The sequence below is a fragment of the Ptychodera flava genome, chromosome 20 (assembly GCF_041260155.1).
Source record: "Ptychodera flava strain L36383 chromosome 20, AS_Pfla_20210202, whole genome shotgun sequence".
In the NCBI taxonomy this organism is placed as follows: domain Eukaryota; kingdom Metazoa; phylum Hemichordata; class Enteropneusta; family Ptychoderidae; genus Ptychodera; species Ptychodera flava.
The window spans coordinates 21,830,676-21,902,764 of record NC_091947.1 but is presented as its reverse complement, the minus strand read 5'-3'; the positions used below and the strand labels follow the sequence as shown (position 1 = coordinate 21,902,764).

At 38.9% G+C, this 72,089-nt stretch overlaps 2 long non-coding RNA genes across 2 annotated transcripts; one reads left to right on the top strand and one right to left on the bottom strand.

The window, feature by feature from the left end:
* Nucleotides 1–34,601: 34,601 nt before the first annotated feature.
* LOC139120311 (uncharacterized) lies at nucleotides 34,602–38,359 on the top strand. Its single transcript, XR_011549070.1, has 2 exons — nucleotides 34,602–35,036; nucleotides 37,250–38,359. It is a non-coding gene; the product is annotated as an uncharacterized lncRNA (long non-coding RNA).
* An 8,451-nt stretch (nucleotides 38,360–46,810) lies between these two features.
* LOC139119634 (uncharacterized) lies at nucleotides 46,811–52,738 on the bottom strand. The gene is made up of 3 exons (XR_011548962.1): nucleotides 52,663–52,738; nucleotides 52,381–52,551; nucleotides 46,811–47,011 (listed from the first exon to the last, which is right to left on the bottom strand). It is a non-coding gene; the product is annotated as an uncharacterized lncRNA (long non-coding RNA).
* Between the last annotated feature and the right edge of the window lie 19,351 nt (nucleotides 52,739–72,089).

The window sequence follows — 72,089 nt, the reverse complement described above, 5'->3', positions numbered from 1 at the left end:
AAAGTCCTACTCTTACGCAGAAAATCAAAGTTTTCAAGCGTAGACTTTCCCTTCCGCTTAACCACGGCCCCTCCACAAAACGCGATGTCGATCGACTTGAATATTGACACTATGATTGACCATGGATGGATTGACGTGGCGTTTCAAAACAAAAGTATGAGAAAAATCAGACTCAGCAACTTTTGGTCGCTTTACATTTTATCAAAAACCTACCAAACCCATCAGACAAGGCCCTACTCTTACGCAGAAAACCAAAGCTCTCAAGCGTCGACTTTCTCTTCCGTGTTTGACTTTCTTCTCGTTTGCGTTTGAGAGAAACAAACGTCGCCTTTATTCGGAAATGGTCGGCTATTCGTGGGCGTAACGTCAGTCCAGTGGTAAGCTACACTCGATGTGAACGTCGGAATAATTCGGGCTGTAGTCGGGAAAGCAAGGTTGACCTCGAGAGCGATTCCCAGTACAGTACACGTTCGCAGATCGCGGTACTACAGGCTGATACTAGATAGCAACAAGTTCACCGCGTAAATTGCTAGACTACATATAGCCACATCGGCACTTCTGAAATGTTATCTCCGGCTTGCAAGACAACAAAAATATCAAAATATTATTATCAAAACCAGAATTTCGGGGCTAGAGAGCGAAACATTGCTGAAAAGTAGCCGGCCAAAATACGGAAGTAGCCGGTCAATTTGGCCGGCATCCGGCTAAAAATGAACACGCTGCAAACAGAGAGGCTTGTTGCGATGGACAAGTAGCCTTTGGCTTTTTGACCAGAAAAATAAGTGAGTGTTCATTGATAATTCAAAGACTGCATCCGTTGACATCAAAGTTTGCTCGTGACTTTCATTGCATTGCATGCACCTTTCCGCAATGCCACTCATTGAGTCTGAACTGAAATTGAAAGGTACGTACGTTTTAGTAAAAGTCCTGTTTTGTTGTGCTGACTTTCGCTACCGTACTTTCTTTATAGAGATATAAACATTCATACAAAGCAAAAATCGTCAGTTTGTCTCCTTTCGATCGTACAGAGATATTGTGTGACAGGAAAACTTTAGTTCAAAGGGCAATCTTTGTGAACGTAACCTCAACCAGCTTAAATAGCTTTTCGTATGCAAAATCAGCGTACGTTAATTAATGCTGGTGTTTAAACAGCATTTTATTGAAAGGGATTCTATAGTACCATTGTTTTTGTAAACTTTTCATGCAATTTTATGAACTAAATGATGATCTAAAAGTAACAGCAAGTGCTGGACGGCACTAGTACTTTTGACGCTGGTCGGAAATCCTGAGTGCCGGACAGAGCAGAGCCGTTATCAAGTTAAGCGCCGACCGGCGTGGGCCACGCTAAAAGTAGTTCCGGCAGTGCTAATGTTTTGCTCACACTAAAAGATAATCTGTTCGCATATGTTGACATAGAAAGTAATCCTCTGATAACCAACTCGGGTTACTAGGGTACTTCTAAGTTAATGGAGCGTTCCCCTTATGAGAGATTCTAAATTGGGAATGCTGGAACAGTTTTGGAGGCTCGATGTTTTACAATGGCCCTTTGATATTTGCTTAAACCCAACGTTACAATACCTTATTAGGTGGCGAACGTTGGTGAGGGTGAGTTCCACGGAAAGAAATATGTGACAACAGATGGTTTTCTACGCGATATAGCTTCTCCAATCTACACATGTAAACAGTGTCACTGAATAAAAGTATATGGAGGAACGATGCCGCCTAACATAGCGAGACCACCCAAGGGCAGTCTAGATAATCGTAACGGCAGTCTATACCGATAAATATAAATGCGTCAGCAAAGTGAACGTATTGACAGCTCACCCGGACCAAGAATTCATTCATAAAATCATCAATATTCTCAAAATGGGTTGTACACTGGCTATTTTTCTCCTGGGCTTCAAAGGCCTGATTTGTTTCTTCAACACGCTCACATGATGATAGTGTAGCCACGTGCCTTAATGACAAAAAATTAACGAAACGAAATCGGCTGTTTAATACTAAACACCACCTTTATCTATTTATCATTGCAGCCAAATTAGAGTGGTTGACAAAAATACCATACCACTAAGAACTGATTTCAGACTTCTTGCTGCCAAGTGGTAATCCCGTCGCGTGAAGTATACCCGTCCGGGAAAAAGAAAACTTCGACTTTTCTTGTTATGTCAAACTTAATAAACATATGAGAGTGAGCAAATGCTTATACCATCAGTCCTTTACTTGAGTTTGCAAACGGATATTATGGATGTATTAAAGTCATACCGATTCATCTGTCACTTGAGTTATTTCTACATTAAGTTGGTTACATGTATCTTAGGTTGGTTTTTGGATGTAGCTCAAGCGTGACAAAAACGACACGCTGTAAATGATTATGTGCAGGCCAGGAGTACTGATTATAATAATGCCATCAAAATTAAATCGTATCTCCTGAATGATATCCTGACTTGTCGCGGGCCTTGTTATTGACCTTGACACTCCGCATATGGAAGTACATGTACGTCAATGACTGAATGAACGATAATCGTGACAACAAACTAACTATTGAAGTGTGGTCAACGATAGATCGTGAACGATATGTTAGTTTCTTCTCGCCTACTTAACCATTGTTCCCTGTGTTATTGTACCAGGCTACATGAATTTATATATATTACATGTTCAACATGCAAAGCAAGATGGTAAAAAATCAAAATCTGCGCCATATGCAGTATTGCTTCTTTATTCATCACATAAATTACCTTGAAAGTTGTGTATAACTCTTGTGTTTTTTTTTGTTCTCTTTGTGGAAGCTTCTCCGCAACAGATCTTAAAGCGCAGCTTACAGCCAGTGACGCAATGATCGGATCTTCCAGCTTTGACCATGTATACTCAGCAAGTTGAAATCTGTTGTTAAAAATTTTGTAACGTATGTTTAAAGAATAACCACTTTTACCTCTTTCTTTTCTGCCATCGAGTGTTAAGTTGCTGTGAAATGTATTCGGTAAACTTGTACTAGGACATTAATCATAGAAAATTAGCAAGTAAATGTAGTTAAGATATATGTTCTCACATCTCTATTCAGAGACCCCTCAAATACTTTATGGAAATATATTTACTGTACTATCAGCAAAGTAAATATGTGACAGCAACTTACTTGCTCGTAGTAATGGCCAACAGAAATACGTCACAGGTGAGTGGTTGATTCGCAGATGTATACTCAGCTTTGTCGCCTGTCTTGATATTCTGATCTACTCGGCAAATAAGATGCAATATCTTCAGTGTATGATAATCAAAGTTACAATACAACACATATTGTAGATAGCCTACGCGACAATAGTGAGTTTGAAAAAGTGCCAACTCCTACTCAGAACTTGTGTGGATCATTTTGCTGGTAGAGTTTTGAAAGCTCATCGATGTATACAGTAATAATAGTTTCTACCGGGAAGTATGCTTTGTTACACTAATATGGCCATTTTGATCTTTAAAACCATGTCAAAACCATAAAATAATGAAATGCTGACGAAAATGAACCTACTTGAATGCTTTTTGGTTCCAAGTATTTTCGAATAGCCTTTAGCAGTGGTTTATCCACATCGAATCGCTCAGAGTCTTTACTGTCTTCTTTGAGACCCTGCCATTGTAGACGAATTATGTTTTTTGTGAGGGAAACATTATCATCCATGCCACCAAGCATCGTTAATATGTTTAGACAGATAGACAACTAAAATACAGCATACGAAAAACAGAGATTTCACTCTCAACATAAAAATTCACATTCATGGCGAAAAAGATGAGATCTTTCAGCAAAATAACAATTAAGACGTGATTTCAGTTATTTCGAAAATTGTAAGGGTATCCTGCTGCACAAGTAACACTTGTTTTATGTTATTTTCAAGGTGGTAACACCTGCGTGCATAACTGCATCATTGATACCACCTGCAACATCTGCCTGTGCGGTACATTTTATTAAGGTAGTATGCGCCTCTAAATTGAAAGACTTAAACTTTTGCTCAAACTTTCTTCAATGAACAATTCAACCATTTTCTTTCGAAATCAAGAATAAAAATTGACGGTCATTGTGCAAATTTTGGTACTAGAGAAACAAATTACCCTATATTTACCGATATTTGAAATTTAAAATGGCCGCCATCCCTGATTTAACTCTATGGAGACAAATAAATTTTCAAATTCAGAAAAACTGAGACGGTAAAATGTTTTCGTATACCAGGAGCTTTAAAATAAGCCCCCACAAGTGGTAGATCAGAAATGAATTGTAAAAGTTTGAGAGTCCGAATATCTGTCCCGAAGTGCATTCTACCTTAATAACAATTTCTATATATCTTGAAAAGTAAGCCTTTAATTGCAAAGCAGATCCGTTCTTCTAGAGTTACATAGATTTGCCCGAGCCACACAAATTTGCCAATCTGAAATATCACAAAACGAAAAGCAGGTTCTTGCAAGTGTATTAGCAAGGATATTTACACAACAATAGCTTGTATGAATGGAATATGCTCTTGAGGTGTGGGAATTGATAAAAAACTTAGATCTGATTGTGTAACTAACAGATGATTTTAAGTACCTGTACGCATAGACAGATTCAGAAAGAGGCGATCATTTCCAAAGCAAGAGTATTTGGTTTTTGATAAATGATTATGATTTTCTCTGAACTAAATTGACTACGAAAAAGCTAATCTAATCGGTTGATACCAAACTACAAACCGAGGCAGTTAGACATTCTTATAGTTATCAATGATACAAAAACAGAAAAACGTAGCATTATGCAAACTCGAGCTCATATAAACTGTAAAAACTTTAAAATCGTTTACCAACAGAGAAAGAACAAAAATGGACATGACCAAGTCTTTGCTCTCTTATTCCGCATTAAACATGGTCATAGCATAGCAGTAATCACCATTTCGCGGTATACAGTGATCACATATGCTATTTGATGATCTTTTGACGAATTTATTGTTAATAACTAGTGGCTGCAAAGGCAATTGTAGCAGATATACCGACTACTGATGACTATCAAGGCATTACCTTATCCCAACTAGATCCATGATGGTATCAGTGGAAACACCCCATCCCATCCCCTTGGGATGTTAGGAATGATATTTGTCGAAAGCCTTTATGTACTACATACAAAACACTGTATTTACAGGTTTTTGACATGTAAATATTTTATATCAATTTTGATGCATTATTTTGCACACACTATTCCCATCTAAAACAAGATGTGGGTTTAAACGTATTTTACGATTGCTATTCTTTGCCGTCAATGACATCCTGCTTATCTACCAGATAAACGTCTTCCCCTGGGCCAGTTTGATTATTTTACGTTTGCCCTGCTACGAGATTGTCTAAAAATGTGACATATATGAGAGAAACAATTATTCGTAGATGACAAGACTTGTAACACTAACTCTTGCAGACAAGGTATGGAGTTAAAAATCTTACAGCACGATGCCATAGTTGTCCGTTACGAATTTCAATATGCAAAATTGTGCTTCGTGTGTTTAATAGCGAAACGAGTGCTCCAAGTATTGTAACTAAAAAACTGGTGTTTAACCCATAGTCAAGAATGACAAAACGATAACTATGGAATTATGGAACTATGGAACATTGCCCCTGTCTGCACCTAGTCTTCTTCCTTTTGGTCGAGTAAGAGCGCAACTGACAGCCCATCATGACAAAATCGGGAACCCAGAAACTAAAAATTGTTCCGCAACAGACATCGTACAAAAAACACCTTTTCACCCATGGAATATGACAGAATGTGCCTTTTGTACATTATTTACAGATTCGATGTCTGGAGTATGTTTCATTTGTAATTTGATTTACCTCTTCGTTGAGCAGTGATATGGTACCTTTATCCAAATCAACAGAGATGTTGTATCCACCATTGAGCAGTCCAGGTATATCTGTGATTTTCTGAGTACGTACTGCTTGAATGACGAGAGGCTTATTTTCCCGTATTAGTAGAACAAGAGAATTAAAAATAAAATAAATTAAAGTTTTATAATTGATCAGGATGGATATAGTCACAGCGAGAATCTTTCTCCTACGTTAATATTAATTTTATTTGCGAGTTAATGTGAATTATGACATTTCACCTGTATTACAACAAATGGTTTCTTTGAGTAGTCACTTGCCTTTACTATCAATTCTATACGCCATAGCCATGATTGTACGAGTGTGCTTTGAAAGACTTCTGCGATCATTGACTATACTGAATTTATTTCAAACCAAACTCGGGTTGTGAAAAACTACGGATTTTGTGTACATTTTATTTGCATATTGTTCTTTTTGTTCTGAGGAAAGACATTAGACACAACCATTAAAGATTAATTATATCATACCAGTATATTGATGGTGCAAATACAGCGATCTGATTGGTCGAGACGCGAAAAGAACCGTGGTATATTGGCGATATACCACGGCTGGCATACGTGCTAGCTCTTAGCTTGACGAAAATTGATTTCCTTTTATGACGTTCCACGCCAGAATTTCAATATACTGTTATGATATAATAGCAATAAATCACACCATCGACGGTATACCACTCGATTTTGACCATTTCACTTCATATATGCACTCGCTATCGCTCGTGCATTTATGTAATGGACTGGTCAAAATCGCGTGGTATACCATCGCTGGCTGTGCTTATTGCTTAAATACTTTCAATTATTACATATGTACCACAGTTTACTTGCATCGAAGCGCGCGCGTACTACCGGTATTTGCACTGCAGTGCAATACCAAAAACATTATGCCATTCCTTTATGTTAATGAGTATTTACCAATTTTGACCCGGAACTATTTTTGTTTGTAAACACAAAAAATGTCGTCTACAAGATTTCATTTCACTTTTGTTCGATGCTCGTTATAGTAAAATGCATGACATTACCAATTAAAAACTACGACAAAGAAAATTGCATGTACTTATTACAGGTGAGGATGATTTTTAGTAACCGGAAGAGCAGTTTGTTTGTCAGCGAAGCAAAAACATTGACAACGGGCGACGTCCGTTTCTAGCTCCACGAATGCACGGTGGTCGCCGTACCACGGCGGCCATCATACATCGAAACACACGTAACTGTGGGAGCAGCGGAGCCAATTAACAGTTGAAATTTTTGAGAGACGTTTTTGCCAGTAGTTTTCTCACCGGACTTTCCCTGTTTACAATAGAATGTCACTTTTGCATGCAGTTTATTCTGTGCTTGTGTGTCCTACATGCTACTGATAGCAGTGAGCGCTTGTGTGCCGCGGTAAACATTAAAATTTGATCGTTCGACAAGTTACGTTTGCCGTATCTTACTATTAAATTTCCCGTAAAATCTTCAAACTGTTATTTGTATCGATCATTAAGAAGAATTTCGAGCTCAACATGTAAAAAAATCAAAAGTGTTCCATGTTCAAAGTTCTCTTCCTTTGGCTATCTACATGTTGCTACATATGTGTACGTGTGAGCGATCGCAAGCAGAGTTCGAGCCCTTCGACGTTCCTCTTACGTCATCCTTGATAAACAAGTAAACAATAGTTTAGCCAATCAAAATAGAGGGTGTAGCGGCGTTAACCAATGAAAATTGAAAGCTTATTCGATGCCTCATTACAGTGATATCAATGTTATATAACTCCGCAGGGTCGCCCTGAAGCTTTGACAGACAAGTAGTACGCACGACTAATCGTCGATTCTCTCGATAAATGATGCAAATAAAAGACAGAACATATGTAATAATAACAGAACCCCATGGCCTGTGAGTACACGCGCGCCGCACTAGCGGTATTTGCACTCGTGCTGCGGTGTATTCGGCTGTCCTTTCACTCGCTTCGCTCGTGAAAGGACTGCCGCCGAATACACCGCAGCACTCGTGCAAATACCGCTAGTACGGCGCGCTTGCACTCACCGGCCATGGGGTTCTGTAATATCAGTTATGATAAGGAGGAAAGACAGACTTACCAAACCGTAACCTTTCATTTTTGCTGAAATGCAAGTAAATATAATGCAGTCATGGAACACTTTAAGGTTCGCTTACATTACCATACCAGCATTTGACTGACAATCAAAAGATAGCCAAACATATACGATTCATACATTTTGGCGTATCATGCAAAGCTCTTTAAATGAATGTTACGATACTTTTAAATTGTTGTTAGCAGTGTAATAGATATGTACTTCTAAAGCTAACGGGTGCAGGACAAACATTTTGCCCTTCCAAACAATGAATTCTTTGGCAATACTGAGCTCGAAACCCCATCATCGTATGTTTTTTCTGAAAGCCCACCTATTGGAAAATGACACGATTTGTTATCGTTTAAATAAGGATCATGTGACACTCTACTTTGAATAACCTATAAAATTGGTTTTTGCCCTTCCCCTACGCTGCAGTGCTTCTGGTCGAAATTAGCACTAACGATCAACAACATAATATCCTCACAAGGGTGTCTCATGTTTATTCTATCCGCCCTGCTTGTTTTTCGTTACGGAATCTTTAGAGTGGAGGATCAATCATTGGCCAGAAAATTTGTTGCATCATAGCAATATGATTTAGAGCCTCAAACACACATAGCAGACACGCTTAGCAAGAATGATGCAATAGCCTTTGGTCATGCAAAGTTTATAGAAGTTATTCAAATTCACTACCACTGGCCATTATGCAAACAATGAATACAAAATAAAAATCACCTCATTCACCTTGGTCTAGGCTTTCAGAAAATAAAACTAATTTCATGTGATTACAAGCTCAGTTTTTTCATAGAATTCGTTGTTCGGAAGGGTCTAACGCTGTTCTGCATACAGTAACTGAAATGAATACACATTTAGTAAACTTGTTCTGCATGAAAGCTGCTTGCCTAGAAAGTAGATTCCAAAGTTGGAAACAACTCAATTCGGATTCACGTTTCTCGTGGATCTTATACGTTTGCGAACACATTTGATCAATTTGTTGCTACTCACTGCATTGTCGCACCAGCGAAATTATTTTCATTTGACGAATGTTATTTGATGCTTTACTGTTCCCGTGCCGAAACATCATTTAAGGAATGGGCGATCGCGTGCTATAAATCGGAACAATAGCACGGGCAGATGACAAACTTCGAAATGAACGGGTATATATATATATATATATATATATATATATATATATATATATATATATATATATATATATATATATATATGAGAGAACATTCTACACTTTTTGCGTTCGGCTTCAATTATGTACATCTTAACAAGGGTATCCATGACATGTTGGATGGTATATGTAACATTTACCTGTAATATCTGCTATTAAATCAGCAAGACTGTTACTATGTCTGGTTTTGTTATGATATCTGTTTCTTGTGTTCTTTTTGGTAAGTCTGTTCTCATATATGTGAAACTAGACGGGGAAAGGTGAATAATTCTATTATTACGCATTTTCTACACAGCATGTACTCGGAACAAAAATAAGAGAGGCATATCTGTCATACTCATGTCCCTTGAAACAGAAATTATGTCATGGTGTGAAAAAAGAAGCTAACAAACAAGTCAATATACAGAAGTCTTCATATTAGCTATTGTTTTTACATAATTAAATTAACACTGAGAACAAAAAGCAATGGCTTCGGACCAATCTATTCATGAATTCAAAATGTCAATATTGTTTCTGAACGAGGGAGCAAACATACTTCACACGAGACTTCCGCCATATCTATCTGTGAGTCATAGCAGCAGACACTTCAAGACACATGATATTGATGCTAGATAATATCGAATCTGCAGCTCTAGAATTATTTTTGATTAAAAGGTTTAATCGGCAGTAAGATTTGTTCAAAATCGGTAAATGTACACTGTCTGTGCTGACAGTGGTAGATTTTATTTTGATAAAGGATTTGATAGCTCTGGAGTTAAAATCATCCTTTTGGAAGACAATGAGGTGGATGGGTCAGTTTTTTCAGAATGTTACTTAAAGGGAAACCTAAGTCCAGCGAATTTACCTTTTCTCCCTTCTAAAATAACTCTTGAATAAAATACAGCTCAAATTTGCAACATAATTGTACCGCTGACGATTACGGCGCGACGAAAAGAGAAATTGAAGTAGACGGCATTTATGATAATGAGCTCGGAATTCCATGGGCGCGAAAGGGCTCATGGGAAGAGCGTGCTTGATCGACGTCATCGGCGATACAGACATTCACTGTCCTCCTATGAGCCCTTGCCGATATGCTGACAGCCACTCTTCCTGAAAAACTATGTGCTCTGGAGCTAGAGGGTAATCATTGAAAGCCTGGTGAACCTCGACAGGGTACTTGAGGTCTAACTCAAGGATGAAATCTTCAGGGCGCCCTTTCCGTGGGTGGCGATGGTCGCTTCGAGCATTCCACAGTCACCATCCCATTTGAAGCCCCCGGGCAGCAATTAGCTCATCGCCTAGCAGTCGAGGTGGTTCGCATCCAGGTAGAGGGTGTAGCTGTTGGCCTTGGCGGAGTCGTATCCATCCACTGTGGGATTGTTTGCGTTTGTGTACCTTTTCATCACCATCGAAATCTCTCCTTTTTGCATTTTGCAGGGCTTGTACTTCGCTGTTAGGCAGAAAGCCTCGGGCGGGTTGGCTGCCACAAGCCTTTCTAAGGAGATCATAGAAATAGGGCAGTGTTGATGAACTGGAGCTGCCCAAGTGATAAGGAGATATATTTTTCTGTGTTATTGGGGATGCAGGTGATCTTGCCCTGTACTTTCAAGATGGCCTGTATCAGGAGATGGGAGTCATAGTCCTGCAGGTTGTGGAAGACGACCGGTATGGTTGATGTTTTGGGGCTCAGCCAAAACTTGGGTTGCAAGTATTGTGGGTGTGTGGGATCGCTTGTGAAGCACGATCTTTTGAATTCAAGTGATGGAGACAGAGACAGCCACCCTATTTCTTTAAATTTTATTACTACAGCTGCGATGAACTACTGCTACAATAACATAACTTATCAGTGGGTGGAATAGGTGACAACAGATTCCAGTGTTGAGGAATGCGCTGTAAGTATATGCATACACATACACTATACTGTACATAAACATATAGTAAGGTAAAGTGATTAATCCTGGCTGTGATATAGCTGGTTTTGGCGGGGAAGAATAGAGGTGAGTTTGACTTTGATTTGTTAAAGATGAATCACGTCAGAAAAAATTACAAGTATGTGTAAACACAGGATATTGGAAGGAACTGACAAGATTGTAATCTATCTTAATTATCAATAATTAAGAAGTAGCTACATCTACTTAACGTTTCTCAACAGTGGGCCACCACATGGTAGTGACCATGACGTTGCAGTGGTCCCTGACAGAATATCAGGCAAGAGGCTTTGGCACATGTGGCAGGTTTTGGCAGAGTGATGTGCCTTGCGGTCCTTTTGGTTCATTTGTAAGTTTTTGCCAGGATTTCCTTTATCCCTTGCTCCTCTTCTTAGACAGTTTTGGGAAATGCTGTGCCGGGTTGGGCCCTCTGTACTTCAGAGGAGATTTGTCATCCATCACAGTGCACGACCATGTAGCTGAAACTGTCAGGCTCATGATGCTGAGTGGCCACAGGGTTGAGTTCGGTTGAGCTCGGGGCACCTACCCTAGTAATCAGGGCCTCAAAGTCAGCGTAGATCACAAAGGGGGCGGGGAGCTGCTCATGGTGGTTTTGGAAGGCGAGCTTGTTTTTGCCCTCTTGTGGTACCTCGACCCTAATGGCTGTCTTCCAAATGCCCTGGCACTCAGGCTTGTGTGCCTCTAGCAGTTCTGCTTGGCTTACCTTTGGAGGCAGCGTACGCAGTGTCTGCAGTGTGTATCCTTTGACTGGTCATTCAAGAGCTGATTGAAGTGCTTCTTGTGGATGTAGTGGAATTTCCCAGCCGCCTCAATAAACATACATTTCTCCCGGTCATTCCATTGAGCTTCTTGCTGATTTGAAAGACAATGACAGTGCATTTGTGTCAGCCAAAGACATTTATGGCCAGGCTTCCCTGTCTCTCAACTTTACCAATGTGGGAAAGGAGGTTGGGGTATTCACGCCCTTGAAAGCCATGTCCAGCCCATCTTGATTGTGTACATCGATGGCCAGTCAACATGATGATTGCAGGAAATAAAGCTGTGTGGAGCGCCCAGCGGACGCAGTTTGTCATCTTTGTTTTTCATATTGATTATTGCCTTCTTGTTTCTGAGAGCTGCTGGTACTGGGATGTAAGAGCTGCCTCTTAGGGTCTTGTACATAGCGATATCCAACCAGAGGGTGGTATCTCCCCAATCACCCAGCCTGAGACCCTCTGTGCCCACTTTTCCAACATCTCCAGGAGATGGGGGAAGGCCACATCTAGTTTCTCATTAATTTCACTGGCCTGTAGGAGTACCACTTGCTTGTGGAGGAACACAGGCTGTTGGTAATCTGGGACATCATCTGGTTTATCAAGCCCAAGGAGGACCCACATCGCCAACTTGAACTTTAGGCTGCCACGTTCCCAAATATCTTGGTGAGTCTCGGTCTGATCTCGGGTCGTACACCTTCCAAAACAATTGGGGGTCAGCTCAGAGACGATGCCCTTGGGCATCACCCATCTTCTAGCTCTGCAGGTAGGTCCTAATGGTATAATGTGTGCGAATGAAGGCTAGGTCAACCCCCGGACAAGGTCCAATATTATCAGCCATAGCTAATGTGTATACTTATGAGTAATATATAGTTTGTAGGACATTCAAATATAATTAAAGGCTAGAAAGGGCCATAACTCGGCCAAAAACAGCAACTCGTTCTTCCAAACTCCTCGAAAACTTGTTCATGCAGCTTTGGCCGCACAACTACCAAGAGCCCATCAGAAGCCACTTGCACATGTATTCAACCTTCATGTCGAAAAATATGCACTTCATCAATCATATATCTAAGGGACTGGTCAGTTTCTTCAGCCTGGGGGGGGGGGCGGTGGATTCATGGGGGGGGGTCACCCTGTTTTTGACTTTGGTGATAGGGGGGGTCACCATGTTTTTGAAATGCCCAATAGGGGGGGTCAGTGTGTTTTTTGAATTTGACACAGGCTCATCATTGCCTAAAATGCTAGTGTCAGCCACAAAATTCATCATTCAGTTGTATTTTTCGGCGCGCCCTTTGGGCGCGTAACTTTAATAATCAGTCATATTTTTCAGCACGCCCAACTTTAACATATCAAGCATACATACATCAGAGATATCTGTATGTTCAATATTTTTCAGCGTGCTCTTCAAGCTCATTACTTTAATATATCATACATCTTTCAGCATGCCCTTCAGGTGCATGACTTTAATATACAAGGCATATATATCAGAGATATCAGGATGTTTCATATTTTTTGGCGCGCCCTTCGGGCGCCATACTTTCAGAGATATCTTGATGTTTGCTAAGTGAAAGTGTACCATTATGAAATCTGCATTTCATATGAAAAGGATGACAAATTCCTGATACTTTTCTGTTCTCTCTGTGAGAATTCAGTATGAGAAAGCAACATGCACAAATATTTCACAATATATATTTGATACAGTGACTTATTTTAGAGATAGAAAAATGACAAGATATCTTTCCTCTCATTGATGCAATTATTTTCCTTTGTTTCATAGGTTTTCTGTAGAAAGATGCTTTTTTATGAACAAAATAACACTTACAAAGGCAGTTTTGTCATTATATTAGCTGTGCTTTTATGGTTTCAATGTTACACAAGAAAAGGTCCTCTCAGACACTGTACACATCAGATTTGGCTAAAAAGCTCTCTATGGCTCCTCAGTAGATTTAATTGGATGGTTGGCAAGTCTTAACACCCATCAAAGTTTTTGATTCACTGCTTTTTCCTCTTTGATATTAATGATTGACATCCTTTCTGTACAACAGTTCAGGACATCTGGTTAAGCAGAGAAAGTGTGAAATACATTCACAGCTCATTCAAAATACAGCTCATTCAAAATGTACTGTATTTAAACTTTAAGATTGACACTTTGAAATTCCTATCTTACAACTGACATGTCAACAATTTCACTAAAACATAGAATGACTATTTAAAATATAAATATATGTAAAATGTAAAAATATCCGAAGGGGAGTAGAGGGGTCAGGCTTCCCTACCTCATTAACCAAAATTGTGTTGATGGTTTTAATATTTTAAATTAAAGCTTATGAACACCAGAACCAGAGGTGAGTGCTGAAATGGGTTTTGGGGCCTTCAAAGAATGGAAGCAATGCACTCATCCCTATATAACATTGACCATAACCTGGGGCTGTTTAAGGGGGAGCTTCCATTTACCAATCTAGAGTGATAGGAACCTTTAGGAAAGCCAAATATTTTGAATTGGTAATGAAGGCTCCCAGGCCATTCTCAAGTGAACCTGGATTTCAAAGATTTTAGAGGTGGGAGCCTCTATTTGTTGATTTTAGAGCCGCACACTTGGTTGGTGGTCTAGAACGGCTTATCGGTACTCTGCATACTACTTCATATAACTGTTTTACAAACAAAGAAAAAAGAGCTTTCAAAAAAAATTGTCTTTTGTTCAATTACATGGATTAAAATTCAAATCAAATTTCGTTTCCAGCTGAATGAGTCTTACTGCATGCTATTGCCAATGGGTTTATGGAAACAATGATAAGATAAAGACACCTAAGAAAGCAAACAATTCAAGCGTCTCATTGCAGAATGCCAAATAACAATATTAAATTAACAACTGACCTCAAGTGAAGCTAGTTTTTTATTCATACAACAAATTAACAGAACTAAGTCAATACTCTCCAACATTGTTGTTAATTATAGACTTCTGAGCTCAGGACATTGTTTTGTGGAAATAACACTATCAGATAGAATTTAATGTTAAGCCTAATAAATGCATTTTAAAAATCGATCATTGGAATTCAAACAACACATTTACAGTTCTTCCAGTAACAATTTTATGATAAATATTACAATATGATATATTGATCGAAAGAGGATCGACATTTACCTGTCCTCGCCGCATATTCGCCTTAAGAATTTTCTTTGCATCGTCCATGAATTTCGCTTCACAATCAGTTAATCCAACCAGTGTGCAGTTTTCTCAGCCTGATGAATGCCGACAGTTTCGGTATCAGAGAAATTGAACTGATGATATCTTCAAATGTTTTATTTCTGCAATGAGATATTCAATATTAGTAAGAATGTAATCGGCTTAGCAAGCTAAGATTGTCAAACAGCACTTCTTCAGTAAAATAGTGAGAACTGCTAAATTCACTCGATCTCAAAGGAACACATCTAGTCATCTTAGTGATTAATCTCTCACATACTCTGTTGGAAGAAACAAAGGCATTCTTTAGTTATGCATGAATGTGGACATAACATGTAATAAAAACGAAAGGAGTAGAATTACTGGATTATATAATGACATAGTTTGATGATAATGTTACATTTTCTATCCGACAGTCATATTTGCTTTATAAAAACATTAAAGATCACTATCTGTATTTATGGATTATGCGTATCGCTCGTGTACCTTTTATACTTCAATGTAAAACCATTAAAGACAAATATCTTACAGGTATAATTACATTATCTTTTATGTGAATCTAACTAGTAGCGATGTTCTCACCCCGTCTTTTTCTTAATCAATTTTTATCATTGAGTCCGTTACACCTCCAGTTTCTTTGAATAACACGACAGGTATGGGCTTTTCATCACTAACAGCATCGGCAACTTCTCTTAAATTCGAAAGTGCACCTCCCACAGACAGCATGACAACAGTCCAACCTCGAACTATGGAAAGCATATGGTTATTTTAGAAAATAGAAACTCGACACATAATATTGGACATTTTAAAAAGATGATGTGATAATGATATAAAATTTTGATCTGTTCACTTGATGATAAATCCACACTCCATGGCCTACTATTTCAAATAAAATCATCGTTTGACAGGTTTTTATTTTCCCGTTTGAGATAAATGCAGCTTTTGCCAATCAATATAAGCTTTAATTTCATGGAAATGAGTTTCGATGTAGGGACGGGTAACAGTTCGAAACCATCCATGATGGGAAGTACATGGCATTCCTTTAGTCTACAATAAATGTAGTAAAATATAAAGGGTTAAATTATATATTACTATAATTACTAAATTCTAATCAAAATAATACTGATTTAACTAATACTAATTACATAACTAATAAATATACTGAATGTAAACAGATTAAGATATAGTTGTTTATACCTAATCAAATTCCATAAATGTGTAAATTGATGTCGATAACTACAGCTGGCATTATATGACACGTTCGGAGGATAATTTGATAGTTTGGATAGCTTTATTAATAACGATACCAACCAGCGTGTGCTTTTGTAGTGATAATATGTTCAAGTTGTCGTCGTATCTCCTTTTTTTCTGTAGGACACTGCATTCATCGGATGGTTGCACGAACAACAGATGTGTATGGTGACGATTTGGCGAAGGTACATCCTTTTCTTTTCCGTCCAATAGCTTCCTCTATAGGAATCCAGAACAAAGAAAGGTAATCAGTTCCCGAGGCTGTCTTTTTGCCCAGTTAAGTAAGGTATCATTGCTTTCATAAAAGTTTGTGGGCGATGCATTTAACCATTAACATGCCACATGTTTATTCCATGTCGCTATTTGTCATAAACTCGTCAGGTGACGAGAAAATAGATACTAGTCCCAAATTGGTTGTAAAAAGTGACGTCAGAGGGTATTTTTCCAAAACAACTATTTTCTTAGGGAAAGATTTTGAAAACAGTGCCTGTGTACGTGACCACAAGTTTAGTGTCGTCTGCAGCTTTGCCACAATAGTGGGAGATTACAGCATTATAAGCGCCTGGGATAAGTAACGAGTCTCTGACTCAAACAGCAAAGAGTTAGGACCTAGAAAGCCCATTGACGACAAAGAATAATGGTCAACAAAGGACGTTAAACGTACGCTAAGTTTATCTTTGCTTCTTTTTGTAAAGAAATTGGCCACTACTGTTCTCGGGCTGGAGAATCGCCAGGTAACTTCTCTCAACGCATTGTCTCAATGCTTATAAATCGAAGCACATTTAAAACAATAATATAGAAGAGCATGAGCATGTGGTGTGTTACAAAACATCTATAACATGGTCATTATTGGAATTATACCACCATTTATTACCCCTCGCGGCCTTGCGTACTAGGAACACATCGCTTTACTTCTCGGCCTGCAGCCTCTGGAACAGCGATGTGTTTCTGGTAATCCATGGCCCCTCGGGGTAATAAATGAGTGGAATAGCCCTCATGACCAGGTATAAAGTGTTTAATATATTTGAACATTGTTCACACAGCTTACTGTGGTCTCTTATATTGCATAAAACCGTATTTACATGACCTTTGTTAACATGTGTCCCGTGGCATTCATAATATTGTAATGCCAGTAAAAAGTTACTTCTTTTTTGCATACTATAAAGTAAAATTTTGTATGGAAATCTTCAACAAAAACGAACGGTAAAGTAGTATGGTATATTAATCACCTCGCTATTTAATTCCATTCCAAACCTTCCATAAAATTGTTTGATATCGTATTTTGCAAATCTATTACAGTGCTGTGTCTGTACCGTATGCTTCAAAGCCAAATAACAACAATTTCTTGTTAAAAAACAAAAGTGACGTAAGATGGTATTTTTTGAAAGACTCTCCCAGAGAAATAGTTTTCGACCAAATTTTGAAAACTACCTGGACACGTGACCGTACTGTCGTCTGCAGCTTTGAAAAAATGGTGGGGAGACTAGAAGGTGATGAGCGCCCGGTATGGGCGACGAGCTTCTCTTTGAACCAGCAAGATTTATCTCTAAAGATTGCCTAGTACATAAACAACAACGCTTTTCGTAATATATATATATATATATATATATATATATATATATATATATATATATATATATATATATATATATATATATATATATATATATATTTATATATATATATATATATATATATATATATATATATATATATATATATATATCAACTTTATCATGAGAGCTTACAGTATTGGTGTTTTTGTTATTTGTAGTATATAAACACATCCAACCTCTACTGCTCCGTGAATCTTTCAACATTGCTAGCTTTCATGCACTAAACCATTTGATTATTTCATTCTCACATGACCTTTTGACTATCATCATCACACTGGATTTTGTGTGTTTCCTTTCCTTGAGTTTATTTTTAATTTTTTCCTAATTCGTCACAACGTTTAGTTTTAGAGGTCAAGCATACATTAGCTAGATATCTATCACCATAAGCATGTATTCATACCATTTATTGTCACATATTTTTTTCCGTTTGTATACGATCAGTTTGCTACTGATTATCGATTCCACTCACAAGTACTTGTGTATATTGACAGTTTTTGCACTGAATTATGTAATGCATATTTTTGTGGCTCACAATTAAATGTTTTCTTAATATTTTTTACGGGTTAGTTTTGATATCCCCGAGTATGCTACACTACAATTATAACACAAGTGTCGTAAAGATTGATGTGTCATGTGTATCATATACACACAGTAATTTTAATTGATATGATACCGGATAGTTATAAAACAATATCATTGGAATTGTGATCTGTCTTCTGAACTCATGTAAGATTCATTGGTGCATTTTATAAGTATAGTTATCGGATTTTGGAACTCATTTGAAATCTGCTGAAATATTTTCTTTGCTTCATTATACGTTAAAATTTGTTAATAACAAACCACCTGCCATTTATATAATTTGTAGGACTGGCATATTCAGTCACTGCTACAAATACGCTTCGTTGACTTAGTCTTACCTTGAATACATATTGTCATCAAACCAATTAATTCAGCAAAATAACTTGGATGTGTAACAGCTAATAAATAATCCTCACATGTAATATTCGTGTTACCAGTGGCGTGTGCATGCTTACAATATACACACCTTCTCATCTGCCTATTGCGTGTGCCAAGGTTTAAATGGTATAATTTCAGGGACCATTCTATCAAAATGGTTCACTACATACAAAATATACACTTGTGATATAGCGCGATGATTGCTTAGCATTTTACCCTTGAATTTAATCGTAATGACTGACAATGGACTGAAAGACAGTAACCTCCTGCACATGGTGCATTATGAGAATGATTCTCTTGTTTATTTTCGTGACCTTTGAAGTAACCGTTAATTCTCTTTTAGTGAATGTACTGTTTTGACAACTGCTTAAGTCATTAGCATTGACCGGGCGCTATGTTGACAGGTAGTTTCAGCCCTGCTCGGCGTTGAGAGATACTTCCATCCTGTTAACTTTGTACTTATATGAGAGAGACCAAGGTCGTGACAATACGCAGCCTCATTCAATATATACTGTGCATTTTAATGTGTTAGACGGAGAACGCCAGAGACCGTTAAGGGATAACTTGCAGAGACGCCCCGAGACGACATTCGACAGTGACCCAATGACCACTTTTAGACTAGTATATAGTCATCAAAGTTAATCTTGTAACTTGTACGTTACTCAACTAATAAAGAACGATGGTTTAGAGTATTCCTGTGTACCCATTGCTGTCTATTTTACACTGATGTTCGCCCCAGAGTGTACGTATAAACTTGAAAGCCGACCATCGCTACCAGCTTCACAACCACGCTATGTGACATAATTGGTGTACAGCAAGGGATCGACTCAACCCAGCGCCTTCTGCTCGATGTGATGTTTTGGTGACGCTCATCATCCAAAGAATTGGTACGTACACTCCTGTTGCTCGAACATTGCTAGTGTTATAATGCCAGGCAACGATCAATCGACATCCCTGTTTCAAGACAGCCTGATTTGGCCGGATATACCGAAGCCCGAACTGATGTAATCTCATCAAGGTTTTAGGGAAGACGTGGTGACGAAGTTGAAACCCGAAGAAATTAGACCTAACTGCCTGTGCTAACAGGATGGCGGATGAACGAAAGAGCTGAAATATTGCCTGCCTGTCTATCAAAGTTTGCAGCCGACTTACTTGAATGATCAAATCAAGCAAGACTATGACCATGTTACTACGGCCCTGAGAAAATATTTCATGCCAAAAGAAACTGAAAGACTTTCCACAACGAACTATATAACCGCAATAGCCATTGGAGCAATTCGCTAGCATTATATGACAATGCGCACTCACATGTTATGCCCTGTGAGTATCAGTCTGAGCTCACGACAGAACATGTCATCTGTGGATTGCGCTCGTCTCTGCCGGCTATTGAACCACTCTTTTTAGGGAGGAGATTTAGCCGAGCCGTTCTTCTCTGTGGCCTCTCCGCTAGGCGACTGATGCCGTATGTTGTGTGTTCGAACCCGATTGAAAACTAGCCATATTTTCTACCCTGGGTTGGTAGCTCTGCTGGTGAACATAATTGTCCCCGAGGTTCTCGTTGCCCGGTTAAAGCGATGTATTCGTTGGTTCGCTTCAATAAAGTTTGTATGTGCGATGTGTGATAGTGAGCATGCGTGTGTGAGTGCTTCACGAACTCTACAACGTGTGTGAGCGGTCTCAGTCAGAAAAAATGTAACAACTTAGCCGGCTATTTAACCAATCTTTTTTGGGAGTGAAGATTTATAGCCGAGCGGTTCTCTCTGTGGCCTCTCCGCTAGGCGACTGATGCCGTATGTTGTGGGTTCGAACCCGATTGTAAACTAGCCGTGTATTCCAAAGAGAAGAATTCTGACTCTGCTGATAAATCTGGCCCAGCAAACTGCAAGACAAATCGAGATATACGTCTCAAAAGAATAGAGGTGCGCCTGGCAGAAACCAGCAAAACCACCGATGGGCTGCTGATTGTACTATTTGCCACCATGTAGGACATGTGCAGCATCATTGTCCTCAACGCTAACATCAGCGACAACAACCGCAAATGTACTAGCAAAAGCAGCTGACCACTGGATATCCATTTATTCAGTCAAAACAGTCTGCCTCATTCAACCCACCAACATGGTTCCGCCACAACGGCAACAAGCCAGTCAATTTCAACCAAGATAACAGAAGAATTCGTCAAAATAGAAACTGCCATCGGTCAAGGGGATACCCGGATGGCAGGCCTTAAATTTGATGATGTACCAGGCCTTGAGAATATTCGACTGCCGAAACAAAATAATTCGGACGGTTGTCATAATACCCCGCCACTTTTAAGATGATACATGGGAACCGCCTGATAATGTACTGAACAAATGACTGATTACTGATTTTGAATCTCGGACATGAACGAGTTCTGGACTCACTATAGGAAAACATTGCGAGACTGGTGCAAGAAAATGACGTTTTCTCGCAATTGGTGAGAATCTCTTGTTATTCCTAACGCAGTCGGTGAGAACTTTTTTAATTCTCACCAGTGAGCTGTGGAAAATACACTCCCTGGTGAGAATAAAGTATGATAACAGATTCTCACGGTGAGACTAGAAATTCTCACCAAGCATGGTAAGAATTTATCATACTCATCATTCACTAGTGAGAATCAACCAGACTCACCGTCCCTCGGTGAAAATCAACCAGGCTCACCATTCACTGGTGAGAATCAAGCAGACTCGCTGTTCACTGTTGAGAATCAGCCAGACTCGCTGTTCACCAGTGAACAGTGAGTCTGGCTGGTTCTCACCTATGAACGGCGAGTCTGCTTGATAATTCTCACCAGTAAATGGTGAGTCTAGTTGATTCTCACCGATGAATGGCGAGTCTGGTTAATTCTCACCTGTGAAAAGCGATTCTGCTTGATTCTTACCTATAAATGATGAGTATGATACATTCTCACAGTGAAAATCACCATTCTCACCGTGCTTGGTGAGAATTTACTTCTACTCCGACGTTCTCTCCCTAAGTGTACGTATAAACTTGAAAGCCGACCATAGCTACCCACCTCACAACCACGCTACGTGACACATTTATTAATTCTATAATATTATACCAACAATGGTGTACCTTACCCTCTAAAAATGTTATACATTTTATCCATTATTGTCTCACAAACATACAGTTTTTATCCTCAATGTATGAATTGATGTGCAATTTTGTATATTGAATCACATGAATATGCATTAATGACGTAGCTGCGTTGAATTCTGAACTCAGTGTTCTCCGAAATATTGCTGTTTATCAGACATACTATGCCTGTATTGCCATTCTCGTATTGCTTAGAGAGTATTGATACGAACCTGTATTTAAACATGTCAACTTAAGAATCATATTTTCACTGTTGCCTCAACTACTTAAAGCTAGGCGTGCACGGTGATATGTTCATATAAATAAAACAGCGTAGCTACTTTGGCCTAGGTAGATAATTTATATTTGGTAGATAAAAATACAACCATGGGAGATGGTGATTCTATCCTTGTTGGTTGTGTTTGAGATAGCAGATTAACTGTAGTAGGAATTTGATACCTATGTATTCCTTCACAAAATTTAGGGGTTGTTAGACTGAGGTGTTGGGCTCCCAAATGTTCCAAACGTTATTTCTTATGACTGTGGACTATAGGATATAAGTTACTATTTTCTTTGAGAAAATAAAATTACAGCAATCATATCATAGTCATGCGTTATTCAAAAACCATCAGTCAAAAGTCGTATTGGAAAGTTCTTGTATTTGACAAGAAGAGATACCTCGTGTTTCTAAATGATAAGCACATATCCTGCCCCACATGTGGCACCTGCCATACACAAATCTGCTGGTCGAAACACGAGTACATGATTACAATGTACATAGTATTACTTGTATCAATTTGTTGATAGTTTAATAATTATCTGTCTGAGAGACACGCCATACCAGTCAACAAGTCCATCAGATCTGTCAAAAATGCGTTTGAACGTAGAGCCAAGCCTTTGTCTTATGCAACATTAAAGTTGCAATATGGATCAGAATCGACCTTCATATCTCGGCGATTTAACTTTATAGAAAAATCCGTAACAATTTCATTAGCTGATTCGATCATTAACAGGAACAAGAGGAAGACTGTAATTTGAATAAATTGCTTTAATTATTTCTGCGGATTGAATATGTACGCAAGCGTATTTGGTGCATGGTAACGGTTTGCGAAATCTCAACATCGTGTCGACATGCCGAGCCTTCCCACGAGCTAGCAGTCAGGAAGGCCTCTGCCAACGCCCTGCATCTCTGCTGACTGATTCAGCCTAGTACAAATCAGCCAAAAAACGTCGGCTAAATAAACATTGTTTGGTCATATTGAAAGATGGAACCAGAAAGAGAGTGACAAGCGAATACTGCACCACGTCAAGGAGGCAGACTGTCTACACACTAGTACAGAAAATTGCGAGAAATTTGCGAGAAATGGAGACTTTCTTGCTGTATTGCGAGAAGTAAGCGAGAATATATAATTTCTCGAGATCAAGCTGCGAGAACTGTGCTTTCTCGCATGCATCTGCGAGAAATTGAATTCTCGCTATCAATCAGTGAGAACTAAATTTTCTCGCTCTGCATCTGCGAGAAATTGTGAAATTTTTTTGAAATGCTTACACAGAAGAATACAATTTCTCGCAGATGCAGAGCGAGAAAACAAATTTCAAATTTCAGTTTCTCTCAGATGTTGAGTGAGAAAACACAGTTCTCGCCAGCTGATAGCGAGAAATTAAATTTTCGCTAAGTTATTGCGAGAAAGTTATGTATTTTCGCTTATTTCTCGCAAAAAGCGAGAAAGTGTCCATTTCTCGCAAATTTCTGGCAAATTTCTGTACTAGTGACAGTTTCTCGCGAAAAGGCCAATGTTGCACTGTGTATTATGCTTTTCCCACCGAGCTACTGGCCGAATGCTCGAGGGCGAGTGCCAAAGCACGAAGTAAATTTTTTAGATGCACTGACAACAGCTGAAGCGCCGGGCTGCCGGCAGTGTGCGTCGATATAGGGCCCAGCGAAGTTTTTAATCAATTGTACTTGCAAGAAGTCGAATTATAGACCCTCGAACAAACGAAGGTCTGTTGAATCTGCAAGTGCAGTTTCATTAATGTCAGCATGGTTTTTTTTCTACCCCACCCATTTCATCTTGTCTCAGTGTTGTCTTAATCATATCCTGAGCAAGCAGTTAGCGCGTTAAATGCAATTTTGATGGCTACTTAATCAAGCAGTTTAAGTCCATTTCTGGTAGGAGTTAGGTGACAAACTCAAAATTAATATGTGGCGAGTGCAGACGTAATTTAAAGTGGCGTATGTAACGGCAGTTCCGTGTGATGATCAACTTCGCTAGCCAATGGAGTTAGTGGTGTTTCCTCGGGCAAGGACTCTATTAGTCCTATTAGTCTATCAACACCGTGCGAACCGGACGATGTGTAATGTGAACCGGGCCATAGTTGATTATTCAATTATTCATTGATTATTCAATAGAGCTAAAAATCACTTAGATCCGTTAGCATGCATTTGTAAAGTGGAATCCTTCAGTGGAATCCTGCAGTTTCCATCATCAATGGTGTCAGACCGTCTCATTTACGACGCGTCGATGCGCTGACATGGCCATGCAAGACCAGACTGAGGGGCAAGTCAGTCAGTTGCCGATCTTCTGCAGTGGCGGATGATACTGAACTGTACAAAGCTGTCAAATAAATATAATTTGCAGATAACTCGCCTTTTAATATGAAAAATGCAACAGCATGCATAGGGGAGAGAACTGCGGAAACGCTGTCAGGCACGCGGTGAACACAACCAGAAAGAGCGTACATAGACGCGCGATCGAACACACACAGTACTATGCATACGGCGCGGCGCTGATTTATCGGTGAGAAAAATCGATCACACAATCATTTGTAGAGCTGTACTTTATCATATCGATATATGTATATTTCCGAAACATGGCTATCTCAAACAATGATCAATTAGACAAGTTTTCAAGTCCGCATTGAACACCACTTACTGAATCTACATTAAAACTAACACGATTGGAACTAATTTGGATAATTGGATTTTCATATTTTGCAAATTTCTCAAAAAGTGTTAGGTGCTATATAGCTGAATGTTTCAATATCGCAAATTACTCATAAAAACAAGTGTGTACTATAAAAGAAAAGCAAATGAGATAACATTTGTAGATTTATTCGACAGCACCTCACTATCCATTATCCCAAATTAGTTCCAATCGTATTAACTGTGTATGTTTCTATCCTCCATCACACTTAAGCTTGTACTGAATAATTATTAGTATACTCAGGGGCCATGAACTCGACTAGTCCTATTAGACTATTTTCATGGTCCCCACCAGATTATACAATACTGCAATGTTCTTTCTTTTTTTGACTTTGTACAACTTCAGTAAGACACCGTTTCTTTTCATTTTCATTATTGTATATACTGTGAAGCATCTGGTGAAATAAAGCATTCATTCATTCATTCATTCATTCATTCATTCATTCATTCATTCATTCATTCATTCATTCATTCATTCATTCATTCATTCATTCATTCTATACTGTCTCTAATTAGGTGAATGCTTTTAATGGTGAACTTAAACATAGAAATGAACTGAATGAGCTGAACTTGGATTGAAGGTTTATATGGTATGGAGATTGAAGACCTTAAAATGCAAACAGCCAGCCATCATATGACACCTTTACTAAAAGTTGTAAAAACTGAGTACCATTTGTACTTAAGGTAAATGTCATCCACCTATAGACAATATTAGGATAGAGTCCCGTAGTAGAGAACGAATGGGCATTGAAATTAACGTATACCCAGATATGAATTACATTGGCAGGGGAAAAATGCTGAAAAGGTGAGATCTGTTTAAGCTTTTAATGACAGAAAGACGCCCGATATCAGTACAATTAGCCTCCAATGTATGAAAAGTATATACATGTTCTTGCTTTAATTTCTAAGTAGACATATTAGCCAAATGTTAGAAAATCTTCTAATTTCATATTAATTAAGAAAAGGAAACAATACATCGAAAGAAAGAACGGTTAAACAGCCAACAAAACATCGGAATTGCTGTATACATATGCATAAACTTATTAAATAACTGAAAATTATCCCAGAGAGTAATTAATGAGTCGTTTTGATAGACTGTTAGGATTTGAGAAGCATAATAATTATGTAAGACTACTTAATAAACAACACTGGGCCTGGCAGTCGAGGATGTAACACCTCTTTTATTTATTGGTGACCTGCGACACAACTCTGAAATCAAGTAACAACTTAACAAATGAGCACGTCTGAAATGAGACTCCCTGAATGAAAATAACATGCCTTTGAGGGTGGGAGGGAGTATGACAGAGCTGTTGAGTTGCAAACGCATACAAACCATAATGCCTAACTCAACTTAGGAAAGTTAGATGCGCATGCTGTGACTAGTTACCGTCATTACTCCCTTGTGAGGACGCCCTCTGGCTCCCCTTAAACAGACATATTAATATTTAACAAAGAACACAAAAACTGGGCTTGGCAGTGCGAGGCCGGAACACCTCTTTTAATTAATGGTGGCCTGTGACAGTCAAGGCCAAGGGTGAAAGACTGCTAAGCCCACGAAACACTCATTTGATTGATCGTAAAAAAGTGAACAAAGGCTGAACGGTTCAAAGCTTGTAAAAAATAATCAAACTGGCTGCACAAGTAATGGCCGGTGTGAATTTTGATTCCTTGAGCGCTGAATGACTATAGGAAAAGGTTCAAAACACGCAAAACTTCTAAACGTTGTGAAAATGTTATTTAAGATACAAAAGGTTGGCCTGTGACTTCCAGACACCATGAATACGACCTAATTCCCCGGGTACCTAAGCAGAAAAGGCAGGCATAGCACCCCTTCCACGGAAACTGACCTGAATAAGGTCGGGATGGGAGACCATCGAGGGATAGGAACTGTTGGAGCTTGTTGGTAAAATTGCGGTGTGTAAAAGTGATTAGGCCCCGACTATCAGGGTAAACAAAGGCTGGAGCGGACGGTGGGATGGTGGGATGGCAGAAAACATGCGTTTCAAAGTTGAGGGTAGGTAGAGCGGGGAACCCGGGAGGGTAAAAATGGGGATTAGGTGAACACTGTTATGTGTCTGATTTGTTTTTGACCAGGTAATGCCTACAACAACCCCAATGTCGGTCAGTTGGAAATTTTGACGAGCCAGGTTTAGAGATGGATCAAAGGTAGCATGTGTTGGGGAACCAAGTTTGACTTTCGGAGAAAGAGGTGAAAGACAGTCAGGAAAGTAGCCCATAAAGCGATATCTTTGGGGTCTCAAACGTCTTAACACCCGAAAGAATATACACAAAATGCTTGGAGTGACGGCAAGTTTATGGCGTGGCATTTGAGGGAAACTGTGAGATATGCCTTGTAATGTTAAGCGGGGAAAAACATAATGAACAACTTGCCCGTCAAAACCGTTGAACTCATGTAGCAAGAGGAATGAATTTAAATACTGCTTTAATTTCTAACAGTCTAAACCGATTCTTGCATGAACTGAATGAATAAAGAAATATTGTGTGAGGAGGTCGGGATAGGCTTCAAACCGTGAAAAACACAAAACAGAAGATGTGTCTCCCAACGCAACCTTAAGTTCCGTACAGTACCCCTAGCGTAAGCTGCAGACATAGTGACACCTAACTTCTGGCCAATGACAGCTAATCCTTGGTAGGTTGCTTCTTTAAGTTATCATGTTGAGAGGTAAAGACATTACCAATCGTGTGTGAAAGTGAAGAGATGATCGTTTACTTCTTTTTCTTCCAACATTTTATCCCCTTTTTAATGCTGCAAACTGTTGATGGATATTGTCATTAAGGTGCCATCGACTAAGCATATCGACTAACCTATTTGCAGAACCAGGGAGGTGAACAGTTTGATTTGAAATTTATGCCTGGCAGCGATAAACCAAACTTCCCTAATGCACTTTAGCATCGTTGGTTCCTTAGTACGACCGGCATGGTCACATGTACAGAAGCTTCATTATCGCACTGTATCATTATGCGGTGATCCATAAGTGCCTCCGCCTATATCTTGCATGCTACTATGACAGTTAGCAACTCAAGACAGCTGATATGAAATTTGCATTAGTGTATACATGTCTGGGAGGAAATTTAGAATGGAAATCTTCGTCAAGAAATGTGCCTCCTGCTCCAGTAAGACATGCGTCAGTAGTGAGTAACTCATCCGGAGGGCACCAGTCTTTGGCGGAATCATTGTAACACCATTAAAGTTTTCAAGGTATGTTATCCACCTCTTGATGTCTTTCTCCATCTCTATGCTAACGTGAAACCGATGATGGCTACGCCGAACGTTGCAAAGGGTTTCCAATAGTGTAGATACAAAACCTCAGCCTGACTAATTCAGCCAGCCAAGAGAGCGCGTTTCGCTATTAAAAACCAAGTTTCCCTATTCAAGATTGACGTTTTTGTTTGGTGGCTTGCTTCATCGGCAACCATGTCATCAAGTATTGAAGGGCCACCATGACTTAGTTTTCAGGCACACTAATGGTCATGTCAATTGTGTTGAATTTTCGCCCCAAAAGAGTCATTACTGGATTTGGTGGGCATGCCTTTTCTGGTGATTTCTGCAAACACAATTCCTCCAAAATATTCCCTAAATCAACAAAAGCTTGTTTAGCCTTTTCCGGGTACTCTGCTTCTCCAAAGTTATCGAAATAGTTAACAAAATCACACCCGTTTCCTGCTTATATATGTGAATAACAGCATTTTTTCGCTAGCAAGCTATAGAGGTTGTGCGGAGGCCAAAAGATATTTTGGAGTCAAAATGTGTTAGACTTTTCCAAGTGTAGCCTAGCAGAAAGTAATCGTACTGATAGGTAGGGATTAGACGGTAAGATTTCTCCAAGTCCCTTTTGAAAAGCAGACACCCAACAATATCTGCAAGATCATCTTTGCCTGGGTATATCAAAGAAAATGGGCCGTCGTCATATCTGTCATTCAGGATTCCGTCATATACAGATTCACCATAAAGGAAACTCAAATCCACTACAACACGCTTTTCTGTGAAATCTTTTCTCCTCACAGTCAGTAGCGGGAACAACACGATCTCTTCATCGAAAGGATTATTTAGGAAAGAACCCACTGTACCTCCAAACTGAGCTTCTCTGAAATTGTATTTGTCGACATGCTCCTCATAAGTGTAGGCTTATTTATGGTTTGTATCGTCCGGGCGTGGCATGGATGCAGCGGTATAGGTCAAAGTCCAGCCATATTCAAGTTATTCGTATACCTGCTGACCGCGATAGGTTTGCAATTTCGCCCGCCAAATTTGGATGCAGAGGCTAGAATGGACAGGTTTTCAAAATCCGTTATAGTTAGGTAATTGTGATTGTAAACAGCAATATGATTATGAAAAAATTGATTTGCTGTAGGGAAAAGTGGAGGTGCTAAGCTACAGTCGTTATCAATATTATCAATCCCGGTGTGCATATTAGGGTCGAGGGTTGATATGATAGACGAAACAGGCTCAAGTGTAGTATCTGAGATATGACCATCATCAACCTGGTCGGATATTATAGAATTGTTATCAAACGATTGTGCGCTTATGCTGGTTGAGGTATCTGTGTCTGATGTAGGCCTACCTATTACGGTAACATATACATTATCAGGTTCACTGAACATGGAATCATTATTTCTACATCAAGATTATTACAACAAGTGTTTTAAATTTGTACACTTTCGATGTGACTGTTGAAGTTTTCATTGTGTTCGTAAGTGATATCTCGAAAATTGGACTCATAGGCATTTAAATCCTTACAATATGCGCTTTCTAATTTAGCACATTCATTGTTAGTGAAGTTAGTTTTGGTACTACGTTCAAAAGTGTCAAAATTCAAAGTTTGCGTTTTTGAATTATTTGCAACATACTGTATGTTGGAGAGATTTGACGATTTACATTCCGCAGGATTGTGATGTCTAACCTGAGTGATCTTTCTTTGTTGGTTCGCTTTTCTGCTCTCACTTGGGGATAATTGTATGGGCACTTTGTCCTGGGATGACCTTCTGTCGATTTCCTGAACTTGTAACAGGCGCTGCATAAATGTTTGTACTTGTAAGAATTGCCTTCGCTGCACGTTCCTTCTTGATTGTATGCCTAACAGTATTGGACAGAATCTCCGTTTGTAGTAGTCTTCGACTTATTTGTCCTCGATTGTCGCGTCTCGGCCGATCTTGGGCCGGTCGCTGTCCCCTGTGCGACGACCGTACTCGATATCTTGGAGAAAAGCACCGTGGTATTTGAGCAGAGCGTCCCAAGGGTACACTGATGCGAATCGCATCAACAGGTTTAAATGTTTTAAGCAGCTCTCTCCGTACTGGTCACGGCCTTACCAATCAAAATGGAAGTGAATCTTTCTTCAAATTTGCTGATTGTCGTTAATTCGTAGCTGATCCCACTGCAAGCGCCAAACGGACCAGGTTGCGCGGGCATGTGTGACCATGAAACTTGAACAGCAGCGATGTCCTTCTAGTCTGAAAGCGTTGAGACTTACGCGCTTTTGGCTGATGTTAGTACCATCATTCTCGAAGAAATCCAGTTTGATTGATTGCTGAGCGTCCTGCAAATCCTGTTGTAGTTGAGCGTCCGCTTTGGCCATTTGCCGTAGTTGAGTGATTTTTACAGGGCTTTGGCGAAGCCGCTCTGGTTTTGGCGCCTAAGCTTAAATGTTGTGAATTTGTAGCACTTCCCTCAGGGGAGTGGATCTGCGTAGAGTGTTGCTTGCAGTTGACCAACGAGCTATGGCGCGTAATGCATGCCAAAATTAACATCCGTTTTCTTACACCACTGACCGAATTTTTCCACTAGTCATCCACATTCAGCTTGGCGATTTCTGAACGCACTCACTGAATTATTCAAGTGCTACCGGTTTCTGAACCCACTTACTGCATCCTTCACGTGGTCAGCGATTTCTGAACCCACTCACTTACATTCAAGTGGTCAGCGATTTCTGAACCCACTCGCTGAATTCTTCATGTGGTCAGCGATTTCTGAACCCACTCACTGAATTCTTCATGTGGTCAGCGATTTCTGAACCAACTCACTTACATTCAAGTGGTTAGCGATTTCTGAACCCACTCGCTGAATTCTTCATGTGGTCAGCGATTTCTGAACCCACTCACTGAATTCTTCATGTGGTCAGCGATTTCTGAACCCACTCACTGAATCCTTCAACTAGTTAGCGATTTCTGAACCAACTCACTTACATTCAAGTGGTTAGCGATTTCTGAACTCACTCGCTGAATCCTTTAACTAGTTAGCGATTTCTGAACCCACTGACCGAATCCTTCAAGTGGTCAGCGATTGCTGAACCAACTCACCGCATCCTTTAACTACTCGCCTTCATTCCGCTAGGCACCCCAGCAGACTTGATATTTTTTCTATCATAATCCGGTCACTCAAAAAGAGACCTGTCAAATTCACTAACGGATTCTTAGGGTGGCTGGCCATTACGCTAGGGGGCTTTTCCAAAGCTTGTAAGATGTGACCCAGAGATGAATCTTTACTGAGTAAGTGATTGATACTGAATCGCATGGTTCGCACGCCCAGCCCGCCTCACAAACGTGTACAATTAACAGTAAAAGGAGTCATCTTGTCCGGACCAGAAGTCAGGCTTTCTTGACACACAAGACAAAACGTAATTGACACCACCCGGCGTGCTCAATCACATCTATGCAAGCACAGTCCACAGTTATTGAGTGTAGTGATACGTACCGGCCGCCGCGTACTATGCATTATTCTATGCATAGTACGCGGCGGCCGGTACGTACTCTACACTCGCAACTGTGGCAGTCCCTCTATGGATAGAGGGACTGTGACGCAAGTTTTGTTTTACTGTGGCGTCCATAGAAACCTATGCTCTTCGAAAAGGTCTGGTCAATCGAAACTGGAGACTCAGCTAAAGACGCGCAAAAGTTCGGCGAAATACCGGAAAGATATAAATATGTAAGTGTTCACAGATTGTTCCGAATATAATGAGCAGCCGCTAGCCGTGCAAACAAACGTCTTGAACAACTACGGAGGCAGTCGATTGTAATGTAAGCTTCATGCACTGCATTGCACGTTGTGACCGACGGTACGGAGATCAAGTTTGCTGAATGAATTGAGAGAGAAAAACATATATAAATAAAAATTCAATATTTCACCATCGTAATCATTGAACTAGTCGTTTTTTCCATGCAGTATTATGAAAATTTCGTTGAAAATAAATGACGGGACTGCTTCTGCTCCGTCTACTCAAACGAAATTTGGTGTACGGCCGGGCTACGCTGTATTTTATTTATTTATTTATTAGCCGTGTTCACAATAATGACATTGGCTCAGAAAGAAAGAGAAGGGGAAGAAAATGTATAACACTGAAACGTTTTCAGATTCACTTCGTTCAAATTAGCTCAGAAGTGATTACACTTTCTTTCTGAAAATCTGTAACAATTCATTCATGTATTTTGCAACAAAATGAACAATGCAACTGTCAGTACATGACAAAAAGTATTTAAAAAGAGAATCATTGTCAAAGCATTTTAGCTGCTTCTGAATGTTAAAATTTTTTTCAAAGTAAATTGATCGTACAGTTTGTGCTGGTTTACTTGGACATAATAAAATACAATGGATCTCATCACCAACACCAGAATGACAAATTGTACAAAGTCTAAGATGTCTTGGGATGTTTTTAAAACGACCAATTTCTACTGCAAAAGTATGGTCAGAAATTCTTGCCTTTGTCAAAGCAATTCTGTGAAATGGAGACTTAACAAGTGATAGATAATTTTCACATTTAAACATGTTTTTAATATTACAGTATACATTAAATTTGTTATTTTTGACAAGGCATTTTTCCAGGCTTCCTTAAATTTAGACTTTAAAGACTTTTTCACAAGTTCGATAACTGTTGAAGGTTTACATTTCTAACAATTCAAAATGCTAGAATTGCACAGTAGAAGAACAGACTCAACAAAATGTAAGAAACACGAGAAACCTTTGTATGTACAGGATAGGCAATACATGTACAGCCCATCAACTTCGCATATCGTTGCCGTAATTGAAAATGCTCAGAAAGGAACAAATTATATCTTGAATACAGTATAAAAGTCTTACTTAGTAAATTTAAAAGTATTTCCAAATAATATCAAACGTAACGGGTATCTAATCCTCATAAGGACTACCGTAGTACAATTACCGTCTAGATGCGAGCACAACATTAATGGCGCTCCAGGCATGGTAGAAGTTCGAACACAAGAGAGATCCCGGCCGGCCTCACTGCAAAGTCGTCCCCGTGCACACCCGGCCCAACAGTAAACTAACCTCTTGGTTTGATTCTGTTGTTTACTTATTTTTAGTAAAGAATTCATGACACATATATCTGCACAATTTGCTTAGGCTGTAGTCTAGAGACGTTCGGAGTGAGCTATGGCGTACCGCTAAGCATGGACGTAATATTCGGTCCATGGGTAAGGCAGGCCCCAAATAACGTTCTGGCTATCGACACGATGATCGTGTTGGTAAGCAAGAAAAAAGCACCTTATCATGATAACTTGCGATTAAATGCAAATTGTACACTTATGTCACCATTTTGCAATGGTCTCAAATGTACGGCTTTCGTGTTGAAAGAGTTTCCTCGTGTGACAAAAAGTGTGTTCTTCATATTTAGCCTTAGACTCACGTGTTCAATTGACGATTGAATTGCTGACATCGCTTACTAAAATCCTATCCCTGTTTCATAATAAACAACCAATGAAATCGTGGTCGCGATCTCAATTTTCACATTTTCGAGACTCAAACTGCCCCCCTAAAATGAATTCGAGAACATAACAAACAAAATTGCAGCTTCAAACATACAACAACACGAGGTGTGCGGATGAATGTTCCCCCCCCCCCCCAGCAAGTGTGTTTGAATCCCACTCCGGATGAACAATTTTTTTCCTTTTTTCTCTTTCATTCTTTCCGTTATTTTATAATTTTTCTCTTCTCTCACCCTCTTTTTTCCGATTTTTTCTCTTTTCTCGTTAGGCCTACAGTCATTGCATTTTGACAATCTTGATGGAGATTCAGAACTTTAAATTACAAAGTATCATGCCTTTAGCTATACGGAAGACAAGTGTGCGGATACACATTAAAGTAAATTTGCTTGCCCGACGAGGCATTAACATTACTGTTGCTGTGTTGGATGATCGTAAAGAGGCTCATGATCGTGTTGATTATAAGATTTTCCCGCTTATTTCATAATCATCGGGCAAATAGGCAGAAAATGCTTCTTATACACACGATCATCGTGTCAATAAGTAAAAAAGGACACACTTATTGACACGATGATCGTGTCGATAGGTAAGAAAAAACACGTTATTGACACGATCATCGCGTGGATAAGCATTTTTGCCTATAGACACGATGATCGTGTCGATAGGCGCTACCCCCAAACAATGCCTGGGGACAATCATACACACAGCTCTATGAGAAAGTCGTTCACATAAACCTAGATGCAGTGATCAATACAAAACTTATAAACATCTCTTGTTCTGGAAATTTATTATCAATGGTTCTGTTCTACGGATTTTACACTTCGGCGTTGTTTTATGCGTTTGGCCCTTGGTCGGCTACTAGTCCTGTCAGTCTGTACAAGAGCAGCGGGGCCGGGCCGAGATTGGCGTGGGGCCTGCAGCGAGGTAAAGTTGATGCGTCCATTGCAGAATGCCCACCTGTTCGCCTTTCACGTTGGGAGGAAATTTACCGCTGTATTCAAAGCCCAATCACACAGCGATATAATTACGCCAGGTGTTAAGTTCCATGAATATTCATCAAATGGAGAGAAGTATAAAAGAAAGAAGAAGTACCAAGACATGTGTCATTCCTCGCACAGACCGGGCCCTGTGCAACGCAGTCTTGGCAGATTCACGATGGGTTCCACCTCTACACCCACTACCGCTACCATCTCCACTGAAACAACTTCAGTGGCTCATCCCCACGCTGTTGCTCAGACGGTTTCTGCGACGAATGATACTACAATGACTTCGAAATTCGTGGAAGCTCATCGCCTAGAATGGCCAGCCCATCACAGTCACTCGCCCAGTACTCGCCAGCGTTGCTCAACAACCGACTGAAGGAGTGGTGGGAACCAGCAGTGCCGCGACCAACGCCCAGTCTACACCAAAAACAATGGGGCACAATGAGGTATGTTGAGCAGATTCGTTTGTGCCATTCCCCTTGTATTGTGTGCGTAACACATTTCCGTTTTCAATGGAAAAGTACGAATTCAAGCCCACTGCGTATGTAGCTCATCACTTTATTGTGAATGTATTTTTCACCTTTGCTGGCTAGTACTTTGGTAGTTTGATATTTTGTACTGTGTGCACGTTCAGTTTTGTGGAGGGCCGTGGTTCAGTCTACCAAATCGATAGTTTCACCGTTTCCATTTCTCGTGTTGATACCTTGCAAGTTACGTGTGATGCAGGGCGTTTGAATTCGTTGTAAGTGTGCAACACTGAAGCTTATTCTGGGGAAATATGAGATACACATGGTATGCTGCTGTCGCTTGTGTTATTTTTCGAGGCAAACTAATTTGTTTTTCATCACTTTGTTTCATGTTTCGCTTCCCTCCGTGCTACTGTCCCGTATTTCATGTAGCCCTCCTAGGGGTTTTAGAGGAGTATTTAGCACAACGTTAACAGTGACAAGAAGTTCTTAGATAGGGCCTCCATGTATTCAGCACCAAGTATTTGTGTACAGATTCACGTATACGCGAGTCAAGGCATTGCGTTGTTACCCACACGGGATACAGAGTATTATGTATACGAGAGTCAAGGCGTTACGTTGTGTTGCCCATACGGGGCTTATGAGAATTACGTATACGCGAGTCAAGGCGTTACGTTGTTGCCCATGCGGGGCTTATGAGAATTACGTATACGCGAGTCAAGGCGTTACGTTGTGTTGCCCATGCGGGGCTTATGAGATTACGTATACACGAGTCAAGGCGTTACGTTGTGTTGCCCATGCGGGGCTTATGAGAATTACGTATACGCAAGTCAAGGCGTTACGTTGTGTTGCCCATGTGGGCTTATGAGAATTACGTATACGCGAGTCAAGGCGTTACGTTGTGTTGCCCATGTGGGGCTTATGAGAATTACGTATACGCGAGTCAAGGCGTTACGTTGTTGCCCATGCGGGGCTTATGAGAATTACGTATACGCGAGTCAAGGCGTTACGTTGTTGCCCATGCGGGGCTTATGAGAATTACGTATACGCGAGTCAAGGCGTTACGTTGTGTTGCCCATGTGGGGCTTATGAGAATTACGTATACGCGAGTCAAGGCGTTACGTTGTGTTGCCCATGTGGGGCTTATGAGAATTACGTATACGCGAGTCAAGGCGTTACGTTGTTGCCCATGCGGGGCTTATGAGAATTACGTATACGCGAGTCAAGGCGTTACGTTGTTGCCCATGCGGGGCTTATGAGAATTACGTATACGCGAGTCAAGGCGTTACGTTGTGTTGCCCATGTGGGGCTTATGAGAATTACGTATACGCGAGTCAAGGCGTTACGTTGTGTTGCCCATGTGGGGCTTATGAGAATTACGTATACGCGAGTCAAGGCGTTACGTTGTGTTGCCCATGTGGGGCTTATGAGAATTACGTATACGCGAGTCAAGGCGTTACGTTGTTGCCCATGTGGGGCTTATGAGAATTACGTATACGCGAGTCAAGGCGTTACGTTGTGTTGCCCATGCGGGGCTTATGAGAATTACGTATACGCGAGTCAAGGCGTTACGTTGTGTTGCCCAGTGGGGCTTATGAGAATTACGTATACGCGAGTCAAGGCGTTATGTTGTGTTGCCCATGTGGGGCTCATGAGAATTACGTATACGCGAGTCAAGGTTGTTGTGTTGCCCATGTGGGGCTTATGAGAACTACGTATACGCGAGTCAAGGCGTTATGTTGTGTTGCCCATGAGGGGGAATATTAGTAGTATGTATAAGGGCGTCGAGGCGTTACATTATGTTGCCCATGTGGAGCGTACGAGTATCATATACACGCGATTTGAGTTGAGTTGCTACACAGTTGCCCATGCGGGGGCTTATGAGAATTATGCATATGCAATTTCAGTTTTTACGTGTGTTGTTCTGGTGGGAGTATGCGCAATATTTGTATAACACAATGAAAAGTGTGACGATGTATGTCTAGAGGGACACTGTCACTTGTTTGCTCGTTTTCTGCTCTTCACCTGCGCGGCCTTGGTCATATGCGAGTACGGGTATCGTATATGAGTGCGGTTGCGTGGGTGGATGAGGGGTCGTGGTGAGCAGGTGATTGTGTAAGCGACACTGTTAATTACAGAAAAACGGATTGGCTACACTAGAGGTAGTAATACGGTGTTTAATTGCATTACAGATGCAAAAACAATTGGCAGAGTTACATAAGAAGTTTGACATGCTCGAGAAGTCGGCTGGCAATGCATCGATTAAAGAGGAGGCTCTGTAAAAAGTGATCGAAATGGCCAACAACGCATCGTGGAATTCCAGACCACAGCTACTCAATGCACTCAGAATATTGGTGGACAGAGTAACCAACATGGCGCACCCGAAGTTGTCCAGATGGCAATATAGTTGAAGCCTATGTATATACGAATATGATAAAATTAATTCAAGAGATATTATTTGCATACAAATATGTAATGTGTTCCTGTTATGTTGCGACACTGTACTCCTAGACGGGGAGGGCGATAATCAAAGCCCTTTGCCGTTATGGCTGCCTGCCTTGTAGGTCCTGTCTGGGGGTGCCCTCTTCAGGAATGTACCTTTCTCTTCAGAGTATTACCCATCATTGGGACTTGAACACCAAGTTAATACAAACATCAAGGCCTGCAAAACTTTATCTTGGATGTCCTTAGAGGGCACCCCCAGACATGGTCCTGCCCTTACTCGATTGTATCAACGATGGCTCAAGGGACGATAATGGCCTCCCCTGCACATCCAGCTTTTATAAATCCTAAGACCTTTATAGTCGGAAATTCGCAACCATCTTGATTTTTGGAAAATTGTCACAGACCCACTTGACAAAAAAATTGATCATGGAATGGATTACCATTGGTGTCAGTATTTCTCCGTATAGGCCTATAAGGCATTTCTAGGGAGAGTTTAAAGATTTTGTGTACGACCATAAGTCCCGCCAATACTATTACGGTCTTCAAAAATCACCCCTCTTGTCAACAGTTTGGAGAGTTTTATATCCTCCACACCGGAAAGTAAATTAGAATCCGGGGCGATTTCTGTATGGGGAAAAGTGGGTATTGACCCCCCTCCAAAATTAGTGATGTCCATCACAATTGAACCAAAGAAGCCTAGATTGTGCATTATTGATATGCGTTATATGAATCTTTGGATTAGGAACGTAAATTTTAAGTTAGATCACTTTGTGGAAGTCTGTCAATATCCTGATTAGGGGGATTTACAAGTCAAGTGTGATGATAAAAGTGGTTACGACCACGTGAAAATGTCTAAACGCGACAGGGGCTTTCTGGGGTTTCATTGGGCTGGGTGTGGTACGTGTGTAATACTTTGCCTTATAGTTAGAAACTTTCCGCATACGTGTATCACACAATTGGGTATTGTATCACCAGCTATGCTAGATCCCTTGGCGTCCCATGTATACAATACATCGATGATGGACATGGTGGCCAACTGTGACATTAAAAAACTAGCAAGCCCGCTGTTTAGTCGTCAAGAATTGGCAGAGTTTGCTGCTTTCATACCAGCCAAATCATGTATTGACGCTGGATATTTTATTGCTCTCGAGAAAAGTATTCTAATCCCCGTAACATCCATTGTGATGCTCTGTTTTACAGCAAATACGGTTACTAGGTCATTTCCAAAAACAAAAGATATGAAACAATGTGACTTAGCAGGCATGTTGTGTTGGCTTCTAGAGTATCATATCAGGTTACGTATCCATACGGACTCTAGCTCTTTCAGATGGGCGACCCTTAGCATAAGGTCGCGACGATGTTGAAGTGATAGGTGACATGTGAGAAAATACTTGGCAACAGGAGCATATCGTAGTCAAGGAACCCGAAGCACTATATTGGACCCTGCTCGCTTAAAAGAACATGACAAAGAACGCCAGAGTAGGTGCAATTTAAACCCAATGACACGCACACACAAACACAAGACAAACACATTTTCATAACAGACATGACAAAAAAAAAATCCACCTCGCGGAGCGATTGCAGAAACTCCTGTCTTTTCCCCCTAGGCACTCTCAGTTGGATCTGTGGTTGTTCCTATGACAGTGAATGCACCACTGTCGAATGTGTAACACAAAACTCGTGAAGCCGGATGAGAGACGGCAGAACCCACTCAGAGAAAATTACCACCAAAACATTTGAAGATATCCATCAACGTATGCATCAACTGTTGGGAGAGAAATCCGCATACGAGAGACAAAAAGATTGGCTTGTTCAGCAGCTCGAGAAATTTCTAGCTTCACTACCTGTCCCAATAGATTTAACAATGGCGAACTCAGAAGGCATTGTACGGTTTTTATTTAAAGATACGGACACAAAAACCCATGTTCACACTGATACGTGTCAGTATTTGGGGCATTCCGGTGTGTCTCCCTGCCAGTGTCCAAAACGTTTTAAAAGCTGCTACGCTAATATAGTATGGTATCCAAATTAAAAACATTTTATCGCATTGTATACAAGGAATGCTCTATTTCAAGATAAAACCCAGTAGAAGCATACATTGTGGTCAGATACATGGAAAAAAAATTGTCTGAGGGGCAGTAAAAGCACATGTAACCCAACAAGCCCCTCTACTCTTTATACAACATTAATGAAATTTTTATTTCATCATATCATGCAGAAGATTGGTGTCGCAAAGTCCCCAACACATATACATTCTGGCAAGGGATCCAGCATTTTTCAAGGTAATTTACTTCTCGGGTGATAGGGCTGGGGATTTGGGAAATGTAGAAACACAAGAGATATAGTTTTCCAGCCAACTCCGGTTTTTTGTTTAATAAAACTTTGGGAAAAGACACTGAGGGGAGGCTCATCTAAGTTGTTTGCGATTAAAAGATGTGAAGACAAGTTTTTATGTCCGGTGAACACCGTAGAACAATATTTGTTTAGCAAAGGATTTAGGTATGGATCTGAGGAGAGGGCATCTCTTCCGACCGACAACCTCAAGTGGAGACATTGAACAACTCCCTCTAGCATCACAAGTTTATCTGCGCCTAAAACTACCTCAAAGAATTAGACATGGATACTCCTCACAGTTGTAGAAGCGCATGCGCTGTAACATTAGCCATGGCAGATACGGATATCAAAAGCCTGGTGCGTCACCTTGGTTGGCGGTCGGAAGAGATGGTCAATTATATACACAATTGTCAAATATGATGTCAGTCAGGACCCAGCACACAAGTTTGTTGAAGCTGTGAATGAAAATCTAGACACCTTGCAAAGTTATGAACTAGTTTTACGATAGCCTTTGAGCCATAGTATGTGCATATGTGAAGTGTCGATTAATAACCGCTGTATAAATATCAAAGAAGATAAAACAATCTGGCATAGTTTATCTTGATGTCCTGTTTTGATAGGAAAACTGGTTTCATGAATAACTGATGGTTGTAGCACGCATGTATGAGTGGTGGTTTGGATGAGGAAGAGGAGAGTTATAGGCAAGGGTTTATAGGAATGGGGTTAAGTAGTGAGGGGGATATATAATTATATATATGGTTAATGTGTGAAATGGACGGCCGGAACAATACCCGCATCCCCCAATCCTTAACAATAGGCTATATTCATGAGCGGAGTGATTGGGTTTAAATATATATTATTCAAAGCCCAATCACATAGCGATATAATTACGCCAGGTGTTAAGTTCCATGAATATTCATCAAATGGAGAGAAGTATAAAAGAAAGAAGAAGTACCAAGACATGTGTCATTCCTCGCACAGATAAGGGCCAGGCTGCTGCAGGAATGGTATAATAACATATACGACGATAGAGCAGTAAAGGTACAAGCAAGAGATAAAGATGTGCTGCCCACCCACCCACCCTTAAGATGGTTTAATCTTTCGCATGGATATAGCCTCCACAATACCCGCATCCCCCAATCCTTAACAATAGGCTATATTCATGAGCGGAGTGATTGGGCTTTAAATATTATATTTCAGAATGTCTTTTTACGGGTATAAAAGCTAAAAAAATGATGCATCAAAAGCCAAGAGTCTGTAAATTACTTAGCTGTAGCTTTATTGTTGCTTTTAAATTTCGCAGAGAAATTAGCCGTGCGTATATTAGTCCTGGTCATACTCAGGCGTACACATCTATTTAGGGAGCCGTCATTATTTACGGCATGGGGGTCGGAGGAATTACATTAGAAACGCCGAAATTTTAAGTCATACCCCAGCCAACCATGATGAAGTTGAGTAACCCCTTCGATCCCTAACTTAGAAATTCAGGCTAACCTGAGCCCATGTAACACAATGTAGATATAAAAGCTCACCTAATAACCAGTCTCTGACCATATAGTATTGTTTAATTTGGATGGGTAACATGTCATTATGGTATGGTTAGATGTCAAAATGGTTGTTGAACTGAAGTCAATTAAAATATACATTTCTGTGATAATACAAAGGATGAATTTACAACAGTTCAGTTTTGCCCTAGATCCTGTGCACTAATAATGATATCTGTTGAGAACATTTCTCCATGACCCAGCCTCTCCTTCCACCTCTGGTCACAACAGAAAACTACTGTGTGACTTCATCATCACCACTGTCGATCCTCATCTTCACTGTCGCTGGTGCCATTGAGTACATGAACAACGATATCATTCTCATCATCACTATCTTCTGTTTCATAATAAGTATTGCTGGTAGTGGCAGCTACTTCATGAGGGGAACGCTCCATTAACTTGGACGTACCCGAGTAACCCGAGTTGGTTATCAGAGGATTAATCTCTATGTCAACATATGCGAACAGATTATCTTTTAGTGTAAACAAAACATTAGCACTGCCGGAACTACTTTTAGCATGGCCAATGCCAGTCGGCGCCTGACTTGATGATGGCCCCCCTGTCCGGCACTCAGGATTTCCAACCAGCGTTAAAAGTGCCGTCCAGCACTTGCTGTTACTTTGAGGTCATCATTTAGTTCATAAAATTGCATGAAGAGTTTACAAAAACGATGGTACTATAGAATCCCTTTCAAATAAAATGCTGTTTAAACAATACTAGCAGTTAATTAACGTACGCTGATTTTGCATACGAAAAGCTATTTTTGTATGAATGTTTATACCCCTATAAAAGAAAGTACGGTAGCGAAAATCAGCACAACAAAACAGGACTTCAGCACAACAAAACAGGACTTTTACTAAAACGCACTCTTTCAATTTCAGTTCAGACTCACATTGCGGAAAGGTGCATGCAATGCAATGAAAGTCACGAGCAAACTTTGGTGTCAACGGATCCAGTCTTTGAATTATCAATGAACACTCACTTATTTTTCTGGTCAAAAGCCAAAGGCTACTTGTCTATCGCAACAAGCCTCTCTGTTTGAATCCGCGTGTTCATTTTTAGCCGGATGCCGGCCAAATTGACTGGCTACTTCCGTATTTTGGCCGGCTACTTTTCAGCAATTTTTGCGCTCTAGCCCCGAAATTCTGGTTTTGATAATAATATTTTGATATATTGTGTCTTGCAAGCCGGAGATAACATTTCAGAAGTGCCTATGTGGCTATATGTAATCTAGCAATTTACGCGGTGAACTTGTTGCTATCTAGGTATCAGCCTGTAGTACCGCGATCTGCGAACGTGTACTGTACTGGGAATCGCTCTCGAGGTCATCCTTGCTTTCCCGACTACAGCCCGAATTATTCCAACGTTCACATCGGGTGCAGCTTACCATTGGACTGACGTTACGCCCACCAATAGCCGGCCATTTCCGAATAAAGCCGACGTTTGTTTTCCCTCAAACGCGAAAGAGAAGAAAGTCTCAAACGCGGAAGAGAAAGTCGACGTTCCAGAGCTTTTGTTTTCTGCGTAAGAGTTGGGCCTTGTCTGATGGGTAGGTTTTTGATCAAATGTAAAGCAACCAAAAGTTACTGAGTCTCATTTTTCATACTTTTGAAACGCCACGTCAATCCATCCATTGTCGATCATAGATCTACATCGCATTTTGTGGAGGGCCATGGTTTAAGCGGAAGGGAAAGTCTACGCGCGAGTCTACGCTTGAAAACGTTGATTTTCTGCGTAAGAGTAGGACTTTGTCTGTTGGTTTTGGGAGGTTTTAGATCAAATCTAAATAAACAAACGATTACTTGGTCTCATTTTGCGTACTTTTGAAACGTACGTACCACAGCCCCTCTATCTATCCACTGGTCTGGAAACGCCTATTGTAAAAGGTGTCAATCACCTGGACCGCACAGCCAAACCGCGATACGAGGGGCAGTCACGTGATACTGCGTAGCTTGGGTTTGTCCTGCATGCCACAGTGCCCGATTGTGTGTACGCTTTTCTCGAATTTTCGCTGTTTTTGGCTCTGTTAAGTGTTCTCTGCGTCTATCTACGACACGAAGACAGAAATCATCATATCTTGAAACCGATGTTTGTTTTTCGTGATCCTTCTCCCATCGTAAATGATGATAGTGTGCGATAATTTCTGGGGTTGATCGCTGCGAGTGTGTTGACGTAGCACAAGCAACGGCTGGAATCAAACCGGAAAATTTGTCGTCGCTTTCTCTTGCAATGCCAGTATTCAGTGCCTCCAAATATGATAAAATATGTTTTCTGTCAATGTTCTGTGAAATCATGTCTGTTAACTGAGCAGAATAGGAGAGACAACTGCAGAAATGCATGGATAGAGGGACTGTGGGTCGACCGATATTGCATTATGTGTAAGCTTACTGTGTCACAATCGACTAATCGACTGCAGCTGTGTTGTACACATACGGGGTCGTACAGGTTGACGTTGGGTGTCGTCAATTTGGAATTTTATCAAACATGAACACTGGAATTTAGCTCTCTTTTTCAATTATATTCAACATCACCAAAAATCAATGGTAAGCTTGCGAATTCGTTTTATTGTGAAATTAATACCGTGAATTAAATCACTGAAAATTGTGCCGTCCGCCGACCGGCCTCGTTAACTGCCTCTACTATTTCTCCTTTCTTATAATATGTACGATGGCCATACTGTTTACAGACGGATCCGGCTAGCAATTCATTGACTTAAATTCGCTCCATACGAGATGTAATGTCACAGGATACGCGCAGCTCTTGGAGTCCTTACTCACTCGTTAAGTTGTTTGCAAGTGCAGAAAAATCTCGCCACATGGAAAGAACGTTCCATGCTGTTCTGATCACATTTGCATATACGATCAATGCGCGTTACTGAAGTGAAGCGTCCGAAAATAGGAAACTTGAATGAAAATGAACGAAGAACGATATTTTGTTTCACCATAATTCTAAAACTTAGTTTAGAGCCTAAATTAAAGAATAAACTAGATTACTTGCATTGAAAAAGGGCAGTTCACTTTTTCCTGTCAACATAGTTCCATGTGCAAGCATATGTGTGTGTCCGTGGTATTGAGTGAGTCGTTACAGCCCTGACGTTCCTATCATAGCACCAGCTCGATAAGATAATCGCAACAATGGAAAATTAACACCTTGGGGATTAAAAGTCTTCTGTTTGTCACCCGAGTTGGCAGGCAGCAACTCGGGTTTCAGGTACCATCAAAGTTAATGGAGCCTCCCCTAATGTGCAGTTTTTGCCCGGTTTCATGTAGTTCATATTTATTCTTCTGTAAAATATTTATTTGCTTTTTATTTAACATATATCAGAGTATATCTTTCCCCATGAATCGCTTAATCAAATAATATCAATTAATTCATACGTTATTGCTTGTTTTGATACGGTATTGGTTGACTTTTTTACGTTATCAGTTGATTTAATCCTTTCTTGGTTCATTGATACGTTATCGGTAAATTTTACTACGTTATCGGGTTTGATACGTTATCGGTTAGTTACTACGTTATCGATTGTAACATTAGGTCGTAAATACTGACGGTTTCCATACTTTCTGCCAAAGGACCATCGCGTTCACTTGCATTCGATAGGCTGCCATGCATTGCCAAAATATGTTGCTTCGATTTCACAATCACCTTGCCGCTAAAGCGACAATCAGCTGAATTTTATTACTTCAAGATACTCAATTTTGACAGTTATTTGCCTACAGAAGTGAGCCAAGTGCATACAGTGTCGTCTTGATTTTACATCGGTACCGGGAGTTCCTGTGTGACCTTGTGCAAGGGGCGCATCGGGCTATGCCAACTTCAGTTTGAATAATCCGTATATAACGCACGCATTGTACCAGAATAGAATGTCAGCCTCCTCTCCCAAAGTTCTGTATCCTCTAAACACAGTAGCAGTACGTATTTGAACAGGGAAGAACAAAATAAAATCATTCGCAAGTCATTCAGCCAGCGACCGTGGACGTTTGCCCGGGCAGGGCGCGGCATTGCTGCGGATCCGTAGCCCTACCACTCCCTTTGCTGGTTGTGTTGGGGGAGTGGCCCCAATCCCCCAACACAACCAGCAAAGGGAGTGGTAGGGCTACGGATCCGCAGCAAGGCGCGGCATGGCCGCAGGAATTTGTTTGACTGTTGGCTGATGAAAGCCTCTTATTATACAACATTGAACTATCCCAAGGTCTTAAAATACGTTAAGAACATTTCTTTTTATCGTTTCCAAGGCACGTTCCTTGTTTTAACTTAGTTAAGTTACGATATTCAATAACTATATTGTCATTTTCTGAAACCGTACAATGACGAGGGCTGTACTTCCATGCGAGCGATCACTCGTGCGAGGCATGCTGCAAGACGTACATGTGCATTGTCAACAAACCCGCGCGGCAATCTAACTCGATCGGGCAGTATTTAGCGTTTTTATGTCACTACATGAGCACAAATTCAGCTTATTTCTTCACTGAACAACATTTCACGATGGATGAAAGGGAATAACATGTAATTTCGAACAAAAAAGGTTAAAAGTTAGAAATACTGGGGCTTTAAGGCCAGGAAGAAAAAATAAAATAAAAATAATCCGCTGATGGAGTGTGTTAGTTGACGTAAACGCACTTGTTGTCGACGTAAAACTCAGAGGTCAAAGTTAATTTCGCCCCCTTAGCATGCTAGTAAAAATTAACACCACAATTTTGTGACGACATTTGACGTAGGCATGACACTGTATGACGTAGGGGTCTTGTTTCGTGTCATAAGTAGAAGTTAATGAAGTTGAGCTTAGAAGTTAAGTACTTGAAGAATTCAGAGACTTGGTTCAGAAATCGCTAACCACTTGAAGGATTCAGTGAGTGGGTTCAGAAATCGCTGACCACATGAAGAATTCAGCGAGTGGGTTCAGAAATCGCTAACTAGTTGAATGTAAGTGAGTGGGTTCAGAAATCGCTAAGTAGTAGTTGAATGTAAGTGAGTGGGTTCAGAAATCGCTGACCACTTGAATGTAAGTGAGTGGGTTCAGAAATCGCTAACTAGTTGAATGTAAGTGAGTGGGTTCAGAAATCGCTGACCACTTGAATGTAAGTGAGTGGGTTCAGAAATCGCTGACCACGTGAAGGATGCAGTAAGTGGGTTCAGAAATCGGTAACCACTTGAATAATTCAGTGAGTGGGTTCAGAAATCGCCAAGCCGAATGTGGATGACTAGTGGAAAAATTCGGTCAGTGGTGTAAGAAAACGGATGTTAATTTTGGCATGCATTACGCGCCATAAACGAGCACCGATCTCTACTCGTATACTCTTGATTTCATCTTTCAACAGTAGCTAAGAATAAAGTAAGTATCTTGCACTGCTAAAATCCCCCAAAGACTTTAAGAGACATTAAAAGATGACATGTAACAACTGCAATTAAAAGTAATCAACTTACAATGTCCACTTCTAAGATTTCCTTTTTCTGGCCCTCTTTTTCAAGTAGATCGTGCATTCTATAATCATCCTGCAAAATCCCTAAGCATGCATGTCCGTCTTTTGCAGTCCAAGCGGGTATTTTTTTCAGTGTTTCCCCAATGACATGTACAACGCCTGTGTCAACACCAGAAGTAATGATTAAAGTAGGTTCGTCATTTTGGATCAGCTGAAATACATAACAAGACATACACTTAAGGAACTCTGTGAAAACCAATACAATATGTGATCAGATACATTAGCTGAAAGTCGTGCACAGATGTGCACTTGCGAACATTCATATTTAGGATCTATCCATACTCATAAATATTTTATTACCGTAACGGTGTATTTTTGTTTGGTTTATCCACTATAGGCATGAGACATTCATTGGATCAAATAAGGCAAACATATGAGAAAACTTCAGCGCTGGGGCCGACGTCTTTATAGCTGACTCGCCCTAGACAAAGCATGGAATATTTGTGAAGACATTAGCTTCTTATAGAGTGCAGCAAGTTAAGTATACGGAAATACACCAATCTGCCGAATAAAATTATAGAATGGTCAACTTATCACTGAAAGTATCATATTATATGCACATACACGGATTCAAAGTGCACTGTATATTTGAGAAGTGTTAGTTTTTATGAATAACATATTCATGTCTTCTAAAACTGATTGAGTGTGCTGTTAAAGTATAAAAAATAGTATACAAACTTACAAAAGCGTGATTTTTAGATTACCTCAATTTCATGCATAGCACCTAAAACAACAGGGCTTCTGGTATTTTAATTATTTTCCTGTATACGTGGTAGATTAAAGTGCATTCGCCGAATTCATAAGACAAAATGTAATAGAGTAACCCCGTATATTTCTCCCATCTCGAGGCACAGATTAGATGTACTTTTGTCATATCGGGCATTGTGAATACTTTTATGAAAAGACTACTACTATCAAACTTAACTAGAATAGGTGCTGTATTCAAAACAAAAGTATACTTTGCTGCCTCATAATAACGAACATTCCGCCCCAGCTTTCTGAAACAGTCCATATTGCTGTGGCGACGCACTTATACAGTGTGATTACGACTTTTTAAATCCTACTTCGGCTAACATGGTTTGCTTCAACATTTGCAATGCCAGCCGAAATATAGATTTTAGGAGAAAGTCAACGCGAGACATTTAGGAATAATTATTAAGACTAAAGTTTTAGAATGGGTGTGACAATGAGTTTAAACATATTGCGCGTATGGCAGGTCTTTAACAAGTTTGTAATGTGACATCAAAACTGGTCCAAAAAGTATTGCTAGGTCCGTGAGACATGTTTCCTTTACAACACTAAGCTACACCATCCTGAACCACTAATAGTAAGTAGTGGTACCAGGTGTCCAGAATTTGTAGGCATGCCCTGTTAACATTCTAGACCAGTCACTTCCAAATTTGTTAGTTATGCATTTAATGAACCAGTTAATTTAACAGAAGTCTAATATTTGTTAATAAGATCTCCATTTCTGCCATTATGGCAGAATTATGATAGAATCTTTTGAAAGATCTACGTGTTATTTGGAAATGCTCATGTGAATCGCAAGCGTTCAGTATAACGGTATACCTAGCTGAGAGATGTTCACATAGTCCAAAGGCCAAGTGCCAAACCTAGCCTCTACCAGGGATTTTCACAGTTATATATTTGGAAAGTCAATATGAACGTTAACCGAGGTAGTGGAATCGGTTTGTCAGCAAACATAATGGTCCTCGTTTAGGAGGTAATGAGCTGCCCTCTTCTTTGTCATGGCGTTAACAATGAAAGAGTTGAATATCTCGGCTTCCAAGAAGGGTAAAAATAAAATTCAAATACCTAAATTACTAATTAGGGTACATGCTTTATTTTGGTACATGATCGAAAAAGTCAAAGGTCAAGGTCACATTCAAAACGAGGGTTGAATGCGAACATTTTGTGACTTTTAACATAGGCATCACCTAAGTTTCTATTCACTGAAAAAGATTCACTAAAGGAGGCTGTAAATTGGTCCAAGTATAGTTTGTTATATAACCTTTGAGGTTGATTTATTATTGAGATTTTGTTTAACGTAAAATTCTGTTACTGTTTAGTTTTGCGCAAATCTAACGAATATGGAAGTACTGATACCTCAGATCTAAACTGAGCGTGTGACAAAACTTATATATAATTATATTTTCAGGTGAAGGTAATAAAATGATGACAATGTTGTTTAGCTCAAATTAAACCTCATGTGCATAACATATACTTGCTGCGACCTATTTTGCACTATTTAAGATTTTTTATGCACTTTTGATGATTATTATGATATTAACGCTATCTGATTATATGTTTGGAAATGGACACGTGGGTGAACAGGGAATGTCAACAAGGCAGATTTGGGAAATTTTATCAAGAGGAGTTTCACTCACCAATATACTATTCTTGGGTATTTCCAATATAATTAAATTTTGTACTGCAAAAGTGAAATATGTTCTACAGAATTTATTGTTAGCGATTCGAAAATGCTTCCTCCGTTCGCTATGTTCCTCTCCTTGAAAGCTTCCTGTTGGCTCTCATCTGTCCACCTCATAATTGTGCCATCCTCATCGACATTCGCAACCAAACCCACAAAGCTCCCTCTTTAGCAAAACGTCGAGTTAAGAACTGTTATAATTGTGAGTCTAATAAGACTAAGTGAACGTCTTATTAATCATATACAAATCATTTCTATGACCAAAATGGGCGCACAGTGTCGATGACACTGCTTTTCGTTTTATCAAATGCAACTATGTGACATTAAAAACTACAAGTCGACATGTGCTATAACATCTACATTTCAAGTTTTCTGCGTTAACCTCATATTTCGCGATAGCCTTGACTATTGGCTGTAACAGTAAATTCATTATTTTATTACCTAAACATTAAGTGATATGTAATGAATACTAGAATTGTGTCAAACGCTGAATTTGCGTCTAAGATACGTTCATATTTTGGGGCTTTACATATATCGTCATACCAGTTACTATGATAACAGTATATATGGACCAATTTACAATTTCCATTTTTCAGTTTTCAAAATATTCAGTAAACGAAACTTTGGTCGGTCACTGTTCAAAAGATAACAAAAATTCCACAGTCATTCCTCATTTTGAAGGTGACCTTTGCCTCTCAACCGTTTATGTTATGTTACAAAAAATAAAGCCCGTAACGTAATGAGCAATTGCAGGTATTTGATTATCCATATCTTCTTGAATGTCATGATATTCTAGTTCTTCAATGTCTGAGAGGCCTTCAAATAATGCCTTAAGTCCCAAAGGACACCGTCCGGGGGGACTTATAGGTTTGGTGATAACCGTACATCCGTGCGTGCGTGCGTCCATCCGTCCGTCCGTCCGATATATCAGAGACGCTTTAAGCGATTTCGTGCAAATTTAATACAAGGATTATTACCTTTGCCATACATATGCACGTCAATTTGTTTACGATCCGATCCATTATGGCCGCCTGGCAGCCATTTTGTTTCCTGTATTTGATGTCTGTGCATATGTTCACGCAAATTTCTCAGTGATGCCTGGAGCGATTCCATTCAAACGTGGTACATAGATTACTCTATATCTTATACATATGCACATTGATTTTTGTTTTGATCTGATCTAAAATGGCTGCGTGGTGGCCATTTGTTTCCTATATTTGACGACTGTGCGTTCGTTCACGTGCATTTTTCAGCGATGCCGGGCGCAATTGCATTGAAAGATAATATATATATTAATCCATATCACATGTATAGGCAGGTCGATTTTTTGTAATGATTCAATCAAAAATGGCAGTTTTATGGCCTTTTTCTTTCCTGTATTTGATATCTATTCACAGGGGTGCCAGGTATGATCCACAGGGTTACAGGATGGTATTAATATTAATGCTGTGTCCATGCATAGGGGCTCATGAATGCAGATATCTGAGATAAGCCTGTGCCAATTCGTTTTAAACTTTGTACAAGGATACTACAGTATGGTATACATATGCAGATTTATTTATATTGGTGTGGCATGCATAATTAGTGCTAATTTGCATAATTCGGGATTAGAGCGCTGTTTCTGGTGCAACAGTGCCAAATTTGATGAAACTTTCTGCAGATGTTTTTTCACACAGAGTTATAATATTAATTAATTGCTAATTTGCATATTCGTTCCTTTTCATGGTTAGTGGGCTATATCAAGAAAAACTTTTTAAATTTTATGAAACGTGGTGCAGATGTTGATGTGTCAGCATTATAATACTATGTGAACACATTCAGGAGTATCATGTCAATTAATTGCTAATTTACATATTTAATGAACTTTCATAATTATTGTCTTATGTCTAATATTGCTGCATCAAATTTAATGAAACATGGTACAGATTTTTTTCCGTCCAGTAGTCAATGACGTGCAAAGATATGTAGCAGTTTCTTATCAATCATTGCTCATTTGCATATTTAATGAATTTCGGTAATTAGGCTGATATGTCAAGAAATATTTCAACAAATTTCATAAAACTTGGTACAGATGTTGAGCTCAAATTGCTTTAACAGTGAAAAAGACATTTATCAGTGTCAAGTTAATTAATTTGTAATTGCATGTGTAATGAACTTTCCTAATTAGAGTGATATATCCACATATACTGCGTTACATTTGATGAAAATTGGTACAGATTTTGATCTAATAGTGTTGTAAATACAAATCAATTACACTTAGTGGTATCATACACATATATATATAATTTAATTGCTAGTTTGCATTTACATGATGGATTTTTTTAGGGTGAATGTCCGAAGAACTGCATCAAACTTTATGAAATATGGTACCGGTTATAATCTGTCAGTATTAGAATAGGATGCAAAAATGTTTGACGGGATCCTGTCGATTAACGACTAATTGATTCATTTTAATGACCTTTTGTTATTAGTATGGCAGCTTACAGTAGTCCTCTAAGAGGACTTGTAATTAACCCTTTTCTTGCCAGACAGTATAAATTCCCTATCAGCCAAGTCAGTAAAAGCGGTCTTGAGCCAAAACACGACGTATTTTCACCCACTTGGCTTGGTCTGTTATAGCATCTTTAGTTTACAAAAATCAGGTTAACAGTATTTATGTTTTCAAAAGCCTTCAAATGTACAATATTATGTTAAAATTCACCATATGGAATATGTTGTGTTTCATTAATTTTAACCATCTTGACCTGGTGTTGAAATATGGACTTGGCAGGAAAAGAGTTGAAGTACCCATTAACAAGTGGGGACTGTGTCATTGTCAATGACTTGTGTAACTAAGACAACAGCCCCTCACGGCCACACCCAACACTACCGGGGATATGGGGGATAGGGCCAGGGGTTAGATACTTGGCCAACTGTCTAACACCGTACTGCCTAAATATCTAATCGCCATGCGTACATGATTTAAACTAAGAATTAGCAAGAGATGTAATTTGGCAAAGTTAATGTCCTGTCCCTAAAGATTTATTTTTAGGAGATATGCATAACTAACACTATTTTATTTAATAAACATGAAAATCACAAAATCTGACCTCTTTAAATTCATCGATAAGGACATCTTCTTGTTCTTCCTTCAAACGTTTGTTTTCATCGCCTCCTGTAATTGTGATAACCTGTAACGTATCTCTTTGGTTGATGCCAAGATCATCGACAATGGAGGTCAACACGTTATCTATATCATCGCTGTATACACTGTAATAAAACTTAATCAAAACGCAAAAGGTTATTGTATCAGATTACTTTGAAGGTATACATGATGTTTGTTTTTGTTGTCCGATACAGTATTGAAGAGAGAAAGTATCATTTAAAAATACCTTTATGTCTTTTTTTTCTTCTTCATCACTTGTGAATGGAAATTTTATTCTGCCGGTAACGGGTGGTTTCCAAGTTTTGGAGCTGACACAATCAAAATGTAAAATGTTACAATTAGAATTATCATTGAATCAATTAGATATAGCAACAATCATGCATGCCTTTGCAACGCATTTTACAGTGAAGTTAAACATATCAAAACCTTTTAAATTATGAATTTACCCTATGTAAATAAATTTATGTGTTCCCTTGTACAATTTAATCGTTCAGTTTTTCTTGTCCCACTAAAGAAGTCTCATAGATACATACTTATCCACGCTAATCATAATCATGCCTTTTATTTGGAAACGTACAATATACACTTGACATCTAATTTTGAATATTGCACACTGAGTGCATTCCATTATAACAGAATTCATTTCAGTTAAGGAGTGGACGACTCATCACTTTAACTACAAAATCATGTTATTGTCAGAGTAATAATGGTGTACATGGTTTTTCACAGCAAAGTTACCGTTTCTATTCACTTTACACTATAGATTACCGGTATGTTTTCGATAGTCTAAAGGTTTCCACTGTATATTGCTTGAAACATATTAGTATTAATAGAAACAAAGTAGTCTCATCGAACATGTCTCAAGTTACATTGGCACTAGGAAGAGTTATATGAGTAATAAGTGTTTCAATAATTATAATTTTTTTCTCCGACCAGTCAATAAAAAAGACATACCTTAATTCTTCTAGTAACTCTTCGTCTGTAGCCATCTGTGAATACAGTAGGCCTAGAAGTAAATTTCACGAGAAAAAGTCGTTTATAGCGATGATATATTTATATTTACCTGTATTTTGGTATATTAAAATATGAATCCTATTTTTACTGTAACCTGAACTACTTATGGTGTTGGTGTCATAACATAAGGGAAAGAAGCTGGATCTGACGACGAGTGCTGATGTGTAACTGGAACTTATCTATTGAATACGGAACCATGACTAGGCCTCTCGGCCCAGTCGCTGATAGATGAGTCTGTCTGAGTCCCAGTTCCTAGTTTCGGTCAAAGTTCTAGTTTCTGAGTGAATGTCCTGTCTCGGTCACTCCACAAGAGAATGACCGTGGTTATCGGTCCTCGAGTTTTTCTCTTTCCTCTGAGTTAGCGTGTCTATTTACACAGTATCTTGGCTATGTCGGATGCCGACGCCATAAAGAATATACTTTGATTTACCGACATTAGAAAAGATTACAAAAGTAGAAATTATCACTTGCTCTTGCGTGGCTTGCTATAATTCTTTTGTTTCAAACCTACGCCATGAATAAATTAAAGTGATAATAAAGGCGCAATATTACGATTGGTTGAAACACAATAGAACATTGGGGTAGTACGCAGAATACCTCCATGAAAAAATAAGTTACTGGGTGATTCTTTTAAATGTGTAAATGAGCGAGATCATGTTGTCGATACTGTGCTGGTATTTCGTGGCGCCAGCATTACATTGTTAGAGTCCAAACAAAGAAACGTTGCAGCTTGATTAATCGCGTCCAGGAACGCTAATGTGTTGTGAGCGTGGAATATTAATATTCTGTGCGCCAATTTGGAAGATTATGACATGGGCCAATTTCGAAATAGAAAATGACCTCATTTTCAACAAAATACGTCCGTTCCCTCTGAGTTGAGGATATAACAAAGTACATTTCTTTAAAAGAAAGTATGAAACACGAGTGATTCAAAATCATAAAATGCATGATCGCTATTAACCAAAATAAACTATTAATAATCCTCGCGTCTTTTGCGGGTAATAATTGGGCTCGTTTGACCTCGAAGAATAATAGTAAAGAGCGTGTAGGCCTTCGGATGGCGGACTTTGAGCGTCTTCTTGTGACCATCTCTTGGTTTGCCGTCAGCATTATAATAAATAAGCCTGTTTGTAAATCTTACTAACAAGGAAAACACGCTGGCTTAGCGTAAAACGGAAATAGAGACCAAGCATTGGTGTTCCAAAAATCTTCGCAAAAAATAGCTTTCATATTGATCTTCATTTGTACGGAAACGTGTGTTTTAAGTGTATGAAATGATATTTTATTGGACTAAACACTGTTAAACTTTTGAGAGAAGCAAAAAATGAACGTTTTCAGATTTGGGCATTCAGCGAAAGTAAAACAATTGAATTTCATACAAAGGGAAATTTGCATAACTAAAGGCACGAGTTGACAATGAGAGGCAACGTAACAAAAATACACAACGGTAACTAAAAAATTAAAGTATACAATACAACATGATGTAGATAAAATTCCTGTTGCGATGTCATACTGAATCGTGAAACACAGAATTTTGCTTCTTAGGATGTGACATCAGGCAGTATGATGGAGCCGGCCGTTACCCCGCACACTACGAGATCTCACACAATAAAATCACAGCAAATGTCAATGTGTCACTCAACAGCTGATAAAAACAATTAAGAAAAGTCACAGTTATAACAAATGCTAGTAAAAATGTTTTCGTAAAGTATGTTGTTTAAAAAATAGTTAAGTAAAATGTTTTTTTATTTTTTGTTCGTTCATTTCGAGTCCTTGTTTCTTTTGTCAGTTATTTTATTGTCATGGTTATTTGTTCTTGGCGCACCACAGGGGACTCTTACTTGTTGTTTATTTGTGTGTGTTTGTTTGTGTGTATGTGTTTGTGTTTGTTTATTTGTTATTTTTAATAAAATAACTGCGAAATGCTGTTTTGTTAATATTTGTCAACAAAGAGCAGTTTGTTTATTTGTTTGTTTGTTTGTTTGTTTATATGTTTGTTTGTTTGTTTGTTTGTTAGTTTTTGATACGTATTTCTGATGGTAAGGGTTAGGGTTAGGCTTAAGTTAGGGTTAGGGTTAGGGTTAGGGATAGGGTTAGGCTTAGGCTTAAGTTAGGGTTAGGGTTAGCGTTAGACTTATTCACTCCCTCTATATTAGAGAGAGTGAATAAGTCTAACCCTAACCCTAACCCTAACTTAAGCCTTACCCTAACCCTAACCCTAACCCTAACTTAAGACCAACCCTAACCATCGGAAATATGTATCAACAAACAAAAACAAACAAACAAACAAATATATAACCAGACAAACAAAAAATAAACTGCTCTTTATTGACAAATATTAACAAAACAGCTCTTCGCTGTTATTTTATTAAAAATAACAAATAAACAAACACAAACACATACACATACACACAAACAAACAGACACAAATAAACAATAAGTACGAGTCCCCTGTGGGCGCACAAAGAAAATGTCTTTACGCTTTTGTCCGTAAGGTAATCTTTTATTTCTTTGGGTAACTTGAGTTCCGTTTCTTTTCTGGCGCTTGTATAGTTCGTTTCAATTGGTCATGTGTCCAGTCAAAACTGTTTGGTTTGTAGAGTCACCGAGGTTGGTTAATTTCCTTTCAGTAATTCTATTCAGCGATCACGTCGTTTGAAAATTTTCTCACTGTGATTATATACCAACGCAAGTTTCGAAATGACAATATAATCGAAAAATTGAAAGCCCAGAATCGTACTCAAAACTTTCCTTCTTTCCCAACCCGCTTATATTTGCGTTATAATATTTAAGTATTCCATCACGCGTGTTTGGTAGGCTCGATGATTTGCTATGTATTGCTCTGACGTAGGTATGCGATTAACGAGCCTTTTAAAAATAAAAAAAGAAATCAGATAGCATGTCTTTGTTTTTCCTATATATCGAAAATAAAATCATTTAAACAAACCTATCATTCTAAATTCCAAACTTACTGGTCGCATCACAGAACTACTGCATGATATGGAGATTGTTCAATGTAGATTATAGGTGGCCAGTTTTCTTCGTCACAGGAAGAGTGGCTTCCTCGTCTTCGGAAGATGTCCTTCATCGGGGAATTGCTTGATGTGAAGGCTTCAAGTTGATAGTTTCTTGGGGAGCGGATCGTAGAGGATTTACTCACACGGGGAATCGGGTACAACAACTGGATAATTTTTTTCGATGTGTAAATGGGCGACATCATGTTGTCGTTACTGTGCTGGTATTTCGTGGCACCAGTAGTGCACAGTAAGTGAGGCTACCCATAATTTTCCATGACCTGTACACACGGAGATCACTCACTGAACTGAAGCAAATTTCTTCTGTACAGAGAACAACTCGGTCCATATTTCAAAATTCTGGCAACATAGCTCTGAGCATCATAATTTTCTAATTTCTCACTGTTAATAATGAGAAGATCAACCCTTTTCCGCGAAGGAGATAGCAATTTTGTAATTTTGTCGACATAGATTTTGACAGCCATACACAATATTTTCAAGGAAACTAAGGGAATAAGTTGCATCTGTGTTGGCAAAAGAAAGGGTATTGATTTTTTTAATGTTTGTAACAAAGGAAATTTGCATGTCTGACAGGTGGTATGATGAGACCATCTTAGTTGCTGATAACTTTATCATGACAAGTGTGCAATTTTTAGCACCTCCAAACATCGAATTCTCATTTAATTTACTCTTGAATTTTATACATAATCAATAATTTTGGAACATAGTTTTAACAAATTATCCTGAACTTAAATTGTAAGTTAAAATTGTTAAGAAACTGATAAAATTGAAAAAGCCTTTAGCAAAAAATATCTGAGTGAACAAATCAAGGGGATTGTGGGTAGCCTCACTTACTGTGCGATGCAGCTTGATCACTCGCGTCCAAGGACGCTAATGTATTGTGAGTGTGAAATATTACTATTCTGTGCGCCAATTTGAAAGATTATGACATTGGCCAATTTCGAAATAGAAAATGACCTCATTTTCAAAATAATACGTATGTTCACTCTGAGTTGAGAATATGACAAAGTACATTTCTTTAAAGAAAGTCTGAAGCACGTGTGATTTAAAATCATAAAATGCATGATCGCTATTAACCTAAATAATTACTAATTATCCTCGCGTCTTTGGCGGGTAATAATTGGGCTCGTTTGGCCTCGAAGAATTATAGTAAAGAGCGTGTAGGCATGATGGCGGACTTTGTGCGTCTTCTTGTGACCATCTCTTGGTTTGCCGTAAGCATTATAATAAATAAAGCCTGTTCGTAAATCTTACTTACAATAAAAACACGCTGGCTTAGCGTAAAACGGAAATAGAGACCAAGCATTGGTGTTCCAAAAATCTTTGCAAAAAATGGCTTTGAAATTGATCCTCATTCGTACGGAAATGTGTGGTTTACAGTGCATGAAATGATATTTTTTTTTTGGACTAAACACTGTTCAAGTTTTGAGAGAAGCAAAAAATGAACGTTTTCAGATTCGGGCATTCAGCGAAAGTAAAACAATTGACTTTCATGCAAAGGGTAATTTGCATATCTGAGAGCAAAAGTGAACAACAAGATGCAACATTAGAAAAACTAGAAAATCGAAGAAAAAACATACTATACAACATAATGTAGACAAAATTCCTATTATGATATCATACTGAATCGTGAAACATAGAATTTTGCTTCTGAGGGTGTGACATCGGGCAGTATGACTGAGCCAGCCGTTACCCCGCACACTACGAGATCTCACACAATAAAATCATAGCAAATGTAAATGTGTCACTCAACAGCTGATAAAAATAATTAAGAAAAGTCACAGTTATAAAAAAAAATACAAGCATAAATGTTTTTTGTAATGTTTGTTCTTTCTTTTTGAGTTCTGATTCTTTAGTCAGTCACTTTCTTCTCATGGTTCTTAGCGCACAAAGAAAATGTCTTTACGTTTTTGTCCGTAAGGTAATCTTTTACTTCTTTGGTAGCTTGAGTTCAATTTCTTTTTCTGGCGCTTGTATAGTTCGTTTCAATTGGTCGAGTCAAAACTGTTTGGTTTGTATAGTCACCGAGGTTGGTTAATTTCCTTTCAGTAATTCTATTCAGCGATCACGTCGTTTGAAAATTTTCACACAGTGATTGTATACAAACGCAAGTTTCGAAATGACAATATAATCGAAAAATCGAAAGCCAAGAATCGTACTCAAAAATTTCCTTCTTCCCAACCCGCTTGCATTTGCGTTATAATATTTAAGTATTCAATCCCGCGTGTGTAGTAGGCTCTAAGATTGCTATGTATTGCTTTGACGTAGGTATGCGATTAACGAGCCTTTTAAAAATTAAAAAGAAATCAGAGAGCATGTCCTTGTTTTTCCTATAAATCGAAAATACAATCATTTAAACAAACCTATCTTTCTAAATTCCAACCTTACTGATCGCATCATGAAATTACTGCATGGAGATTGTTCATCGTTGATTATGGGTGGCCCGTTTCCTCGTCACAGGAAGAGTGGATTCTTCGTCTTCAAGATGTCGTTCTTCGGGGAATTGCTCGATGTGAATCTTCAAGTTGATAGTTTTTTGAGAGCGGATCGTAGAGGATTTACTCATATGGGTAACTAGCTCGTCGGCACGGTGTTCGGCGCTTGCAAGTGGCAATGGTGACTTTCGTGCTTCGGGGAATTAATAGTAGAGCTTCTCGCTTGGCGACGAGAGGTGACTGACGACCCAAAGTCAGTCTTCAAACCGGGTTTGGTATCTCCAACATGTCATAACGTAAAGGAAAGAAGATGGACCTGACGACGAGTGCTGATGTATAACTGGAACTTATTTATTGAATACGGAACCATGACTAGGCCTCTCGGCCCAGCCGCTGATAGATGAGTCTGTCTGAGTCCCAGTTCCTAGTTTCGGTCAAAGTTCTAGTTTCTGAGTGAATGTCCTGTCTCGGTCACTCCACAAGAGAGTGACCGTTGTTATCGGTCCTCGAGTTCTTCTCTTTTCCTCTGAGTTAGTGTGTCTATTTATACAGTATCTTGGCTATGTCGGATGCCGACGCCATAAAGAATATAATAAGACAATACTTTGATTTACCGACATTAGAAAAGATTACAAAGTAGAAATTATCACTTGCCCGTGCGTGGCTTGCTACAATTCTTTTGTTTCAAACCCACGCCATGAAAAATTAAAGTGATAATAAAGGTTCAATATTACGATTGGTTGAAACAAAATAGAACATTGGGGTAGTACCCAGAATACCTCCATGAGAAAATAAGTTACTGGGTAATTCTTGTAAATGTGCAAATGAGCGAGATCGTGTTGTCGATAGTGTACTGATATTTCGTGGCGCCAGCATTGTTAGAGTCCAACAAAGAAATGTCAGCTTGATCACTCGCGTCCCAGAACGCTAATGTATTGTGAGCGTGAAATATTACTATTCTGTGCGCCAATTTGGAAGATTATGACATTGGGATCACTGTACAAAATGCTTGATATAGTCGCGATATACCACGGCTGGCATACGCGCGAACTCTCGGCTTGGAAAAAATCCGTTTTTGACGTTCCACGCCAGAATTTTAATACACTTTAATGATATAATAGCAATAAATCACGCCCAGCGACGGTATAACACCCAATTTTGATCAGTTCACTTCATATAGGTACCCGCTATCGCTCGTGCACATATGTCGTGAACTGGTCAAAATCTCGTGGTATACCATCGCTGGGTGTGCTTTATTGCTTAAATATACTGAATATATGTTTATCATTTTGCCCTATGGATGTTGACATGAAAGCCAGGAGACTCATATATCTCCGAAAGGTCAAGTTATACTTAACTTATATTTGTAGTTTTAGTTTTTGACCATTGCATACAAAGTACTAGCACCCCTTTACAGAAACTGAACAAACATATTTGAAATTTGCCAGTACGACCGTAGCCTGTCACAACGAAGTGCTGTGTATATCATCTGCTTTTAGAGTACGATGGACAGTGCACTGTGGCATAGCTAATATACTCCGATTTTGCCGATAATGAGTTAAACCATCTAGACACTGTAATTTTGTTAATTACGACCATCAATCAATCACAAAAAATTCGATGAATAAACAACTCGGAAAAGTAGGTACATATTCGTCTAACTTTCAGGCTCGTACGGGGAGTCCGAGTGGCCAAAGATTGACAATGTTGTCTCAGTGTTACCTTACAGAACATGTATATATTCAGAGCTCTGAAAGTCAAAAGTTAGTTTTTACGTCGTATAGACAGGCTCGTTTTAAGTAAGGTAGCAACGGAAATATACGGCCAGCTCTATAAATACCTTTAAAATATTTCATACATAACTCACAAACTACAACACCATCAAAACTTTCAAATTCAAAAACCAATAATGTACAAGCTTCACATATCGTAAACTTCGTCCCTCACCCGCTAACAAGGTATCTTTCTAAAAAAATTGTAAATTTGGCACAGCAGACGAATACTTGTTCTTGGCGATAAGCAGACTGATTAACCTTTATATTCATATTACCTTAGTGGAAGTATTGGAAATTGTTCAGCTTCGAGACAGTCCGAAACTCTTCAGCTGAAATATGGATTATTTCAAAAGGGAAGCCGGTCAGGTACAATTGTATGGACTATATAAATGTCCTAAATTCAATCTCTAATAACCGGAATAATTGTTGAATTCGTTCTCATGGAAGGTTTTTCAAAGCCGCTTTAATAAATTTACAAAGCCTTCTGCAGAACAACATCAATAAATAACATGGTTGCCATTACCCTTTTCACAAAAAGTAATACATGTGCATATCAGGAATCTTGGAAGGTCGACCTCTCACGACTTCGCCATTCATTTGCGTCGTATGCAACAAGTGATATGTCCTCATAAAAATTCTCTCTCTCTCTCTCCTCTCTCTCTCTCTCTCTCTCTCTCTCTCTCTCTCCTCTCTCTCTCTCTCTCTCTCTCTCTCTCTCTCTCTCTCTCTCTCTCTCCTCTCTCAACGGGATGTACCATAAAACTATGGTCGCAGTCGTGTTAAAAATCGACGGTATTGGTGGCGACAATTTGAAACAGACTCAGAGTGTTTGTTTAGCAGCGTATATTTATCTGCATTGATTATATGTGGCTTTTTAATAGGCAAAGATGGCGTTAATTATTCATGTTAGAGTAACACGATGCTCAAGCAATAATTGGTCATCATGAACACGATTTCAACTAATTTGGGAGAATTGGATCTTAACATTTTTCAGATTTCTAAAAAGTGTTTGGTGCACTTATAGCTGAAAGTTGCAATACTACAAATTCCTCATAAAAACAACTACATTAAGGCTTAAATAGAAAAGCAGATGAGCTTATATATGCAGATTAAACCGACATTAGTTCACAATCCAGTAATTCAAATAAGTTCCCATCGTGTTCATGATACACAAAATAAACTTTGATAGATCAGTTGTACCTCATCATTTTTGTTACGGGACGATTTAATATAATTAGCGAAGAGTATCTTGAAGGTTTTGTGAGTCAGGCCACAGTAAAACTTCTCCTTATCGACTCCTGTTGAGACCGTTTGGCCTTGTAAATGACATATCTAGCTTGAAAGACAACTTTCAACGGGCACTAATGCTTATACCGGTAATAACGGACAGCTGGCTGATCTCTATGCCAGTTCCCGCGGCGAGTACTCTAATTGTGCGAGTTGATTATACAGCCACGTATATATAACTTACATAGACCCTTTTATAAACACAACACAGGCTCATTCCGTGTCGCGATTCGCCAGAATGTCAGGTGACAATAAATAGGAATTCCCACTACATCGACATAAATGACGTCAGAGGGTATTTTTTGAAAAGCTATTTCCCTAGGGAATTAGTTTGGACCAATTTGTAAAAGTGCCCGGTCACGTGACCGTAGTGTCGCCGGCAGCTTTGCAACAATGGCGGGTGACTGGAACGTGATGTGCGTCCGGGATAGGTGACGACACATTCTCTGAAACAGATTTTCCAACATTTTCCAACATTCTTACAGCGTAGGAGCTTGAACAGCTCATCGACGGAAAAGATTAAAGTGCAACTAAGGATGTCGCTAGGTATGGTTAGAATATTTTTTGACAGAAAGTGGTACTACGCAAGCTTACAACTGAAACCGCTGTGGAAACATCACCTAGTAAACTTGTCATAATCAGTTGTCGCGGCGCAAAATATCAAAACACATTTAAAACTATATAATATAACATAATACAACATGAGCGTGTGGTGTGTTATAAAACACATATAATCTGGTCTTTATTCGGGCTATAGAGCCCGTTTATTACCCCTCGTGGCCGTGTGTTACCAGAAACACATCAGTCTTTCACCCCCTGCCATTTTAGAATGAGGATGATAATGCAAAATAAAATAGTCATTTTTTCCACATATACTCTGATAACATTTCAGAAATAGTCTCACATTTTTACTTAAATTTTACTTTTATCATAAATACCTAAAACGAGAATTTCCAAGCCTTACATATACCCAGTTAACTATTGCTACCATACTAAACTTTTGATTCTTTGCTTTTTGAAAATATACATTATGAAGGGGTTTCCTTGTCATCTTTGATGAGAGATACTCCTTTAAAAACCTATATTGGTCAAGTGCAACTACCCCTAAAACGGACTGTCTAGACTCTGCATACAAAAACATTCTATTTACGTATTCTCTGTTTATAAAGTTATCTGTACACGACATATTGATTTGATTTTCACCGGTACACAAAGCAATTTTTCTCCATTTTGCCAGTTGTGATTATAATGCTGAACCCTCCCTACTCCCTAACAGTGTGTTTTCTTTTTGCCCTTGTGTTTGCATGGCATGATGTTATGGATAGAGTTAATATATTTGCGTTCTATGAATAGCCCTCCTATCTTTCAAAAACTGTTATCGTCGCCAATCATGTAAAAAACTAACGGTCATATTCATACAACATTCATAATCACTGGTTAAAAAATCATATTTACATAGCCTACAAGACAACAGCAAAACGGCACTAACGCAAACATCAAAGGCTTCATACACAGCATACAAACGAAGTCAGAATATAACGGATGCATTTCAAAGTTTCGGTCAATACTAGACTGATAAAAATATAAAAACACCCCATGCATAATCAGCATGTTATTGGTGCAAACGGCTAGATTAAACATCATAATATGTCAATTTTGCATAGATTTTGTATGGGATATTACGAGATTATTACGAAATACCGTAAAGGATCATGAGGGCATTGTGCAGCTTTCGCGTCGGGCGTTGCACAGCGCCGTATCCGAGTGCATCCTTTGCTTTATTTTCGTAATAACCTAATTATTATAGAAATAACGGACGACGCGCTGACCATTATCGTTTATTTGTGGGCAAGGGCGAGAGGAAAGCCAAATATTAACGGGCGAGGCTTGCCGAGCACGTTAATTATGGCTTTCCTCAGCCCGCGCCAATAAATAAACGTTAATGGTCAGGGCGGAGTCTGTTATTTGCATTATATTATCAACGAACAAAATACAAGACAACAGTCAAAACTTGCGAAAATTCCCCAAGCGAACGACTCCCTGGCCCCAGAACTGAGCAATACGCGACGCACTGTCACGCGTGCTGTAAAAATTTGGCAAATCACGAGATGTTCTCAGAAAAAAGTATCTCAACTTCGCCCACAAGTGCTCCATTTTATTTTGTGATTGATTATGATTTACGTTTCAGCTGTAAAGTTACGATACTTCATTATTCATATTCATGGGGCATGTAAACAAACCATTACTGTCTATTTGTGGTCAGTCACGTGGTTCAGCTCGACCAATCAAAATGCGACGGGTAGAGCATTTTTATATAATATACATTTTTCCGGGATTGACTGTTTTTGTGCATTTTCAACAATTGCTCTTCCGATTTATAGTGCAAGTGTGGGAACGCTGCCTTGGACGCGTTTCCTGGATAGTCTAGTTCGCTGCCCTCTTTCTACCGCCGACTAACAAAAAGTGACGACGCGTCCCTGACCCTTTTCGTAAGCACAGCACAGCAAGTGGTATAGAAAGGGGGCATAGGGCTAGACCAGCTTCTTGATAGCCTGCCAACTAGTTGCACGTACCACAGACAAAGAGCAACAATGTTTCTCTTTATCTGTGCACGTACAGACATATTCTGTCAATCATCCAATTGGTCAATAGAAACTGTTCAACAGTGAACGCGCAGATGCAGACGCAAGGGGGGGGGGCACCTGGAAACGGTATATATTATAGCCAAAACATGGGACTACCATACCAGTATGTGCATGTGACCATATGCCGAGTCCATGTAAGGAGAGGAAATGGTCTCCTGCCTCGAGGGTACATAGTCCCTTGTTTGGGCTATAATATTTTATTACATGCCTCTCTTACATTATTTTAGCTAAAAAATTTTGTATTTACATACAAATGACAAGTATATGCTTTATTTCCATGTTAGACGAAAATCTGTTGAAAAAATAGAACGATTTTTATCACCTAAGGGCGCATTTATATATGCAGTTTATCGATTTTTCTGCGCATAATTTTGTAAAAACAGTAATTCCAGAGTAAAACATGTAATTTTATAGTTTTTAACCCTGAAGCTGTCAAGTCGAAAACAGTTCCGGTTCACTTTCAGTAAATGATGACAATGCGACCCGCTACGTGATCAGCAAGTTACCATTGAATCTTATGGAGCGCACGACGTTTCATAAACGAGGCATGTAATAATATAAGGTTATTCCCAAATACCGGTATTTGTGTCCGAGTACATCGTACACTTCTGTATTGTCCGAGACGCTACCGAAGCGTACGATGTACATGATATAAAACCATTGTGGGAACAACCTTATTATTATACACCTTTTTTGTCAAACTTTACAAGGAAAATGTCCGCTAAGCGCACGGAACGAAATTTCAACCCGCGTGCACATGGTAGAAATTGTAGGACAGCAGCATAATTTCACTCGAATTCACAGGTTTATGACTGGCCATGATTTAATTTGGGAAGTACTGAATGCTAAGAAGTGTATATTTTTGTGAAAAATGTAAAATTTCTCTTCTTTTCCCCGTGCTGACGTGAAGGTGTTTTGAAGTCAAAGGTCAAATAGCGTCCAATAACACCTAAAATTATTGTACTCCGCGTCAAATGTATTGGACTCCGCGTTTTCTGATACCGAAACTTACTGTACAACGAAACTCTATAGGTTACAGACACAGATGTATAATAATAAATGTTACGAAACGGCTATGCGACTCTTTGGCGCACGCATAGATGTATAATATTGTTAAGGATGCACTTCGTATACGTACAGCTTCACATTGCTTCTGGGCGTCAACCATGTCAATCTCCATTGAGCGCAGATCAATGTTTGGACTGTGGATGGACGGACTGTGGACTGGTTACTTAGGTGACACAAAACCAGTACTTTACAGTCTATCTTAGATACAAAACAGTATATGTTCTATACTCTAAAGCCATGTTATTGGTGACTCGATTATTTCGTACTACTTCCTTTTTGTCGGACTACAGACTAAATAACAAATGTGTATACAAACCAACATTACTACAGTTTTTTCTGGACACTATTGCTAAATCTTTTTATCTGCCTTGAAATATCACGAGACTGCTCAATGGTGAAACTTGAATATCAACTTGTCAGTTTACGACACTTTCTTATCTCGACAGGTACTATAGCGATCGAGGAGGACTGCTATATTGCTTGCCCGATTTCCTTGGGAAAAAGTCACATATTCACATATATTTTTTCTTTACATGTATCAGAAATTCACTGCATCACAAAGCAGGATTTTTATGACGTGTCTTGGTGATGAAGTTATCAGAGATTGTGGCATCGTCCCTATTATCATGCGGGTTTCTCGATTCCTGTATCTAATTCATTCGGTATCTTTAAATATTCTAACAAAGGATAAATCAAACTTGTCCATTCATGATTTATTGTCTTCGTTGGTCTTGACAGATTGCTACCGGAAGTTTCGAATGTACATGAAAAAGTCACCACGATCTATATATATCATGATTTATAAAAAATATTCCCCGCTTTATAAAAATCACAGAAAACATGGAACAAAACAGAACTCTTCAAATTAACAACGGGTGCAACACTGAAGGGAGGATTTTAATATGCTAATCGACTTGTCTGTATAAAATATTGTAATGTTTGAGAAGCCTTTCCACTTAAAAATAAAAGTTAATGCTCTAACGCTATTTTTATTTATATAATCAGAGGGAATATGACATTAAACTGGTCCAATAATCATTTCAATTCAAGGTAATATATTACCAGGTCCATGGGACAATTGTGATTTACAAATTTAAGTAGGACCATCCTGAACCACTGATAGTTAGTGGTGGTACCAGGTGTCCGGAATGGGTAAGCGTACCCTGCTAGCATGCTACACCCGTCAGGATTGGTCCCAAAATTGTCTAAATATTGTATGAAAAGATACAGGATATGAATCACTGTAATAAGTCAAAGCCAGGAATGCTGTCGTTAATCATTTGAGTGACCGAGGTGTCATATTTGGCCACGATGTCGTCATATCGTCTGTATAACTGTTTGAAAATCCTAACTAATCTTCTTGTTGTGTATCCTTGTCTCAGTAATTTTATGCCGATGTGTTGTGTCTCAGTTGAAAATCAGTGTAGAATCCTAGGCCCTATAATACCTGAGAAGTTGAGACTCGAACACACCAGAAGCACGTGCAGAGAAATTACATAAAGAAAACAAACATGCAAACAAATATGTCAAGGAATCGCAAAATCGCATCGTTCGCGATGTCTGTCTAAGACAGAATTTTTTGAGAACTTTAAGATTCAGAGTACAATATACTTTTTAGCTCACGTGTTCACACGTGAGCTAATGTCATAGCGATGTCTGTCTGTCTGTCCGTGTGTGTGTGTGTGTGTCTGTCTGTCTGTCTGTCTGTTTACACGATAACTCAAAAACGCTTGAACAGATTCAAGTCAGATTTGGTAGACAGGTACCATATGCTACTTGCAAGGACTGATTAGATTTGGTTAGTGTGCTTGCATATTAATGAAGTTATGCAATATCATTTTTTTTTCCGTACAATGGTTTCCCTATGGAGACGGTAATGACAGTGTAGACATATATCAAGAAATACTGCACAAAATTTCATGAAACTTTTCACAGATGACAATCTCAGAACATTATGATGATACAGTGAGTGTCATGTCAATTATCTGCTCATTTGCATATTTAATGAACTTTTGTTATTAGTGCCATAACTCTGAAATTCCTGCACCAAACTTGATGATACGTGCAACAAATATTGATCTGATATATATCTAATTATACTTAGAAGCATTGGGCAGTTTCAAGTTAATAAATAGCTCATTTGCATATTTTATGATGTTTTATAATTAGTCATATAACTCCGATATAACTGCACCAAATTTGATGAATTCTACTGCAGATACTGATCTGACTGACATCTAACTGTGATGTAAAGCACTTGGTAGTGTCAAGTTGATTAAGGGTTTATTTGCATATTTAATGAACTTTGTTATTAGGTATTAACTCTGGCACCCAAGTCAGTGTAATCTGATACAGATATTGATCTGATAAATATCTAATTGTACTGACAAGCATTTGGCAGTGTCAAGTTAACAAATAGCTCATTTGCATATTTTATGAAGTTATGTAATTAGTCATATATCTCCGAAATAACTGCACCAAATGTGATGAAATCTGCTGCAGATACTGATCCGACAGATATTTAATTGTGGTATAAAGTATTTAGATGTGTGGAGTTAATTAAGAGCTCATTTGCATATTTAATGAACTTTGTAATTAGTGATATTACGCAAAAATTACAGCATTACGTTTGATGAAACTACAGATATTGATCTGATAAATATTCAATTGTACTGAGAAGCATTGGGCGTGTCAAGTTAATAATTAGCTCATTTACATATTCAATAAAGTTTTGTAATTAGTGATTTATTTCTGAGAGTACTGTGCGAAAGTTGATGAAACCTGCTACATATAATGTTATAATAGATATCTGATTGTTCTTATTACACGCCTCACACGAGTGTCGATTATATTGGTATGAATTTGGTTTATTGACAGGAATATTGAAAAACATAATACAATAAATCCTCGTCAGAGATGCTTACTCTGGCAGTAGACCGTATACACGTCTAGTCTTATCAGAAGTCTGTCTTATACTCAGCGTCGTGTGCTCAATTGAACTGCTGTCAGAATGTCTGTCTTTGTTCTTGTGTTTTGGTTAGTGATTATCCTGAGGTGTGCAAATGTTGCGTAACATCTCCTTGCTCGTTGTTTGTCAGTCACTTTAATATGAGACAGGTCAAAGGTACAATTGTTTTACACAACTTCATAACAGTCAAAAAGTATGCAGTAATTCATGTCATACTGTATTATTTCATGTGTCCAGTAGTGTCTGATAAATGTCAATACATGTCGAGTCATCAGCAGTAAATTTCAATGCTTGATAACTAAGTTTGTAATTTTTTCAAACTCAAAGTCATTTCTTCCATTCAGGGGTCACATTAGTAGGTCAAGTTGTTCTGTTGAGTACAGTTGAGTCTGTTTACTGGATATCCAACATTCTGTGAAGCAAACTACTATTAATGAACCTGTTGTAAAACACGTGAGCACCTTCAGTTCATATCTGGTTTATAATTTAAAACGACAACAAATTTAATTTAGTGTTGTATAATTGTATGATGTGTATAAAAAATACACAGGACATAACCGGGACGGCTGCCTAAGAGGAGCAACACGCATGACTTACGAGGCGCCAAATGTACAGATGGAACAGACGAAAAATGATAGAACAGATGGAACATGTAATGTAGAGAGGAATTTTCAATGTATATATTTGCATACACATACATTGCCCAATCATATGTGTGCAGACATATACATACACATAAACATACGCGCACGCATAAAGTATATTCATTCATACAAACACACATACATTATACGTACGCACATACATACATACATACATACATACATACATACATACATACATACATACATACTTACATACATACATACATACATACATACATAGGTAGTGCATGCCAAAATATCCAATGTTAACATCTTTTTTCTAGTTCAGCAGATCCTAAAGAACAAAAAATACCCATGTAGTAGGTGTATGAGGTGCATGGTGGGCCCCTCTTGTCCATGGATTATTAAACTGTCACAAATAGCAATTAAGAAATTAAGAACATTTCACACCTTATTTTTCAGTTTTAGTTTATAATATTAGATAAGAACATAACAGTATATTTTGTCTGTTTGACAAGAGTTTCTTGTGTGTGTGAGTGTGCGAAATGTTGACACTGATGCAGCTGTAAACGTATTGATTTACGCTGATTCTTAGCAATAACCGTCTTATAAATACTGGCGCGCGTTTCCATATTCGGACTTGTAACCACAGAAAAATATAGAACAGACTAGCAACGAGGCAAATGTTTTGTTCCATGGTCTTCTCGGTAGACTATGGCCTTTTCATATTAAAATGAGCTTCAAAGGTATTAACTTTTTGGATACTTTTTTGTGGTTGATAATTGCACGAGATTATGCGAAAAATACGACGAGATGGCATCGTGCTGCCACTCGCGTAGCTACCAGACTGAGAGTTACTTTGTGAGCTCTCAGGGCAGAAACACTGCTTCACGCCAATCAAAACATAACATGCCAGCAGTTTCATAAACATGTCCTTCCTTGACGAACGTGTAAAAGACGGTATGACTGACCGTAAACCATTGAGTAAAATCTGACAGTATCGATAAAAGACTTTCAAATTTGGTTCAAACGCGCTCATTATATATTCATAAAAAGGTGAGAGGAATTTTTAAAATGGTAAAACTCACCTCCCCGAAGCTCAAAACTTTCCAGTTTTCGCCAGCACGCCAATTCTGCTCAGCACAACAAGACAACAACAACACGAACTTTGCCGAACATACTTTCGCTTAAAAATTAGCGAAAATCCGGAAACTACCGAAGGGTGTATGGTCGGCACTCTTCGGAAAAGAGAGTCGAGAGCTTCCTGAGGCGAGGCAAACATGGAGGGCTTACGTAACCGCTTCACACCTTGAACAATGCCCGTTGCTAGTCTGTTCTATATTTGTCTGTGGTGTAACTAAGGTGGCACAAACAGATTACTTTACAGCTGTTTTCAGGCGTACCAAAATTCTTCCTTTCTGTCACCTTAAAGTTATCATTAGTGCAAACTGTTTTCCTTTCTCGGGATAAACAACGAAATATCAGATGCATACAAACTTACATCACTGACAGTTTTCAGGATTCTACTGCCTAATAATTATAATACTTTTACGGGGTGAGAAAATATATGCAAAGTATTCTTTAGACTTACCTACAGTATCATAATTATACTGCTACAGCCTATTTGGGTTACACCCAAACACTATTAATAAGCTTATTATTGAGTTTGAGATAAACGTCCTTGTAATGGGATGTAAAATAAATAAAGAGTCAAGAGGCTATAAGTTAGGCTATATAGTCATTTATTTTATTTACTACGATCAGTCAGAGCATGAAGAAAAGGAGAGGGATTGACAGTGACAGAGAAACTGAGAAAACTCAAATAATAGGCCTTTTAATTGTGTTCGGGCCGCCTATGATCAGGGTAAAAAACGTGGAAAAATAATTGTGATCGACCTTGCTTTTCATACAAGATTGGAAAAGTAAATGTAAAGAGGAGAGAAAACATGTTTCGCATAAATTCAGAAATGGAAAAACATACTACAAAACATAACGTCAATGACACTTGGCTCACATTTGGTTCGATGTGGAAGGCCAGAGTGAGTACAATTTACTAAGTTTACTTCTGGGGAAATGCATATCAAGTTCCAAGAGCAATCAGGATTTTTAATTCTGAGAAAATGATTTTTCGACCGAAATGACAAATGAAAAATTTACCCCCCCCCCCCAAAAAAAAAAAGAAAGAAAAAGAAAGTCAACTAAGATTGCCTCTAGGTACATGCATACCAAGTTTCAAAGCAATAAGAATGGTCAATTCAGAAAAAATGATTATTTGACCAAAAATGCAAAATATTGCTCCAAAAGACAAATATTTAATAACAAGAAATGGGACGGAAATGTTTTGCCTGTAAAAACTAATAATAATGGGGAAGTTCGATTCAAATAAAGAATTAATGGTTAAAAATGAAAGCTGAACTCAGTATGAATGAAATGAAATATTTTATTATTGACATCGTTTTATGGGCCACTTCTATTCCAGCAGTGGACATACATGTAAAATGATAGATTAAAACGGTCTGTACAATCAAGTCTCGATTCTGCATACAAAAACATACTATTTCTTAATTTACTATGTATGTTTTGTATTCTCCGTTAGTACAGTGAATTGTACACCAATACACAAAGCAATTTCTTAAAATTTGCCTATTTTGGTTGTTATGCCGAACCAATACAGTGTGCCTGTTTTACGAGTATACAATGCAGGATTCGGGGCACGATCTTTTTTTTCCCGAGGTCTCCGCTACGTAGCGAGCGGTATCGATTGTTTACGAGAGGTCCTAGTGTTTGCGTGATATGTTGTTATGGATACATCTGATACACG